The sequence below is a fragment of the Lampetra planeri genome, chromosome 6, assembly GCF_965212315.1.
Source record: "Lampetra planeri chromosome 6, kcLamPlan1.2.h2, whole genome shotgun sequence".
In the NCBI taxonomy this organism is placed as follows: Eukaryota; Metazoa; Chordata; class Hyperoartia; order Petromyzontiformes; family Petromyzontidae; genus Lampetra; species Lampetra planeri.
The window spans coordinates 13836884-13891304 of record NC_136112.1 but is presented as its reverse complement, the minus strand read 5'-3'; the positions used below and the strand labels follow the sequence as shown (position 1 = coordinate 13891304).

The 54421-nt window shown below is 46.3% G+C and overlaps 2 protein-coding genes across 5 annotated transcripts; one reads left to right on the top strand and one right to left on the bottom strand.

Moving 5' to 3' along the window:
* The first annotated feature begins 5640 nt into the window (after positions 1-5640).
* On the top strand, positions 5641-11045 carry LOC144719569 (uncharacterized). The gene has a single exon (XM_078595621.1). It carries the CDS (start codon positions 6286-6288, stop codon positions 7264-7266), a length of 981 nt encoding a protein of 326 aa, XP_078451747.1. The 5' UTR covers positions 5641-6285; the 3' UTR covers positions 7267-11045.
* Positions 11046-17294: 6249 nt separating this feature from the next.
* Positions 17295-45421, bottom strand: PTPA (protein phosphatase 2 phosphatase activator). 4 transcript variants are annotated; one of them, XM_078595616.1, is made up of 10 exons: positions 45340-45421; positions 38214-38329; positions 36999-37085; positions 36010-36135; positions 33719-33836; positions 32132-32231; positions 28962-29086; positions 27534-27634; positions 26030-26137; positions 17295-22404 (listed from the first exon to the last, which is right to left on the bottom strand). In XM_078595616.1, the coding sequence occupies exons 1-10, from the start codon at positions 45353-45355 to the stop codon at positions 22330-22332; spliced, it is 972 nt and encodes a 323-aa protein (XP_078451742.1). In that variant the 5' UTR covers positions 45356-45421; the 3' UTR covers positions 17295-22329. The 4 variants fall into 4 exon arrangements, with proteins under 4 accessions (XP_078451742.1, XP_078451744.1, XP_078451743.1 ...); XM_078595618.1 differs by having other exon boundaries at positions 38214-38322; positions 45340-45378; XM_078595617.1 differs by lacking the exon at positions 45340-45421 and adding an exon at positions 45249-45266.
* Between the last annotated feature and the right edge of the window lie 9000 nt (positions 45422-54421).

Here is a 54421-nt window from a genome sequence, read left to right as displayed (position 1 = left end):
CTGAAACACATAGCCCAGCAATTTCCCCTTTTTTGGTGGAGATATGAGCACAGTTTTAGTGATAAATATGATGGAACATTTTATAGCACACGAACTAGGCACGAAGTGCCTCCCTTCTGTTCGGGATGTATCCTTGGAGTCTGAGCCAGTTTTTCAACAGACCTACATGGGAGTTATTGCAAAGAGCTTTCTACGTGTGATGAGTGAACGCGCATTCGTGATGAACGGGAATAATAAGAAGAGTGCGCGATAAAATGGGTCAGAGTTTATCATAATTCCCCATTATTATGGTGGGGATCAAGTCTTCCTTTAGGACAACCACTGTCAATTGTTTAGTTGGGCGGTTTTAATGCTCGTGCTGTTGGTGTTTTTATTTGCACAGAAAGGCTGCGTGTTTTTTTTTATTATAAATGTTTATCTTTATAGCTCATTTTGAACGTATATTGCGACTTTTTAAAATGTTTTATAAGCTGTTAGCTTGTTTGTTTACCACATTGCTTCCGTTTTTATTGTATTCGCTGTCCCTTTGTGATCCTGCATTTGTTTCAATCCAGGCTTCCTTAGACTTTCAGTCCCCGTGGGCTCTCCCCTGGTCGTTCAGGGCATCACAAATTTAGAAGAACGGACCCCACAAGGCTCCTAAGATATGAGGTGTGCTCTTTCCTGTCTCTTAATCTGTGTGATGCTCTGTTCACCAAAACCCCCTTTAAATTTCGCAGAAACATTAAAGTGCAGTCTCCTACTCTTGTTATCCACTCTATCTCTCTCTCGGCCCTATTGATGTGCTATGAAGAATGGACATTGCCCGAAAACGTCACCTATTACTGTATATATTTGTTCTTTCAGGAAGTGTTGTCGACGAATGTTTGATTTGTTTAAATTATACATTCTGCTTGTTTACTCAGGAAAGCTTCATGAAATCAGTTTCAGGATGGTCCTGCCAAGCTTTCACAGTAGGGGGCCCATTATTGTTATGTACTTTCCAATTTGCGGGTCAGTAATTTGCGGCTCATTTTCTTTACAAATTTTGTAAATTTGGACAATGTCGCCAGCAAAAAATGGCCCGACTCTTGGGAGTGACGTCACGGGATTTTTAACCATCCACTGTGGAGCAAACGGCTCGCAGTATTATCCCGGTTAACACAATCGCAGTATTAACCAGGGCGGTTGCTGGATTCGAAACGTGATTCCTCTGCAAATGCCCTGCCATTGGCCGCGTCACTGCCAACGATATAATTGCACTAAATCCACCCCGCACTCATTACAGACAACAAAGCGGTTACCACAAATGTACCACAGTACCTTGATGATCTCGTCAAGGAGCATAAACCATCACGCGAACTCCGGTCATCCTCGAATCAGCTTATTTTGGCTGGCCATCGAACAAAGACGGTTGCCGCATCATATGCTTTCAGATGCGCTTCTGCAGCCGTCTGGAACGCTCTTCCTTCTGATGTTAGGCAGCCACTGGAGCTACGCACTTTTAAATCTAGATGGAAAACTAATTCCATGATGCTTTCTGTGTTTAGTTTGTCCTTCCCTGTACCTCCCATTTGCACGGTTGGCTACGTGCAGTGCAAAAGAAGTCCAACACAAACATACACACAACCCCCAACGAGCATTGTCAAAATCTCACCATTAACACTGAAATATAAGCAATACACATAATTTAGTCCAAGCAGCACTTTGTTAAGCAAGCAAACTCTGCACCAGTTTCGACCTCCCGGGTCTCATTATTCTGGGTCATTAAGTGACATTAAGAATTACATAACTACACCATGAATCACACATTGTCGCTATATTTGTTTTATTATGTACAGTACTCGGTTTCCAATACTTTTTTGTTGTTAAATTACCTCACTGTTTAAACAACTATATTCACTGGTGGAAATTCCACATTCCTATGGAAGGGGCCATACCGATCAATTGCGTGTAAAATGTTCGCGTGTCCTACGTTGGTATAATAAGCTATTTGGCAAAGCTATCTACACCCAAAGCATCAATGTGGAAGCGGTTCTGTGGTTGGTCCTAGGCCAGTTATAGCGTGCCCTCTTGCAATTCGATGACCTATTATGAATTGAGCTCACGATTCAATTCAACAATCAATGATTATCTGTGGGGAACATAGCGTCTCTAGTGCCCGCCAGGAATCATTTGATATAATTGTACCGTGTATAAAAATCTAAGGTAATTAGTTTTCACATCCTGACGATGCGATCCATGAGCATGATAATATATTTTAAAACGTTGAATCAATACATTATTGCATGCTTAGTCATTCATTCATTCGTCACAACTTCTCGCTGTCGAAGTCATTAGGCTAGATGTTTATAACTTTCTATTGATATCTAAAAGTTTAGAGGCCACTACTGGCCATCAACAACTACAGGAAGAAAATGGAAGAGGCTTTTTCCCATCAGCGGGAAGTGCTCGTTTGACTTCAATCTTTGGACACGTATATTAAGCTGTAAGTACAGACACAAGTTAATGAATTGCCTTACTAAGAGATAAGTCCAAAGGACTTGTGACTGTAAGAGAGCTTTCCTTTATCACTAAAAAGATACTGGATATAAAATGTATGTTTCTCAGTTTGTCTGAAATGTATTTACAGCATAAATAAAATTAGTGACGTGTGTTTTGTCTGTAAATAAAATTCATTACAAGGTGTAATTTTCCACATTTATACATTTTCTAAATTTTTATTCAAATATCTCAATCTGAGAAGGAAAAAATACGTATAAACCCCATGTGTGCTACAGGACAGAAAGGAATGAAACGCAATTCGGACCATTCATTTTATGTGAAGTGGTACCATTAGTAAGCGCCACAGTAAACCTGGCGATCAGAGTTCAATTCCGGGCCATGGCTAACATCAGTGATGAGTGATATCTGAACAGGTCCTGCCCTTCCCTTCACAAACCAGCACTGACTAGCAGGGTGAAGTATGGTCGAGAAAAACACCCATAACCAACATGGCGTAGACAGGCATTCATCCATAAGGGTGATTGAGAATCACTTAGATTTATCTTATTTTGTTATGGGTGAAGAGGTGGCGAAGTCGTTCGCACACCATGGAAACGACTTCATCAATCCAACCGTGGAATTTCCGGGTTAGGCTGCATGTTGAGCATTTTTTTATCTCAACCATTTGCCACGCACTACTCTAACATTTTGAGTTGAAGAGAATAACCTCACCGCTCTACCCTTATGTCGAATTTGTTTCGCTTCGTATGTCCTAGGAATGTCTAGACATTTCCAGCTTTCACCACAAGACACATTTCCATAGGGAAGACGGATACAAGCCGCGTTGAACTTTAACAGTTCTTCTTCAGTCCAAAACGTTGTCAGACATGCAACTGGGTGTGCCTGGAAAGTCCTAGACTACCCGAAAGGGTAGACTTTGTCCATTCTTGTGAATCACACGCCTACATTGAGTCCACTCACGTGTTTCCTTATTGATCTCCCCAACACCTGCCCTCATCACATGTGCAAAATGCTGCCTTATCACTTCAACGTTTATTAGCCGATGGCTCTGCTTTCTTTTTGCAAGCCATCACTCTTTCCACACGTGCTGATTTCCAGAAATCTCTTTAGAATCCACATTTCACCCATCACATGTTGTTCCATCCGTTTACTAAGAGTCCATGTTCAGTATAGCAATACTGACGAAACATGCAGGAGTATAGAGCAATATTGACCAAACGTAACATTCAGTACTCCGTGCATGTATAAAGTATTGGTTTTGGCTCGGGATACCATGTGGGGTGGTTCTTTAGCACGTGGCCCGTGGGAGAGCCACGCGTATCACGTGACCGGAAGCACGTGGCCGAACACGCCCCGAAGGCATTCAGTACAAAATACTAAATGTAAAGTAAATATAAATGTAATATAAATTATATGTAAATAAAGATATCATGAAATATATCAATATGGTGTAGTGATGAGCAAGTAGCGCTGCGAACCCTGCCCACGAGTTCGATTCCCGCTCACGGCCACTAATATATTTGAACCGGTCTTGGGCCTCCCCTAGATAGTCTCAGCCTCAAACGAGTTCCTAGTTCGATGATGTATCATCGTTACTGGGGATATAAAGGCGGCCGGGCGTGGTGATGGATCACCCACCCGCTCGTTCACCGTACCGGCATTCATAAGTGTTCGTCTTTTAAGGCTACACGGGGGAATCTTTGCCCGATAGGCCACGTGCTCTTGGTGAATGTGGTACGAGTGGCTCCGTCGGGACACCGCGAGGTGCTGTTGTTACTTCTTACAACGTACACTGTACACAAACATGAACTGCAAGTACCATACCTGTCAACCCCTTATCAATGCCCTACCTTATTCCGGACCAATTCAGACCTTATTGGTCACCCCGTGCCCCTTATCAATCTCAACGTTCATCCTACAAAGTCCCATCACGAGGGAGAAACGCAAGACCAAAACATGTTTTTTGACCGTATGGATCTCAAAACTAAATTTCAAGAATACGGGGGGGGGGGGGGGGGGGTTAAACGGTATGGCTTTGACAGGTTATGAAGTACAGACACCGCAGATATGCAGATGGGGGCCGTCTGTAAATGACGTCACACACCTATGGGGGGGGGGGGGGGTCAGACATTTGTGACGATGTGTGACGAGGGGGGGGGGGTGAGAAATGTGACGTCACATCAAAATGCTCAACTTTAAATAGACAACACGTTCTACTTCATCAAATAGACTTTTAATAAATGTTTTCTCCTACATCAGAGTGCAGCGCCACATTAAATACGCACTACAATGACAATAGTTTAAAGCGATTTGAAGCATTTTTTATTTTGGGGGGGGGCAGAGCTTTGTGACGTCATATTTGAGGGGGGGGGTCTGACTTTTTGTGACGCCGTGTGACGAAGGGGGGTGGGGGGAGTACAAAAATCGTCCAAAACCGCGTGACGTCATTTATGGACGGCCCCATGGAGGAACAGGCGTCGAGTCGTCCACGTTTCCTCCTCGCCGCTCAATGAGAAGGGGAACTTCATTCGTTCAACCACTCAGTGGCGGTGACATCACCACGGCCCCTTGTGCCAAGCTAGGTACACACACACACACAAACATGGTCGATAAACACGTGAGTACCTATATCCATACTCAACAGTGATGTACACATCGTATAAACGCAGACAGTAATGTAATCGTCTCGAATTGCAACACACATTGCCTATAAAGTCACTGTACAGTGCGGTACAGTGCACACGTGGTCAGGGCCACTGTACACCACACAGCACTGAGCACGTCCCGTGTATGAACCCCACACACGAGCGGGACGTATTTAACTGAATTAAAACAAACACGCTAGGTACCCCTCCCCCCCCCAACACACACGCACAGATAGCGATAGTCGAGTGGGAATTAAAACGCAAATACTAAAAAATTCGCTTCTAATCAATAACCCATCCCCCACAACGCCCCAGGGGGGAGGGAGCGAGAGGGGGGGAGGCTTCGTTGTTCTCGGCGCTCACGTGACCGACCCCGGGGTGACGTCACCCGCGCGAGGCGGGAATGACGTCACGTGGAAAATTCCGGAGGGGGCGGGTGGATTATACGAAGTCGCCGAAAGGGTGGGGGGGGGAGGTGATGGGAGGGTGAGTTAATACTTAAGCCACTTCTGTACATCGTGAAATGTTGAGGCTTTTAGATGCTAAGGAGTTGAACAGGCGGTGAATTGGCAGCGAGGTAAACTACGAAACGCCCGGGGTAATTGGTGCCGGTCTCAATGGACTCTCCCTCCCCCCCTCTCGGTGGCACTTCCCAGTTGGTTCAGTCGGCTCCCCTGTCACTCCTTCCCCTCCCCCACGTTGGACGTTGCGCAAGACCCGGGGCCTGTGGCAGCATTCCATTCAAACCGGCGGGGTCGCGCTCCGATTGGCTGCCTTCCAACGATGGGCGGAGCCAAATCTCGCGCGCCTCGATGCGATTGGTCGGCGCCGGAGAAGTAGGTGGCAACGGGTGACGTCACGTACTACCGGGGTACATAAGCACCGGTGCGGCGGTTGGCTCAGTCATTGGTTCGAGGTTCGTGATGCAGGATCCCGGGTTTCGCGCCCCGACTTTGTGACAATATCCCCACCACAACCGCTTTAAACGCACCAGCGAAACGAAAGACCTCTCTACTATTAACACGATCCGTTACATTACATTATTAGGAACGCGGCCGGTGTGTGTTGGATACTCTGCGTAGCCTCCTTGAACGCACGACCCCCAACGCGGCGGTGTAGAGAGAGAGAAGGGAAGGGGACGGACGCTTGCTTGGCCATGGAGGCGGAGCGCCTGATCGCGCTCTCCCTGGGCAAGATGCACTGCAGCCCGCGGGGCGGACTCAGCCTCCACCGCAGCCTCCTCGTCTCGTACGTGCTGCGCAGCGCCCAGCGCGCCTACTTTGACGAGGAGCCGCGTCTCGTCGCCGCGCAGCGAGCACACGCCGCGATCTTCTCCCAGCAGCAACAACAACAGCAGCAGCCACCGCTACCTCCGCCGCAGCTCTCGCCGCCGCTGCCTCCGACGCCGCCCGAGAGCGGCGACGGCTCCGACGCCGAGACGCTGAGCGCCGTGGCCGCCATCGCCGCCACTCTGTGCGGGAGCTACCATCACCACCCCCACCACTCGTTGGACGAGTCCGGCCGTGACGTCATCGCCACGCCCCCTACGGGGGGTGGAGCCAAGGGGGGCTACGTCACAGTGGGCGGGCATGACGAGCAGGAGGCGGGCACGTGGGCGGGAGCTGTCGACGATGATGGAGGAGGAGGAGGAAGACGCGGCGGCTGTGGAGATTGCGACGGCGACGTGGAGGAGGCGGAAAGCGCGAGCGAGTGCAGCGTCGTTTGGGACTTGGACGCGAACGTGGTGGCCGCCACGCAGCAGCAGCAACGCGGAGCCGCTCGCCGCAAGCGCCGCAACTGCTGCCCGCGGCGAACGCGGCCCGCGCTGAGCGCGCACGACGACGACGAGGTGGTGGAGGAGGAGGAGGACGCGGCGGGGGTGGGAGATGGTGACGCGGGGCTGCGGGAGGAGAAGCAGCAGCAGCGGCGGCGAGGAGGAGGAGATGCCGAGGAGGATGAAGATGAGAATGAGGAGGGTGGTGCCAAGCGGCCCCGGCGGAGCGCGGGAGATTCGGCGGCGGCGGCGCTCACGGGGCTCGAGTCGGGGCTCGCGGGGCTCTGCGCGGCGCCGGCGCGGACCTCGGGCGGAGGGGGAGCCCTGGACGCCGCGTGGCAGACCCCCATCGCGGCCTTCTGACTGTGACGCGAGGCCTGCCGGGGGCTGCTGCTGCTGCTACTACTCCCATCCTCTCCCCGTGCAGCCTCGCGAATCCGACAGGAAGGGGTTTGAATAACCCCCCCCCTCCTTTCTCTCTCCCACCCCCCACCGGGGTGGCCGTGCCGGGCTGTTACGCGCTTGCCCGGCCGTCTTTGTCTCCCTCCCTCTCGACGCTGGCGTTCACACCGCGAGAGGTCGGTCCCAAGATTGGGAAGGGTTTTGGTTCCCAGCGATGGGAACCATTGGACGGGGAGGAATCGAACTCTGTTCGCGGTGGGGGTCTAATCCCCTCCCCCTCCTCCCCACGCCTGCGCTGTCCGCATAGACTGTCGTGCTGTACACACCGCCAGGGTAAGCCGCGGTGGCAGGCGAAGAGGGGGGGGGGGCCCTGAAGCCCACCAGCAGTGCTAGGGGGGGGGGGGTGGCCGGGCGAGAGAGACGGAGCCGCGTGGCTCGGAACTGTGAATAGAGGCGCGGAGTTTTTAAATTCACACGCAGGCCACCACGGCCTCGTCCATCGGCCTGGAGGAGATTGCCTCGCGAGGTTCATAATTGACGTGTCAGGGGCTCGGGAGCGACTGAGAGGAGCCGGGCAGAGAGAGAGAGAGGGAGGGAACCATTCCCGTTACGAATGACTGCAAACAAAACGTCTACGACGGTGCGCGTTGTGGAATTTTTTTTTATTATTGTTGTATGACAATGCAGCCTCGCCCTGCTATGCCGGAGTGAAATGTATGTTTTTGGTGGCACTCAGCTGCCCGATATGTATCGGTGGGGGGGGGGGACGACCCCCCCCCCTAGTGGTGGCGGGGGAGGGAGTCGCCTTTACTGCCCCCCACGAACGCGTGATGAAGAATTCCGCCTGACTTTGGGAGTGCTCTCGACTCGTCCGTCGTTCACTCTCAATCCCTCGATTCTAACCTCAACACTAAAGCCTTAACCCCCACCACCACCATCGCCCAAAACGAAAAGCGAGTGAAGACGGGGGAGTGGGGGGTGGGAGAGGGGTTGGTTGTTTTCCTCCTTTTTCGTCAAGTTAAATAAGCGGGAGTTAATTATTTCAACTTGTAACGAGAGATCGAGAGAGGTGGGGGGGGTGGCTGGAGGAGGAACCACAGACACGAACCTGGAAGACGGCGGCAGCAGCCACGCGGGTGAGAAAGCCTTCGCTACCAATAATTTCCCAAGCTCTGCGGTCCTCTTCTATTAAAAAAAATGAAGGCGCGTTATCGGCCAAATTGATCATTGTGAGAGTGGGGGGGGGTGGTGAGGACACTCATAACACGCGGAGACGGACAGCCAGACACGGGGCCTTGGCGACAAACCTCCCGGTCATCCCGCGATTCGAGTAGCACAATCATCGGCGGCTGTCTGTGTCTTCTGGGTTATAAAATGCGACAGGGATATGATATGATAACCGTTACACACGGGATACGCCATACAGATCTTTTTATCCGTGTTTGTTACGTGCTCAGCCTGAAGTGATAAAGGAAATTGTCCAGGTGCCGATACGGCCCCGTACCGTAGTTGTAAAACAACTTGGAAGATGATTTGTCTTTTTGTTTTTTTTTGTAAGCAAAACCGTTTAAAAAAATGCCACACTTGACAGTGGAGAGCGTTTAATATTAAAGTAAGCGCCTGTATCTCCCCCTCCATCAATAGTTTATGATAATGGTCAGCAGGTGAGATGGTGTTGTCTAGGGGAAACGAAACTCTTCTCAAGCTATTTGCTATTCAATTGGTTGCTGAAACTTGCTAATAATGAGGCCCGCTTAGAGGGGGGGGGGGATTATTACTGTCAGAAAGATTTATCCTAAAAGTGGTGTTATGCCGCCCGCACGGTTGATGCGGTGAGCCGCCAAGGGTCTTCTCGTGTCTCCCAAAGCCTTGGCCAGTTCCGACTTTTTGCCCGGATGATGATTCACTTAGCTGTTTTTTTTGCCAGTGGTCAGGGCATAGACACATGCCAGCATGGCCTGGCAGTGCGACACGGGAGTTGTCATTTTTCCCAACACCCCACCACCTTTCAGCGCTGTTCAGAGATGGTTGCAATGATTACTCTTCGTAGAGGGTTTTTTTAAAGAATTGAGAGCCATTAAAGTTACATTCTCGTTTAAAGTGGCTTTATTGGCCGAGCACCAGTAACTTTAGCGTGTGTAGCCATTATTTAGTGAGAACATTGCCTTATATCGCCTAACTAATTAACCCAAGTGTTAAAAAAGTTACCTTGACTGTTCGATCTGCTGACAGAGGTCGCATTTCAGGCACATCATCCCTATCCTTCGGTCGATTAAAACGAGCACCTCTTTAACAGATACAGCAACTATGCTCATCCTGTAACCGCCAGGGGAATGTGGAATGTCCACCGAATGGCTCTGGATTTAAAAGTCGGGGTTACCCCCCCCCCCCCACTTTTGTGGAAAACGATGCACGGGCGAAGGAGCCCAACGCGGCGCTGAAGATTCCTCGCGCGAATATATTCGATACGTGGAAGGGTGGCGGTGTAGTGAAATGTCACGCTTGTTGGTGGAAGGAAATCGGGAGGTCTGAGATTAAAAAAGGTTTCGCGGCATTTATGCAATTGTGTGGTTAAATCTGGTCAAATAATCCCTCTTCCTCCCCCCATGAGCTGCACAGTGCAGGGAGGTCCTCATCCAGCAGTGGATTGACACAAGGCCTCATCCTCTAAGTATATGGAAGTGTGGAGTCGAGGCGGTTGTAACCTTGGTTCCTGCTAGGCGGCGGAGGGCCTGGACAACACTATCAGTGGTTACATCTGCAGTGTACCCAACGGCACACGGATAACGTTAATTATAATGAACAGAATAATAAGTTGTTAAAGCAGTGGTGGCAATTGGCCTCGTCCCGAAATACTGCAGGGCAGTTGATGGTGACGATAACAAATGGTATGAGAACTATACTCCCAACCTGGTGTGAATGTGCATCATTTTCAGTTCGCCCTCTGTATAAGACCGAGTTGAATCGCTGTCTTTCTCCAGCAGTGGATTGACCATGGCTCATTGTTGACGGCTCTATCCCCTCTCCCATGTAGATCATGGTGATGGTGTAGACTGCCTCGATTGCCAGGCCTTGGGCAGTTTGGACTGTGGCGATGTGTTGGAACGCAGTCTGGCCTGCCTGATGGTCATGCCTTGACTCTGGTTGTCTTATGTTTAAGGCAGTTTCAAATACCTGGATGTCTTAATATTAATGTGGCCATGTACAGTACTTAAAACTGAACGTAACCCTCTTATAATATGTGCTGCTTTGTCAAAAGTTGTAGCCTTGAAACGGTCTCATCCACGTAAAAACAACGTTACTTCGATCCAGCCTGAATGTCGAGTGGGACAGCAGCTCATTGTTATTACGTTGTGATTCTGGAGAAAACGGAGTGGGGGGGATATTTCGAATTCGAGTGGCATACTGTGTTGACTTTTAACATTTTTGGTGTATTTAAAGTAGACAAAATACTTGATTGACCGGTTAAAATGAAATTTTATTGAGTTCTTGATTTGAATTGAACCTACAAAAAACTATAAAGTTAGTGATACATTTTCTATAATTGATAAGACTGTCCGATGTACGGGGAGGGCGGGGGGGGGGATTGGTTTGAATGACGTTATTGATTACTGTCAATTGTGGAGAAAGCTCCGCTGCCTGCTGTTGGTAACTTATTCCTTTGTTCATCGCGTTTGTGTTCAATTTTCTTGTCTGGCCACGGTTGGAGGAGGGGTCTGAATAAAGGTTATTCTATTTTTTTTTATCTCTTTCGCTTCCTCTTTTTTAAATTGATGATTAACAAGAAGCCGCAGTCGTGCGACTGGGCATGTAACCCAAACTATGGGCCATTTCGTGAACGCAACTGTAGTCTTGCACTCATTCAAGGGAAGAGGCATAGTCAAACACTTCACGGACACTTAAGCCCTCTCGTGCCGATCATACGTCCACATTGCCATTTATCTCCAGAAGATATTGCCATCATGGGTACGAAGAGAATGATGAGTGTTAATGGCACTGGTTAAGGCGGGAGCTCTTAAACGGAACATGACATTTCTCAAGAAACAACGTAAAATACGAATGTCGTTGAGAATAAAAATAAGCAGGCAATACATATCCTTCACATATCTGTGTACCTGCATACAAGTGTATTACACAAGCCATCAGCCGCATGGCCTGGGAGGGCCAACATTTCAGCAGTATTGCTTCAAGACAAGCCAACTAAACGTTTTGACTCGTGTGCCTGAATCGATGCTGGTAAACGCTGATCTTGTAAGCATGGACTCTCGTATTATTGGTGTAAAACCTTGCCAACACAATTTAAAACAGGTTTTTTTCATAGCCAATAAAATGTTTATGCTTGAGGGTCAATAAAATATGGATCCATGATCAGAATGAACAGCCTCTTGTAAGAGATGGATTCTTAAAAGCTGCATGATTCGTTAGTGAGAATCGCCAATAGTTGTACTGCACCCACAAGGAACAACCCTTGTAGCTGCATGTGTGGCTCAATTTACAACCGAGGCTGCATACTGGGCAGTGCCTTAACCAGCTCGGCATGGCTCAAGACGCATTGCCGTTTTTCCACTGCACAAACCGAGCCATGTCACAGACGGCACAAGCAATGCAAGTCAAGACGCATGTAGATGACCCGGTCGTGTCGTGTCCTCAGTCGTGTGAGGCCAGAGTTTCACGGTTTGGTTATGGTTCAGAGCAAAGTGCGATTGAAAAAAATACCCTATAGCGAGGGCTACGTGATGGCTCTGCTGTAATGTGCTAAGTGGAAAACATTTAATCCAGTTTTTCTCTTCCTCTTGGTGGCTCCCAGAAAGTTCTATGAGTTTGAACCCAGGCTATGGCTACTTTGGGTTGATACATTTGGAAGTGCAGTCAACACCAGATATACAGGAAGTCTTAATATAAAAGTCCCCATAGCACAGCATTCTGAGATGCAGTCACATTTAAGAGCCTTAACATGCAAAATGGCACGGTAGGTACCTGGCAAAGCACACAAAAGTATGCTGTCTACCCAGTGATGTGGTCAAAATTCCCGGCGTCACTTCTTGTGAAGGACAGGCTGGCGTTTTGTGATCGTGACCGAATTCCAAACATCGAAAAATTACTGGCAGTTACAGGAAAATGAGTCAGCTTCCTGTACAGCACTGTATTTGTGTTATTTCTCACATGGTGGAAATCACATTTCTATGTAGAGTTTTCAAATGGTTTCATATTTATATACTCAACTAGGCCTGGAATTGATTGTCTGGCCCCTCTCTCCCCACGATTGGATCAAACGTGAGCATTAGGAGGTGCGATTTAAGCCAATCTGGGTTTTTTCTCTTCACTTGCAGTGGCCCCTAATGCCTCCAGGGGACAAGAGACCTCATGTCAGCATATGTACAGTGTACGAATTGAAAGTAATACGATTCTTAGACAAGAGATGCACGCGTCGTGAGCATAAGTATCACTTTTAGCCGACGAATCTCTGCGTCACTAGGCCACAACACCAATAACATGCACCCGGCAAAGCTTCCTAGCCAGCAAACAAAGGGGCCTTCAACCCCGCGAACAATGAGCAGCTCGGGGCGAACATATGGGCAGCCTTTAAACCCTGCCGATCACAGGGGGCCACAGGGCAAGGCACTCGAGGTGGAGTCACGCCGGATCAACTTTATGTACATAGTTATAGCTGGAATGATACTAGTAGGAACCTCCTGGTTACACCAGCCCACAGGGGATTATTGTGTCCGTCGTGCAGGGAGGGGCTGGTTGGGGAGGGAGGGGCTGGGTGGGGAGGGGAGGGTGGGGAGGGGCTGGGTGGGGCTGGGGTGGGGCTGGTCACCCCGTGGTGCCCTTATAAAACTCAACGTTTAACCTACTCACGCCGGCTTGTGCCCGCCCTCACAGTCGGCCATATTTGCGGAATACACCACGCCGCCGTTGACCCTGGCCATTGACCGAGCAACCCAACGTTCCTACCAGCTCCCTCCGCAGGAATGTGTTAAGTAGATGAATCGACTGACAGTAAATCTACTTGAAATGCCAGCTCCCCCCCCCCGCCACACATCCTGTCTCGCGGAGGCAGGAAACTCCCGACCAGCGACGGACGCCCTGACACGGGCTCTAATATTCATGGCATAAGCCAAGCCCCGCCTATCACCTCCCGTCCAGCGGCACACTTGAGAACCGAGGTGAGACTTTAATTGTGGTGCCATCCGACGAGTCCAATAATTGTACTGCTAGAAGAGCCATCGATTGCCTACATAATCAAGATAGCCCAGCTCTGCATGTAAGCCCCGCTTCGTCGATGTCACAGACGTCACGTGAATGTGCCGCTACTTTTGTTGTCGTCCTGCGGTTCAGTTTAAAAGTGCGAGTTCGCGTTTTAAGTCGACGTAATTTAAACAAAAAATGGCCTGGAAGCTGGTTCGTAAGTGCGAGTGTTCGTAAGTAGATGACTGCATGTACTGTATTGGAAGTTTAGGGAGCCAATCAGAATAAAAGTGAAGGGGCAGAGCCAAAGGGCTCCACTCAAATTTTTCACATTCCACGTGACACGAATGTTGAATTCCACATTGGTGACTCTAAACTTGCATTTGGCAGAAATATGTTCAGGAGTTAAATGCCAATGTCGAGGTCTGCTAACCATCGAACAAAGACGGTCACTACTACATCGTGTGCTTTTAGATACGCTTCTGCGGCCGTCTGGAATGCGCTTCATATTAGGAAGCCACTGGAGCTATGCACTTTTAAATCATATAGATTGAAAACTAATTTCTTTAGAACTACTTTTTGTGTTTCGTTTGTTGTCCTTTCCCCACACCTCCGATTATAACGGTTGGCTACGTATGGTGCGAAATAATTTCAACACACAAAGACCCCCTGTATAGCCTTAACAGACTATTGGGGTAATTGCTGTTAGCGAGCACCTATGAAGGCCGAAACGGTACGCATGGGGGTGGGTGACCAGCACCACGCCCGGCTGCCTTTCTCTCCCCAGTGGCGATGTTTACACACCACACCAGGTACTCGTTTGAGGCCGAGTCGACCTAGGGGAAGTCCAGTCGTAGCACAAAGCACAAACCGCTCCACTACCGCTCCCCCACAAACAACATACGTGCATGCATGCTCGCAACCACAAGAGCTTCAGGAGAGGGTCAGTGTGGTTTTGCTGTTCCTCCTCCGTTGAAGGAGTGGATAATGGTTTCGGTTGCACTCTGGTGGTGGTGTGAACACATCTCACAATGTCAGGCACGTGGCTTTCACTTAACGTAAGCCAAAGAGGCAGTGTGAACACAACTTGAAGCTGTGGGGAGGGGAGATTTATAAATATCAGAGGGTATCACGATCTTTGTGCACAACAGAGAGCCCGACTCCACGGAGCCGTGTTTAATTTACAGGCTGCACGGAACAACTCAAAAGTGTTTGTTAAAACGAGTATGGGGGGGGGGGGGGTCAACTGCTTTTGTGACCCTGGGCCAGCGGTGGAAATTCCACATTCCTATGGCAGGGTATGTGAGAATGGAATTGCCTTGTAAGAGGAGGTGGTGAATTAAAAAAACTGTTCTAAATCATATTTTAACTCAATGAACTTGAAATAAATTGATAAATGGCACAGTGTGTGTACTGCAGAATTGGGATCGTGCAGCAACGGGATGATTTCTCCACAACTATGGCTGTCGCCTGATGAGGCTGGTTGTAATTACTGGCGAAAGGTCACGGTAACCGAGTTGTAAATGTTGTGGATTTACCCTCCAACACACCAATGTGCCGAACTAGTTACGAATTGGCATTTGTTGTACGTGACAAACCTTACTAATTGGCAGTGTCAGGTGGTGGCGGGTTTAACGACACATTTATGTTTTAATGCGATCTAACAAAAAAACACCTCTATGATAAACGATTGGGGTGTAAAATTTTGATTTAAAGCTTTCGTGACTGCAGGGATTCATATTCTTGGTTCTTTCGGTCGAAACGTCGTGAGAATTTGTATTGTTTTATATTAATATTATTTTATTATTTCCCTTCTACGTGACTTTACCGAAAGAACCAAGAATATGATTGGGGTGTTTATAACTATATTATAATTATGCCATTGTTTATCTATCGATGCCACGCTGACAATATATATGACTAAGCGGATAGTATTGGTAGTGGTGGTGTACATCTCCACCACTAACTAAATGATTCACTTATCTGGCGATCGGATGAAATGTTCCGATTCAGGATCGCAATTCAGATAAAGAACCAAATAGTTATGCAACACAAGCGAATGTAGCGCAATCCTTGAATTCACTGTGAAGCTTTACGTGTACAACTTGAAAAACACGATCTATGTGATTCGATGCATGTATGGTGAGTTTAAGGACTAAAATAAATGCATTATTCCAGGCTACCCTTGATGTCTCCAAACGAGTTCTTAGCTGGTGAACTAAGGACTCATGCTACGATTAACCTCGACTATTAACGCTGCCTTGTATTAGGAAGTTTCAGGCAATGGACTTTTCTTCACAGAAGCCAAACTACGTTAGACTTAATGAGTGCCACTGCAGGATGTCAACGGTAGTTGTGCCTGGCCCTGTCACAAAAACGTGGAATGTCCAAACATGCTTTAGGGCTGCCAACAGATGAGCAGAGGCAAACGCTGGTTGGCAGCATACACATTGACTGGACTGCATATTCTAAATTCCCTGGAAGATGGTCATCGCCCTAAATACCATCCCACATGTTATTCTTGCCTCTCAAGAGGCTGGACAACCCTGTTATGACTTGCTTTCTAGGGCTGTTCTCAGCAGTGTTTAGTTCAGCTGCTGTTGGGGGACTTAAGATGGACAAATGCATTGCTCTGTGTTCAGACAACTTAGAATAATAATACATTTGGCAGAAAATGTAAAACATGAAAGAATTTTTTTTCACGTCTGGTAAACTATTTCAATTGCCAGTTAAAGCCCACTGAGCTATTAGCCATTTTCCAGAAGAGATCTGGCCACACATGATAGTTCGTCAAAGTGACTTATATCATAATCACACGTAGGAGTTTATGGTAGCAGACATATCATCTAAATGCATGTTTCCGAATATGGAGGGAAAAACCGGAGGACCCGGAGAAAAGATCCGTGCCACCAAACTCCAAATATACAACAGGCATCGTCAGGGTCGGGATCGAACCCACGACCCTCCTTAGTATAGTTAGACTTGTAAACCACTTATTTAAGATTCCTAAATGTTGAATGTATGCACCTTCTGGCCAAAGTAAATTCCTTGTATGTGCGAACTTTCATGGCGAATAAAACCCTTTCTGATTCTGATACCAGGCGAGGAAGATCACATCTCGCAACCGCGTTTTCAGGTTGCGCCGTGTGTTGCTCGGCACGATGTCCGTCATTTCAACCCCACGTTGCTGGAAGCTTCCTTCGGAAAGTCGACGGAGCAGTTCACCTTCTCGCTCGATGATATAAAGTTGTCAGCCGCTGCTGCTGGTATTTGACGTAGGCCACCTCATGGTATTTCTTAACTTCCATACTTTCAGCAAATATGCGCTCATCACTTGTGCACGTTTGGTGAAACTGAAGCGAGATCACAACCACGCTTACCAGTGTGACAGCACTGTTAAAAAAAAAACACTAATCGGAGACGTTCATGAACACATTACCTGGTAGGATCACAAAATTAATGTATTCTAGATTTGAAGTTTTCGTGACTGCAAGGATCCACTCTTTGGTTCTTTCAGTAAAGTCACGTAGGTGAAAAAAAAAATCACGCTTCGATTGCAACACAAGCAATCATCATCAAGTGTGACAACCACAGCAATAAAAATGTTTTAATTAATGTAAAAAAAACTCACGTCTGCAATCTGAACTCGGGGACCAAAATCACTAAACCAAGACCGTATCCATGAGGCTCTGACCTCAGCTCACAGCGTCGGTCTTCATGGTCTAGTCGAGAAGTCACTTCACGCTGATGCATTCATTTATCCCGAGAGCTGAACGCATTTTCAGACAGGCAGTGCATTTCAAGGCTTTAAATTCAGTCGTTTACTGGCAATGTATAACAGTCACAAAGAGGGCAGGCGAAAATGCAAACTGTCAACACAGCAGATGCACAATAAACAAGGCAGACATGACGGAGCAGGTCACCAATTCTGGACGGATACTCGCAGGCGTTGAAGCCAGGTGACAGCAGGCCAAGATGAACGATCTTACTTTAGATGGGATACTGTGACTTTAGTCATTCATGGTAAGTTATTAACTTGGTTAAATAAGTGGTATATTGGTTCCCTCAGCAGTCATTGTATCCCTGCTAGAATGATCAACGAAGCATTGCTCATATCTGTTGGCAATCCTGAGCCAGTGGTGTAATATCTACATTCTCATGGCAAGGAACAGTATTTCCAAAGGATGACAACTGCAGCCTTTCTGCAAAGTGGAACTCATTTTTAATCAACTTTGGCAGGATGAAAGTGGTGCTCGACTAGAATTTTAATGCTCAACTTTCCCGAGAAGTTGAGAACTCCAACCAGTGTCAAACCAGAGTTTTTCTTATGACTTTTTCAGATCTGTTATTTGGGCTCAGAAGTATACGGACTACTCTTACAAAAGTTGTATGTATGGTGGACTTCTTTCCCACCGTATGTAACCAACCGTGCTAATCGGAGGTGCGGGGGAAAGGACAAACTAAACACATAAAGCAGTTTTAAAGAAATTCGTTTTTTAATTTAGATTTAAAAGGGCAGAACTCCAGTGGCTTCCTAATATCGGAAGAGCATTCCAGACGGCCGCAGAAGCGCATCTGAAAGCGCACGACGCAGTTACGATCTTTTTTTCAAAGGTTAACCAAAAGCCGCTGCGAGGATCACCGGCGTTTGCGTGATGGTTTATGCTCGAGGAAATCAGCAAGGTATTTGCGGTTCATTTGTGGCAAGCACTTTACTGCGCGTGCATGAGCCGTAGTTCTAATAATACCCGCCGTCTGTTTCACAGTGCATGCCAAAGATCTCCTGAGGTCATTCGCAAGAGTAGGCCATTGTGTGCTGATGTCGGGGTCCAAATGTGAAAATTACCTTGAAATCTTTCAAATGGGATTATAAACATCATCGATCACCGCCCCCTACTGACAGACTAATAATGCCCGAGGTCACGCTTGCAAATAAAGAGTATCTCGGTCTCACGAGTTCTCACCTGGTTAAACAAAAATCATGCGAAACGGTATGTTTAATAGCCACTTGACTAAATCCGGCAACGCTCTGGTCAATAACGCACCGTAGATGTTTACGACCAAGTATTACGAGTTAGGGAATTGAACTGTTGATGCTGTCCAAACTTTCCCATCGTCAACAGCACTAAATCACAATTGCACACGTAAAAAAAAAATATCCCGCCCCATTTAGCCTCACAAACTGCCGGGGAAAGTGCTTTTAGCGAGCACCTATTAAAGCCAGCATGGCACACAAAGGGGTGGGGGTCAGACTTCGCTTCAGTGACTTGGTCAAGGTCCATAGTACGTACTGTAAACACATACTCACACGTGTTCAGACCGCAACCACATGCCTGGTCGTGTTCGTCTCCCCCAGCGATGATGCGTACACACTGCAACACGTCGTCATTATCGGCCGAGGTGACCATGGAGAGGTCCAGGTCAAGTTCAGATTGAAAATTGGCAGTCGTGTTGCAAGGCCAACAATCGAACACGCAGTTCGCCAGGATCATAACGCAGTGCCACAGATCACAAAACCGCCACTCCCGAAATTAAAATAAACTTATTTTACCAGGTAAGGCCCACTCGGCTGTATAGAAATCTCTTCAGATGCGACGTGGCCACACTTGATAACTCCACGCAGTGGATTTAAATTTCGATTTAAAGCTTTCGTGACTGCAGGGATTCATATTCTTGGTTCTTTCCCTTCTACGCGACTTTACCGAAAGAACCAAGAATATGAACGCACGCAGTGGCTTATTATCACGTGGACACGTATTGCAGCCGAATACTCTTAAACGCGTGCGGATTATAAATATGAAAACACCGGAGGAACCGGAGAAAATCCACGCAACCACAAACATACACGCCAACTCCAAATTCACAACAGGCGTCAGGGTCGGGATCAAACCCACGACCTCTTGCACACCAAGCGAGGTATGTAACATCTCGCCGCTCCCAAATCTCCCCACCGTCAATTGCCACATCGTGGCGGTAACGGCAACTTCGCACCTGTGCAATGCAATATGCAGTCCGAGGCCGTGCGGAATAACACAATCGATGAGAAATTCACCCGGGATGCACCCATGCCGAGAGACCTCAAAGACCTCAGAAGCTAAACAGGGTTGAGCCTGGATCGTGCTTGGTATGGGTGACCACAACGCATAATTAAATTAGGCATTGTGGGCAATAGAGGGCAGTGGAACAACATCCTACGTTCTTGACTCCCCCCCCCCCCCCCCACATTCACCAATGCAGTGTGAAGTATGGTCAAATACACGTATGGCTCACACGGCGTGGAGAGGCTTCCATCCGGCAGTGAAATGACAAATTTACTGTAGGTGTATAGCCATAAAAGCTCAGTATCAGGTCATGGGCCAGACCCAGGTGTTAAGGTTTAACAGACCTGGGTTACTTTATATTTTACCAGGTAAGGCCCCACTGAACTGTGTAGCTTTTTTCCTGTAGCGACCTGGCTATTACAAATTATAACTCAACGAAGTGTCTTATCATGTGAAAATGTATAGCAGCCAAATACTCTTATCGCATGTTTCGAAATGTGGAGGGGAGGGGAAAATAGGAGGACCTGGAGAAAAATCCACGCGACCACTGGGAGAGACATGCAAACTCCAAATATACAGCAGGCGTTAGGGTCGGGAATGAACCCACGACGTCCTGTATACCAGGCAAGGTACTTAGCATCTCAACACCATGGCGACTTGCCTATGCACTACACGTGCTCTGCACTGTTTTTGTGAGGCGAGTCTTGTGAAGCCCATGTGGGGTCAGGTCGTGTTACAGACACTACGGGTTATGTTTGCTGCACTGAAGGTGTGGGGAATTTAATCAGAACCAACACCTTGACTTTAGATACCTGGTGAAGGTCCAAAGTACTGTAAACACATCCTCACAAATGCAGAGATTTCTTGTTTAGCCATACAGACTGTCAGGGCAATTGCTGTTCGTAAAAAAAAAGCAATATCTTCATGGTACATACAGGAGCGGCATATCCGATGGTTCAAAGGGGAGTACTGTACACGGAACCAGAGGTGACTCCCAACTAAGGCTGAGTCAACCTAAGGTAGGCCCAGGACATGCCACGTGCCACCGATTTGTGCAGGGCCAGGAATGAAATCGAAGCCACTGGGATTGAGGCAGTGTGCTAACCATTAACCAACCACCAAAATACTAAACGCTACCGATACCCACTCAAAGAACTCCCCGCTCCCGCCGCATGTAGCCTACTCAGGGTGTTGGGGAAAGTTCCGTTAGCGAGCACCTATGAAAGCTAGCACAGTGCATGAGGTGGTGTGGCCGGTGCCATACCTAGCCACCTTTTCTTCCGAGTCTTGATGTTTACACACCACATTAGGTACTAAGGCTGAGTCGGCCGAGAGGAAACCCAGGACCGGTTCTGATAATCACTACCGATATAAGCTGCGGCCAGATATCAAACTCAGGTTTCCTGGTTCGTGGTGCGGTGTGCTCACCACAATACTACCGCTCCTCACACCCAATAGCGTCGTCGCAATAGTAATCCTGATCATGTTCAATAGCCCCACACACGTGTACACAGCAGCAGCACCAGCAGCACCAAATACAAGACAATCACAACATCAATTTCCAATTGGCTCACATTTCAATCCACCGCCCGACTTCAGGTCCATTGATTTTAATGATCACTGCAATGGCATTTACACGTGCGTGCATTTTCAGCATATCTTCCGCCGTGAACTTGATACACTGCCCTCATACAATTCCCTCGGAGTGTTCCTTGACAGCCAGTGTGCTTCATGGAGGAAAGCAGAAACTTACCACAGGGTATGCGGGATGTTTGTTTTTTTTTGCAAAAAAAAATAAACGTTTACACACCCGCTTGGCTGCTGGGACTAATGAGGTTAAATGTTTCAAAATGGACCTTTGACATTTTGAAAGCCACACATAAAATAAGTTGCACACGTCCATTTAACCAATTCCATTCGTGGATCCCCCCCCCGCCGCCTCTGCGGGTTAGGTGGCCCAAGTATATTTTGCAGAATATGGCGAAAGGAATCGATATCACCAATGTACGATGAAATGATGGCTTCATAACTTGAAGTAGATTAATTACATTATGAGACGAGGCCCTTGCCAACATGTGTCATCCAGTAGCCTGCTTGCTACATTGTGTACTTCAATATCTGCTATGGGGTTGGGCTGCCGAGTGCATTTGTATGTTTGCTTGGACATTATCCCCCTTTCCAATAAAACTACAGCCTTAATGAGCTCACCTCGTTAAAACGCTCAATGATTGAGAGTTATCTAAGTATTCACTATCATAGCTGCCAAAGTTAGGTTTTGCCAGATAGTCTGCTCACATAAGTGCTTTCTGGGTAAAAGTGGATTCTTTTTGAGCTACACTGAGGGGTCCATGTAAGAACAAAACTGCCCTCACACTCCTACTTGGCATATTTTTGATGATAAAAAAATGACAGTGGTGGTTAATGATCCTATTACCATGCGTGACGTAATACGCGGCATATGCATTTGAATCACTCACGACCCTGCAGTTCCTCACACTGAGGCACTGTGCTAAAAATAATCTTCATAAACCTGACATGCAGGCTGAGAAGCCAATCCCTTGGGCATTCCACACAGCGCACAACTCCAATCTGAAATGCAATCCTTAAAGTATACAATTAAATTTCAAATGTGAAGGCTCATTTTCATGGACTGCTGTTTCCTCTCTCTCTTACATAATAGTTTACTTTAGTCCCTTTGATGTGACTTTCCAAAAATAGTCAGGCATGTGTTCCATGGGGGCGAGGTGGTGCGTGCGTGCGGGTGGGCGAGCGAGCGAGCGAATGCCGGTTGTTACTTGGCGACCGGCTGTATTGAGAGTAAACTTCCAAACTTGAAATGCTGGATGACCGGGAACTTTTCCAGACACTGTGGACAGGAGGGGAGGGGGAATAGGCAAGAGGAATGTGGCCACAGAAAAACACAACGGATTAGAAGCGTCAAAATAAAGGCCGTCTCCCCGCTGTGCTCTTCTTACAGTGCCACCAAGCCCAATATTAATATTAAATACGGGTACAAAACAGTAAACAACTAGGCGTGTAACCCTAGCAGTTAAATGCGAGTTTAAATAATCTATTAGGAGGTAAGCGTACTTTCTGGCATGAAACCTGCCACCTTACCCTCTAGTGACATCATGACTAAAGTACGACTAATTTACCCGATGCATGCAGACATGGTCTTCACACCTGAGAGGCTCACCGTGATGACATCACCTTTGACTCTTCTGTTTAAGACCGAAACAGGAGAACTTCTTCACAATTATGGCTGTCGCCTGATGAAGCTGGTTGTAATCGCCAGAGAAACGTCGTACTCGAATTGTAAATGTTGTGGGTTTACTTTCCAACACACCGGTGTGTTGAAGTAGTAACTAATTGGCATGTTTTGTTCACGTGACAAACCTTACGAATTTGGCGTGATTTAACGGCATTTGTATTCATGCAATGTAACCAAATTTACATTTTTATCTTGGTGAAATCAGCAGTAATGATGGCACAAACAAAATGAGAGCGAAGATGTACTTTTGACGGTGCCTGTTTCTCTTGGAAAACGCTGGTCGGCACCATCAGTGGTGGCATTTCCCACTGCCGATTCGGAGCTGCCTACCGTGATGAATGAGTGATGTCACATTGCTTCGCTCAGCAAGAGACACCGAGTTGAATTTTAAATGTTCAAATGTGTACTCAGTGTGGAGCACATTTTGTGAATAACACCATTGGACGAGGTCCTCCCCCATACCCTTCCGGGTCGTCGGGGTTATTTGACCATACTTCATCATGCTGGCTGTTGTAGGTTAGTGAACGTGGGGAGCACAGCCGGGAGGAGTACAGAGAACAGTACAGCCATATATTGTGTAGCATTGGCATCTTATGGCCGACCACTGCAATTTAATGTTATTTATCAAAGAAAACCTGAACCTTAACCCTTTCCCGTTCCGTGACGTCTGCAAATTGCAGGGTGGATCCCGTTCACTGCTGAATCTCGTAACGCGCAAGCGGCTCAGCATTAATGTAATCTAGAGGCGCAGCGCCGTTGTTTTATAGACATTGTACTCACCGCAGAGAACTACAGCGACACGACTGCACTCTATGATCGCTGGGGCCAAACTGTGCCACGCGCCCCCCCCCACCCCCCCGCATGGCCTTGTGGATTTATCGGTACCGATAAAGTTATACTGGTAGGAACGAAGTGGACCAGCCACCAATAGATTATTTCGTCCGTCCGTCCGACCGTCCGTCCGACCGTGTAGCAACATCGCCCCCTACTGCAAACACTTGTCGCCCCCTACTGCAAACACTTGGCATGACCCTACAAAAACCTTTAGACTCAGTGACGCTTTCCTGGCTAAACAAGTGTAACATTCCCTTATAATTCCCTGAGATAGCTTTTAATTAAAACTTTGAAATTCAAATTTGACTCACAGCGCCCTAAAGCCTACAGCCAGGCCTAAAGCCTAGAACTAGGCCTAAAACTCTCCCTTCGTATCCTACCCCCGCGTGTGTGAAAGGGAGTTAATGTTTAACAATGTTACATTCCCTCATGTTTTTCAATAGACACAATTTACATTTAAAGCTTTTACATTAATAATTAAAACATTTCAATTAAAAATTAACTCACGGCGCCCTAAAGCCTACAGCTAGGCCTAAAGCCTAGAACTAGGCCTGAAACTCTCCCTTCGTATCGTACCCCCGCGTGTGTGAAAGGGAGTTAATGTTAAACAATGTAACATTCCCTCATGTTTTAAATAGAAACATTTAAATGTAAAGCTTTTACATAAATAATTAAAACATTTAAATTAAAAATTAACTCACAGCGCCCTAAAGCCTACAGCTAGGCCTAAAGCCTAGAACTAGGCCTCAATCTCTCCCTTCGTATGGTCCGATTAGGTGTAGCAACATCGCCCCCTACTGCAAACACTTGGCAGGACCCTACAAAAACCTTTTCACTCAGTGGGGCTTTCCTGGCTAAACAAGTGTAATAATACATTATGTTTATATTCTTTGGTTATTCGTTCCTACCAGCCCACCCCGCAGGGTCCTGTTTTTATTTTAGTTTTTGAGCTACACAGACGTCATCGGAACGGGAAAGGGTTAACACAGAACTATGTTTATGGTAGATCCCGCATTGGAACGACTAGGTCAATTCATTTTAGGAAGGTTTTGCGCATGTGAGAAGAAACCCGAGCGTGCGGGGAACACATACACATTCATAGAAAACAACAAAGCTCCACACAGATGGGTTAATGCACCAACTTGGTGCTCCGTCACCTCTTGATCATCTGCAAAGTCTCTCAAATCTCTATGATCCACAAAACGCTTGCCTCCAAAACGGTGTATTACAGCCGTGTGTCACCATATGCTATCGGCTTCCAAACCTAATTACATTCAAAAACTCCACCGAGTGTTTCAATCAGCACAATTATGTTGGGCAGAGATGGCAGAGATAACAGCTGCAGTGCAGCTACCAAGCATTATTCTTTGCTCACAAGTCCCCGTGTGTCTGTGCAACATGAATACAGGGTTTTGGCAGTGTGGACAATATCCGAAGGACGAACAGCTCTTTTATCTCATCTCCTAGATCTGTACTCGGGCTGTGTATCCCAGGCTTTTCAACACGAGTTCTCATTGACCTCATTCATGAACCTTCAAACTCGTTTACACGAGCATCTTAGGAGGTGCGAGTGCCAGACGGCCATGGTACTCTCAAGCCATCAATTTGATTACAAATTTGGATATCGAAGAACAGTTTGCTACTCAAACTACATCCCTAAAAAGTAGGAGTGAAAAACATCCTTTAAATTCACGGTCATGGGCTGTGTTGTAGCAACCTAATGACATCCTTAATTCATTCAGAAATGTATAACGCGCACAAATTAAACTTTAAAAAGGACATTTATGTGCACATCGCTGCATTGTATGCATGTTTAACTTTTTTCGCACCGTACGTAGCCAACCATGCAAATCGGAGGTGCGCCGACGGTGTACTGAACTTGTATATGGAGTTACATCTGGCACTTAATTTCAGAACGCTGTTCCAGAAATTATTTTAGCATGCCACATCCATGTTGCCTTACTTTGTGCTCTTTGTACCCAATATTCTTACAAACCTGCTTGTAGGATTATAAGCCGATAGGGTATCATAGCCTAGAATAATGATGGATAGGTATATCTTGGTCTCTCGTGGTAGTGCCTTACCCCAAGCCAGCCTAGCAGCGTTACGGAAAATATCGCGTGAGATATGATACCCTGGTTACTCATCACCACGGTGTCAACAGAGCGGAAGAACAATGCGTTGGACTTCATCGACTTTTCAGACGTTGTCGTTCATTAACGGAGCTTCAAACTCGCGTGGGAGACTATGTGATATGCTATGCGTAGCCCTGCTACACGTGCGCGCGTGAGAGATTGGAGCGCTCTCAAGGGATCGAAGCCGACTGCTTTCAGGGTTGTCTCTTTTTTTTGTGTTGCAGCAGCAACAACGGGATGCAGTCGCTCACCTCAGCACGGTACATGCGCACGAGACCCGTGTTGACTTTATTCCAGGAGACCACGGCGCTCACGTTCCACAGCTGATTTGAGTGCTCGGCGAACGGGCCTGTTTTCATCTAAATGGCACGCACATTTGCGCACAGGCACACGCGGTGGCGAAATGTTAGGCGAAATGTTAAGTGAGATGTTACCTGGCTCGCCTGGCATGCAAGAGGTTGTGGGTTCGATCCTGACCCTGACGCCTGTATATTGAAGGTTTGTCTGTTCTCCCTGTGGTCGCGTAGATTTTTATCCGGGCCCTCCGGTTTTTCCCTCCACGTTTAGAAACATGCGTTTAGAGTATTTGGCTACTATCCATTTCCACATGATATGCCACTTCGTTGAGCTATCATTTGTGGCCAGTCGCTTGTGAAAAAGAGCTATGTAGCTCAGTGGGCCTTACCTGGTAAAATAAAAATAGTTAATAGTTTAGTTTATATCCCTCCTTGCACCGTCTTCTTTAGTGTGATGGGGAGAGTCGATAATCATCAACACTTAATACATGCATGTTGGTGGGTCGAGCCAGCAGATCCAGCTTCAGGAGATGCCCGGTCCATATATTAATTAATGTGGCGAAAGATTCAAGTAGTTAGTGGTATTACTACGTGGTCCATGGTATAAGATTGGTGACCGCAATGGCGCTGTGGGGTATACTTACTTTAGTCTTACACATGGTCGGATGGCACTGTGGCGAAATTGCCTGATTTACTATCAGGTCACCAGTCTGGGGTTAACTTTGCCCATCATCATCATCCCTCTGTAGTTGATGCAATCAGTGACACTGAGAAAACACATTCCTGCGGAGGGAGCTGGTAGGAATGTTGGGTTGCTCGGTCAATGGCCAGGGTCAACGGCGGCGTGGTATATTCCACAAATATGCCCGACTGTGAGGGCGGGCACAAGCCGGCATGAGTAGGTTAAACCTTGAGTTTTATAAGGGCACCACGGGGTGACCAGCCCCTCCCCACCCAGCCCCATCCCTCCCACCCAGCCCCACCCTCCCCATCCAGCCCCTGCCCACCCTCCCTTCCCCACCCAGCCCCACCCTCACCACCCAGCCCCTCCCCACCCAAGCCCCTCCCTGCACGATGGACACAATAATCCCCTGTGGGCTGGTGTAACCAGGAGGTTCCTACCAGTATTAAAGGTGGTCATACTATGGAGAGATTGGCCCCTGCCATGGTAACAGGGATTAACACCACCAACTGCATGGCTACCAAAATAGATGAGCCCCACAAAAAGCAAATTTAAGCAGGGAAACCACTTGACCATGTTTCTCTACGGGAATTGACATTTTTTGTTCAATCCTCAGATCTGGATTGCTGGATTGTGATCCACCACATCTTGCCTCCACAGCACTGGATAACAGATGTGCACCACCATCGCCACCACAACCACCACCACGCCCGGCTTGATAACACAATCCTTGAGGACACTGCGCGGTAGAGTCGATGCCATGTGCAAGCCAGTTACCTGGTTAATGAAGTGAATGCACTGGAAGAAGAGGTAGTCCTTGTGATGCTCGTTCACCACCGCTGGGTCCACAAAGTGCTTGGGCTCGAGGCGGGGGTGGTCTGCGGATGGCAGGGCCATGGGCTTCAACTCAGCAGCACAGCGCATTGCAGGCAACACGGAAGACTTAATCGCAATACACTTCCACGCCTACTGGTATTATAGTTACACCCCACCAACACAGGGTACTATTAAAGGAAGAATACATTGGCAACTATGCACGCGCCTGCATCTGTATTTTTGCATAAAATGCTTTAATACATTTATCATGTGCACAGTGTTGATGATTAAGGCCGATAACCAAATGAAGCCCACATATATCGCTTATAGGTAAGAAGAAAAATAGCGCTGTTGGTACGCATCTACTTTGGAACCATGTGACAATGACCTCCTATAGCGCTGTTTCGTATATTTCGCGCTCCATTTACCAGGAACGCATCCCGAGCACTATACGAGGTATGCCTGGACCTGGATGTGATGTGTAAACATGAGCGATGGGGAGACGAAGGTGGACTGATATACTCCTGGCCACATCATCCCCTGGTGCGCCATGCCGGCTTTAATAGGTGATCTCTAACAACACTTTCCCTAAAAGTTGGTGTGCGTGTGAGCTTGCAAGTATTGCTGCGCGTGCTTACATGAGTGTTCATGCGCATGTGCCACCTCCAGCGAGCGAGCGAGCGAGCCTTCGCCACTTCAAGAGGCCTCTAAGTGCACCACAAGCACCTTGGTGCAATCATCGCTACTTAATGGCAACTGCTGTTGTTGCTCTCGCATGCGTACGCATGTCCATATGTGCATGTGTGGTCCTACATGTGTGTGTTCTTGTGGGGAGCGGTAGTGTAGTGCTTGGCACTCTGCGCAACTAATCCGGGCGACCTGAGGTCGATTCCCGCTCATGGCCAATAAACACTGGCAAACAAATGAACTGATTGTGGGCATTCTTTAGGTGAACTCAGCCTCAAATGAGTACCTGGCACGTGTCAAAATATCAGCACCGGGGAGACAAAAGGTGGCCGTGCGTGGTATTAGACACCCACCACCTCGTGTGCCGTGCCGGCCTTCATACGTACGCTCGCCAACAGCACTTGCCCCAAAAGATGATTTTATTTTACCAGGTAAGGCCCACTTATTTATAGAACTCTTTTTTTAGAAGCGACATGGCCACAAAAGATAGCTCAACGAAGTGGCTTATCAGATTTATACTCTAAACAAATATTTCTAAAAGTGGATGGACCCAGACAAAAATCCATGCGACCACGGGGAGAGAGACAACGCAAACTCCAAATATACAGGCGTATATGACCTCCTGTATACCTGGCAAGGTAGATAACATCTCTCCACCATGGGGTTCCTGAGTGCGAGTTGCGGCGTGCGTGCGGTCAGCACCTATAAGCTGAGCGCTGCCCCACAGGAAGGGCAGGAACTGGAAGTCGTCGAGGCCCCACACTCCCTGGCTGCCGGCCGGCTCCATGCGGTACGTTTGTTGTAGCCGCCTCATCACGCAAAGGTACCTACACAGCAGGGGTTTGCATCAATGTACGCATCATCAATGCTTTGCCATTATCACCACCATCACCAATAACCACGAATAGCCCGATCAAAGTGGCTCGATTCTCAAACACGCATGAGGTGGTATGAGGTCGTACCATAGAAATGGCATTACAATGATCACGATCTTCATTGATATCCCGCCATTAGGGGTTGAAATTGGCGATTCGAATTCAGTTCCTGGCTAATGTTAGTAGCGAATGATATCTGAAGCGGTCCTGTTTTCCCCACCCCCCCACTTCACCAACCCATACAGACTGGCGTGGTGAAGCGGAGTTTAACTACCCCCGAAGACCAACATGGCTTGGGGTGGGCCTTCATTCAGCAGTGGATTGACAGAGGGCTGTAAATTTATAAAGAATCAACTCATCATATTACCGCCATTGTTATTATCATAAAATAATTAGCATAACCACCATCATAGTGAACACGACCATGATGAATATCATAAACACTATGTTCTACATCATTACCACCTCCACTATTGCAATTATCACCATAATCATGAAAAGGATCACTGCCAATATAACTCGTTGTCATTATAATATCATGATCATCAGTACCACCATGACTCTAATATAATCATCATCACCAAAACCATAATCATAATTACCACCATTATAACATAATTTGCTTCACAGCATACCCATATCATTATAAGAAAAGCTGTCACTATGAACACATTTTTTTTTTATAATTATGTAATGACGTAGAACCATTTCATATCTAGCGAGACATGAATTCCACCATTCACAAAAGAGCCTTGGGAAAGCAGGAGGGGGGGGGGCTCAAGCGCAGCACGACAATGGAAAGGTGACAATTAAAATATGAGGCAGCAACAACAACATGCGGCGATGTTACGGACTCCTCGTGCACATACAGTAACATGGCAAATGTTCGTTTAAGTGATGCTTCGAGCCTGCAAGTCACGCAAGTCATAGGCACTCTTCTTTTGTTCCCTGTATATCAGAGACCTCATTAAACTAAAGAGGGAGGTTTTTTTTCCATTAAAACGATGCCGCTCATGGTAAATATTTAATGCAGAGCTGTGTTAGGTAGCCGTATTTGCCCAGGTGCAGAGCTCCCCGGCAATATTAAAACGTAATCCGAGCTGCGGCGCGCGAGAGTGAGTGCAGGGGGTCAGTCATCTATTTAGTCCCTTTAAAACTTGCAAGTCGGCAGAGGTGAGGCTTAGGCAGTCAAGTACATGAAAGGCAAAGAGCTTTGCATATGTTTATAGATTAATGGGTCAAGTGCCATTATCAAGTGCCTATTAGGGCTGCCGTTGTAGGAAAGTGGGTAGTTTGGTCAGCATTGTGCCCCACCACCTTTGTCTCCCCAATGCTGATGTTTACTGACTGCATCATATACGTCATTTAAAGCGAAGTTGACCTTGTAAAGGCCAATATAAGCCTTGAGAGTACCACTTGACAATGTTGGTACCCATTGTCAAGAACTATACCCAGGTCGCCAGAATAACTCTGGAAACTTTCCTTACACACACATTTATATGCATCTGTTAAAAAGAGCTTCACAGCTCATCGGATTCCTCCAGTCTACAAAAAGATTCTGATTCTGACAGACCCACAACAACAAAAACCGCTAATCGCCACCAAGTGGCGGTGACATCACCACGGCGCTTGTACCAGACTATGTGCACTTTGAGGCCACGTGAAGTGTCGAAGGCTTGCTGGCAGGTCACAGGACAGACCCAAGTGACATGGGTTGACTGAGCTGACTGGCAGATGCACCACCTGTGCCCCCCCTCCCCTTTGCCAACTTGCTGCATTTTAGCTGCCATCTGCTCTCTGCTGTTGCTGGAAGGCGACTGCCGCCAACTGCCCAGTAGCATCCTCCACAAGCATTTTCCACAGAGCCCGATCTTGACACCACTGGTACCAGTCATCGGAAAGGCCACTTAGCTCCATATCCTCCTGTACCACACCAGTCCATCTCTTCTCTAGCTCATGCCACACACGTTTAGCCAGCCAAAAAAAAGCTATTTGGGGATGCGGTTACTGGGCATGCAGGCTACATGCCCCAGCCAATGCAGCCTTGCCTTCCGGAGGAGCTAACCAATGAGACTATGTCCAGATCTTTCAAGGACATGTGAGCTCCTCAGACAATCTAGCTTGATTAAACAGACGCACACACATCCGCACACAAACATGTTTACACATACACTTCAAACTCACTCATGTATTCATCTGTGTATACTTTTAACAATATATTGTAAAAGAGTTAAATCATTTCCATGGCCAAAGGAGCATTGGGTAATGCCAGGAGCAAAAATTCCACATTCCTATAGTGGGTAGTAGGCTCTCCAAGTGACAACCACTGCCGACTTTCCACAAAGTGTGAAGATGCATTTCACTGTGTAGATCTTCTATCAAGAATTGAACATATTGCCTACTGACAACGAGTCGATGGCTCTCATTACAGTGCTTCCTAGTTGACATAAATATGAAACACATTAACCCTCTCCCATTCCAATAAAGTACACGTTTGTACGTCATCAGAACGGAATCAGAAGAAAAACTAATATAAAAAATGTTAATCGGTACCGAGGCTCCCACAAGGCCATGCGGGAGGGCATGTAGCACAGTTTGGCGCCAGCTATCGTAGAGTGCGGTCGTGTCGCTATGGTTCTCTGCAGTGAGTAACAATGTCTTGAAAAACAATGGTGCTATGATTCTATAAATAAAATTAATGCTGAGCCACTTGCAAGTTCCGAGATTCAGCGGTGAAAGGGACCCACCCTGCAACTTACAGACGTCTCGGAATGGGAAAGGGTCAAGCATAACCTAAACTGATAACATCTACCATCAAGTTTTACAATTATACTTCAGTCGGTTCCTGCATTGGGATGTTTTAACCAGTTGCTTAAGTGGAAGTAAATTGGAGTACCCAATGAAAACCTGCACATACGATAATTTGTTTACATTATCAATGGCGGCCCGAGTATAATTGGTGGATGTTGTGCTTGATTTTCAACGTGCCCTCTTCACCTCTCAAACACCTTGAAAACGATGGCTGCCTGGTCATGAGCGTTGAGGAAGCCAATCTTGCACAGGCAGCACAGGAAGGAGGCGAACGCCACCTCGTGGCCTGCAAACGCACGTGCACACGTTTTACCGTTAGCCACACAGACTGATTTCACCAAGGCTCGGCCATCAAAATGACAAGAGCCACTTTTACTGGTAGGAACCTCCTGGTTACACCAACCCACAGGGGATTATTGTGTCCGTCCGTCGTGCATCCAAAAATGGGAGGGGTGGGGCTGGGTGGGGAGGGGCTGGGTGGGGAGGGTGGGGCTGGGTGGGGGGTGGCAGGGGTGGGGCTGGGTGGGGAGGGGCTGGTCACCCTGTGGTGCCCTTATAAAACTCAACGTTTAACCTACTCACGCCGGCTTGTGCCCGCCCTCAGTCGGCCATATTTGCGGAATACACCACGCCGCCGTTGACCCTGGCCATTGACCGAGCAACCCAACGTTCCTACCAGCTCCCTCCGCAGGAATGTGTTGTCGAATTCGCTAACCCAAATAATTCAAGAGCCGCAATGCATGTGAATACGAGACGGTGGGTGCTTAATAAATAACGTTACGAAGCGGTCCTTAAAGAGCTGCGTGCGTCTCTGAAGCCGCAGGTTGCCGACCCATAATTTCAACAATTTCCTTCCGCCACTCAGAGATATCATGACTCGTCATGGTTCGTGATGACGATTTCAAGAATCGATCCTTGTTTGTTTTGTTTGAACGATCCCGTTGTATTGCCTGAATCACGTTGTCTTGCGTCGTCTCTTTCTATTCCACAAGTCTAAAAGTAAATAAATTCGAATAACATGCAGCCCTTTTGTCAATCCACTGTTGAATGAAGGCCTTGCCATTGTGTGTCGGTGATAAAGGGTTATTTAACCAAGCATCCTCACGTTGGTCTGTGTGGGGGCCCAGGACCGGTTCAGATATCGCCCGCCACTGATGTCAGCCGTGGGCAGCAATCAAATTCAGGGTTCACAGTGGCATGCTCTAACTACTGCACCATAGCTCAACCCCAAAGGGGAAATTAGCATACGCTTCATGAATTGTACATACAATTTTGGCAAATTACTTTGTTTCCTGTTCACAAGATTGAAACACACCCTAAGAGGAAAGAGAATTCACAGAATGTGCCCAACCATCATCCAAATGCAACTCGGAACCTGAAAGCCATCCCCAAAGAGATGCCTCGACAAACGTCAGGACCGCTGGAATCACCGTGTTCGATCAGGAGACTACTTTTAAGGAGACACATTCAATTAGATATATCGTCATACTCTTTGGTTCTTTCGGTAAAGTCATGTGGGTATAAAATAAAATAAATTACACGTACGTGACTTTACCGAAAGAACCAAAGAGTATGGATCCCTGCAGTCACGAAAACTTCAAATCTAGATTGTTAGATATATCGTCCTTTAGTTTTGTCCGAACAAAAGTAGTCCCGGTACTTTTTGCTCAACCCTTGTACTTTTCGTAAACAATTGGCTTGTAGACGTACCACTGATTCAAGCACTAGGAGCGAGTGCGAGGAAGAAATGTGCGAGTGAATGCGGGCGGGCACCGGTGCCGTAGTCAATGCGCGTGGCATTGCCCACGCTCTCCAGCAGGTACGTGGTGGCCTCGGGCACTGCCTCGTGCAGGCGCTCTGGTAGCATTCGTGACACGAGCGCCGGGGCCTCCTGCACCGAAGCACACGGGGGCACTCGCACACACACGCTCGCTCGGCAACGCACACAACTCTATCACAGCCTTTACGCGAGAACGGGAAGTAGATTTCCTACCCACCTGTGCGGACTTTTGAGCATTATACCTTCGCGTGTGTGGGATTCTCCGGGCACTTAAATTATTTAACAGATGCAAAAAATGACAACTTGATTTACTTTCCTTTCCTATGTATGTTGAACTTTTCACACAGTACGTAGCCAACTGTGCTAATTAGAGGTATGGGGGAATGACAACAAACTAAACACTGGCCAATCGCAGTGAGCATCATAGTCATATCAATCGTCCTTAACTTTAACAGACAGTCCCCGAGTTACGATGGTCCGACTTACGATATTTCGATCTTACGATGGCGATACGACAAAATTGCCATCAACAACGTAACATCGTTCAAGTATGCAGACGACGGACAGAATTTTGGCGAGTACAGTACAATGATACGTTACAATACGTTCAATGCATGTATGATACGTAGCTTTAGCGATTTCATTTTAAGGTTACCACGATACGATACGTTCAATGCATGTTAAAAGTTTTTATAGCAGATAGGATTGTTTCCTGAAAAAACTTTCTATTAAATTGCAGTTCATATAGGTAGGCTAAGAATTTACCTTGTTTTTTTTACTTTACATGTTACTGTGCAATACAGTATTGTAATTAATAAGTACATACAGTATATAGTTTATACTGTACGGTACTGTAAATTGCTCTGTTTTGCTAAATTATCACCATTCTTTAAGACTCCTGGGTAGGCTAGGCCATCTTCGACTTACGATATTTTCGACTTACGATGGGGTCGTCGTAACGCATCTCCATCGTAAGTAGAGGACTACCTGGATTATATTGTTTGATGTTGTAACATTCTGATCTGCCCCTACTGGACATTTGCGATATACAGTGTCATAACTCATTGGATTTCTTCAGGATGAAAAATAACCTGATTCTGAACCCAAGCACGAATCTCCTGGATGAGGTTTCCGGCTGAGTAAAAGACGCTCAATATTACGATGTTCACTGCAATCGGCCATGGTCTGTAATTGAATATGCGTTTCACTCATGTCATTAAGCACGTGGTATGTTTGTTATATGCACGTTTAATGTGTGTGGTATGTGTGCCTGTGGGATGTTTACGTGCAGTGTGTAAATCTGCTACATAGTGTATGTACATGTGTGGTATGTGTGTGTGTAGTTTGTACATCTATTATCTCGTGTGTAGTGTTGTGCGTGTATGTAGTGTGTTATTTGTATGCATGCATGCACGCATTGTATGTGCAGAGTGTAAGTGTGTTATTTTAGCCTGTAGAGTATTATATAGTGTACTGTGTAGTGTGTGTGCATGTTATTTATGGTTGTGGTGTTATGTGTAGCGTAGTGTAATAGCGCCGACTGGCGGCCAGCAGCAGCAACTGTGGTGGACAAACAGTATACACGCCGGTGAGCATGTGAGCGGGTGTGTCAGCAGGGTGGAAGAACTGGGGCGAGGGTCATGGAGGACCCTATCTGGAAGCCCCTGGAACCCGCTAGTGGGTTCGAGAAGGGAAGCGCGGCCAGGAAAGAGCTAGGCCGCGCTGGTAGCATAAAAGGGGCCGAGAGCGGGAGCTTGAGGTTGCCGGTTCTGGGATTGGATCGTCTCGTCGTTGCTGTTGTCTCGTCGCCATCTTCGCTGCCATCGTCGCTCGATATTGCGCTGCTAGAGAGTTGTTGGCTGTCTCCGTCAGTGCTATCGGTGTTAGACGGCTATTGCTGTGTACAGGCTAGCGACTGTAGAGTGTGCAGGCGAGATCGTGTGTGCTCAATAAAGAAGGTGCCTCTACAAACCTCGTCTCCGACTCACTGAAACTACATATGTATGAAGTGCACGTTGTTAGTAGAGTAGTGTAATGTACGTGTACATGTGTGCAGTCTACCCATGCTATAACTTCAAATATGTATTATATATCATGTGTACATGTGCCATGTGGTCTGTGGTGTATTCTCGTGTGTGTACATGTGTGACGTACACTGTAGCGTATTGTGTAATCTATAGTGTGACGTGCGTGTGTGTATATGTGTGGTGTAAGAGACGTCACCGTTACTTAGTGGCGAATGGCGGGTATTAGTATTGGTGTGATGTGAGCGAGGTGTGCGTGCCTTCTCCAGCCGGGCGCACCAGGTGCGGAAGGCCTTGTTGCCGAAGCGTTGGGGCTGATCCACAGGCGGAACCTCTTCGATCCAGCGATCCATCATGTCCAGCAGGCACACGAGCTGCTGCACAGCCTGCAGGGCAGCACACTCAAGCTGAGCACATGTGCACGCTCACTCGTGCACACCTACAGAGATCTCCCATATAGCCTTTGTGACAGGCTGCTGGGGCAAGTGCTGTTAGCGAGCACCTACGGCTCACAAGAGGGTGGGTGGCCAGCACAATGCGCGGCCGGGAGGGCAGGCAGCCCAATGCTGGTGTTTACAAACCATAACAAGTACTTATTTGAGGCTGAATCGACCTAGGGGAGGGCCCAAAACTGGTACAAATAGTTGTCACCGATGTGAGCGGGAATACAACTCGGATTGCTGAGTTCGTAGGGCAGTGTGCTGACCGCTGCACTACTGCTTCCTCAATACACACCAAAGACAAAGATACCCCATATAGCCTGAACAGACTGTTGGGGGCAAGGGGTGTTAGCAAACTTCTATGAAGGCCGGCAAGGGACACGAGGGGGATGGCCGTCAATACCGCCTTTGTCTCCTGAGTGGCGATGTTTACACACCACACCAGGTACGACTTCGGGGAGGCCCAGGACCGGTTCAGAAAATCGTCACTGGTGTTGGCCATGAGCAGAAATAAAACTTGGGTCGCCTTGTTCATAGTGCAGCGTGCTTACCACTACACTACCACTCCCTACAACAAAGATCCCCTGTATAGCCATAACAGTCTGTTGGGGCAAGTGCTGTTAGTGAGCACCTACGAAGGCATCCACCTCCTAACAGACACACCCAAACCAAATAGACTCACGTACTCAATCACACACATACCACTGACCTAATCTAAGCACACAACATCCACACACGCCGAGATGGACATCCCCATCCATGCAAACCCACCTGCACACTCCCCACACGATTACACACATGAGGCTCACCTCAGAAACCTTGAACTCAGAACTGAGCTTTTTTCCCTTCACAGCCTCGTTAAGGGTGAGAATGAAACCCATGTAATCGGCATAGGCCTGAGAATACAAGAGAGAAAAGAGACAGTCATGATTAAGCACCAATATACGTTTTAGGTTTCATTAAAAATGGAAACATTATGATAGTGGCCACCTGGCTCAGTAGAGCTCAAAATGGCAGTATCACAGCAATGGGCTTATGAAATTATAGGTTTGAATCTGAGTTCCAGCCACTCAAAGCAGATTTAAGTAAACCTGAGTCTCAGATCAGCCACTATTTTCACAAAAAAACATGTATTTGGTGCATCATTTCACTTGGCTAATCCTAGATCTTAATGGTAACATGTGATTATTTTATATCACTGTAAGATACACAGCGAATCACTCTTTACAGAACATGAAGGAGCACCATCTACTGCTGGGTAAGGTATTCGTAGATTTATCGAAGGGGCTGTTTCTCGACAAGACACAAGCCTCTGCTCGTCTGATGGGGTTCAGGATGTTTATTTGGATGACGTGACTCCAACATCTTGAGTGAGATGCAACAGGCAGGGTTGTTAAGCGGTGGGACTGATAATACATTATATTTACTGGTTTGTTCCCGTAAGAGTTGCAATCGGTAAATTGTATTACTGTTAGACTGAAATCTGTGGGGGAGAAGTGGGAGGTGCTGGTGTGAACATGTGGGCCAATCCGCGTGTGGCGTGTGCATTTTCGTTGCGCATTTTTTGCCTAGGGAAGGGGAAAGTGAAGGATGTCACTCGCCCAAAATGCGTGTGACGTCCGCGTGTTGGTGTGAGCATGCGACGTTGATCAGTCACGTGCCACACATAAAATGTGTGTGACAGCACCGAATTGGTGATCTACACATTTGTGTAATTCCAAAAGTGTTTCCCCATTCAATAACGAATGGGGAGACATTCATCTCCATTGGCCACGCTGAGAAATACAAATCCACATTCATATTCATATGCCAGGGACCAGACTGTCCACAGGACAACCACTGCAGACTTTCCACAAAGCAGTATTTATATCGAACCTGGAAAAATAAAGCGTCGATCTCCAACTGCCATTTGAACTCACAACCTTCTAATTGTAAGACGAAAACTCTATAGAGGTCACTCGGCAAGATGATCTATTTATTGAAAGCACAAAATAACAGCAACTGGGCTGATTCTGCGATGTTACCTGTGAGCGTTTCCACTTTCCCATGTCTGGAACTGCGAGGATCTCCCTCTTTGGCACCATGAATTTGTGTCCTTCGAGAAGGTGGGTGCCTTGGCCATCCTGCTCCCCACTGCGCTCTGAAACAAGAGCCAGGGTCACAAGCGTGCACAGACACACAGTCGTGTCACACAGAGCAGTGTATCCCACACAACAGTGCCATGCACTGTCATGCAAACGCAGCACTGTCCCCTATACACTGCGTCACACACAGCAGTGTCTCCAGGGGCAATTCACCGACCTACAAGACTACATGAATATTGATAAAAATATAAGAGGTTAAGAGAGGGGTTTAGAATAAATGTATACTTTTATTGCTGCATTTACAAATGATTGACAAATACTTCCCAGTATAAATTACTGTAAGACTATACTTTGGTTCTTTCGGTAAAGTCACGTAGGTAGAAAAATAATAGATCACGACGTTTCGATCGCAACACAAGCGACCGTCTTCAGGTGAGAACTTGTAATGCAAGCCAATTGCATGATGCTTCTTTTCATCGTATCACATTGCAAGATGCCGTGTCTATTTGTAATCTCAATGGCCTGCCTTCCCTTCTTGCTCTAAGCTGTGTATGCTATGTTGTGTGCTGTCCTGTACCTTTAGTTCCATGCTCTATGTGCTACACTATGCTGTACAGAATTATCGTGCTATACTCTGCTGAATGTGGTAGGGTAAGTTATGCTGTGCTGTACGTGCCATTCTGTATGGCCAATGCCTTGTATATTAATCTCCACCATGCAGTGATATGCCATGCTGTGTGGTATGCTGTGTACAGAGATTTTATATCTTACTGCTACACGCTAGGCTGTGCTATACAATTATCTAAATAAATCAAGCTGTACTATGGCATGAGGAATTATAGCGTGTAAACTACGACGTACGATGCTGTATCAGCTAAACCGTGTACGCGAAGCTGCCCTATCATCTATACTGTGTACACTAAGCTGTACCAGCTATACTGTGTACTATAAGCTGTCTAATGTACCAGCTATAACGTGCACACTAATCTGTTTCATGCTGTATCAGCTATAGTGTGCACACTAATCTGTTTCATGCTGTATCAGCTATAACGTGCACACTAATCTGTTTCATGCTGTATCAGCTATAGTGTGCACACTAATCTGTTTCATGCTGTATCAGCTATAACGTGCACACTAATCTGTTTCATACTGCATCAGCTATACCGTGCACACTAATCTGTTTCATGCTGTATCAGCTATAACGTGCACACTAATCTGTTTCATGCTGTATCAGCTATAGTGTGCACACTAATCTGTTTCATGCTGTATCAGCTATAACGTGCACACTAATCTGTTTCATGCTGTATCAGCTATAGTGTGCACACTAATCTGTTTCATGCTGCATCAGCTATAGTGTGCACACTAATCTGTTTCATGCTGTATCAGCTATAGTGTGCACACTAATCTGTTTCATAATGCATCAGCTATAGTGTGCACACTAATCTGTTTCATGCTGCATCAGCTATAGTGTGCACACTAATCTGTTTCATGCTGTATCAGCTATAACGTGCACACTAATCTGTTTCATGCTGTATCAGCTATAGTGTGCACACTAATCTGTTTCATGCTGTATCAGCTATAACGTGCACACTAATCTGTTTCATGCTGTATCAGCTATAGTGTGCACACTAATCTGTTTCATGCTGTATCAGCTATAACGTGCACACTAATCTGTTTCATGCTGTATCAGCTATAGTGTGCACACTAATCTGTTTCATGATGCATCAGCTATAGTGTGCACACTAATCTGTTTCATGCTGCATCAGCTATAGTGTGCACACTAATCTGTTTCATGCTGTATCAGCTATAGTGTGCACACTAATCTGTTTCATGCTGTATCAGCTATAGTGTGTACACTAATCTGTTTCATGCTGTATCAGCTATAGTGTGCACACTAATCTGTTTCATGCTGTATCAGCTATAGTGTGCACACTAATCTGTTTCATGCTGTATCAGCTATAGTGTGCACACTAATCTGTTTCATGCTGTATCAGCTATAGTGTGCACACTAATCTGTTTCATGCTGTATCAGCTATAGTGTGTACACTAATCTGTTTCATGCTGTATCAGCTATAGTGTGCACACTAATCTGTTTCATGATGCATCAGCTATAGTGTGCACACTAATCTGTTTCATGATGCATCAGCTATACCGTGCACACTAATCTGTTTCATGATGCATCAGCTATAGTGTGCACACTAATCTGTTTCATGCTGCATCAGCTATAGTGTGCACACTAATCTGTTTCATGATGCATCAGCTATAGTGTGTACACTAATCTGTTTCATAATGCATCAGCTATAGTGTGTACACTAATCTGTTTCATAATGCATCAGCTATAGTGTGTACACTAATCTGTTTCATGCTGTATCAGCTATAGTGTGCACACTAATCTGTTTCATAATGCATCAGCTATAGTGTGTACACTAATCTGTTTCATGATGCATCAGCTATAGTGTGTACACTAATCTGTTTCATAATGCATCAGCTATAGTGTGTACACTAATCTGTTTCATAATGCATCAGCTATAGTGTGTACACTAATCTGTTTCATGATGCATCAGCTATAGTGTGTACACTAATCTGTTTCATAATGCATCAGCTATAGTGTGTACACTAATCTGTTTCATAATGCATCAGCTATAGTGTGCACACTAATCTGTTTCATGATGCATCAGCTATACCGTGCACACTAATCTGTTTCATAATGCATCAGCTATAGTGTGCACACTAATCTGTTTCATGATGCATCAGCTATACCGTGCACACTAATCTGTTTCATAATGCATCAGCTATAGTGTGCACACTAATCTGTTTCATGCTGCATCAGCTATAGTGTGCACACTAATCTGTTTCATGCTGTATCAGCTATAGTGTGCACACTAATCTGTTTCATAATGCATCAGTTATACCGTGCACACTAATCTGTTTCATGCTGTATCAGCTATAGTGTGCACACTAATCTGTTTCATGCTGTATCAGCTATAGTGTGCACACTAATCTGTTTCATGCTGTATCAGCTATAGTGTGCACACTAATCTGTTTCATGCTGTATCAGCTATAGTGTGCACACTAATCTGTTTCATGCTGTATCAGCTATAGTGTGTACACTAATCTGTTTCATGCTGTATCAGCTATAGTGTGCACACTAATCTGTTTCATGATGCATCAGCTATAGTGTGCACACTAATCTGTTTCATGATGCATCAGCTATACCGTGCACACTAATCTGTTTCATGATGCATCAGCTATAGTGTGCACACTAATCTGTTTCATGCTGCATCAGCTATAGTGTGCACACTAATCTGTTTCATGATGCATCAGCTATAGTGTGCACACTAATCTGTTTCATGCTGCATCAGCTATAGTGTGTACACTAATCTGTTTCATGCTGCATCAGCTATACCGTGCACACTAATCTGTTTCATGATGCATCAGCTATAGTGTGCACACTAATCTGTTTCATGATGCATCAGCTATAGTGTGCACACTAATCTGTTTCGTGCTGCATCAGCTATAGTGTGCACACTAATCTGTTTCATGCTGCATCAGCTATAGTGTGTACACTAATCTGTTTCATGCTGTATCAGCTATAGTGTGTACACTAATCTGTTTCATGCTGTATCAGCTATAGTGTGTACACTAATCTGTTTCATGCTGCATCAGCTATAGTGTGCACACTAATCTGTTTCATAATGCATCAGCTATAGTGTGTACACTAATCTGTTTCATGATGCATCAGCTATAGTGTGTACACTAATCTGTTTCATAATGCATCAGCTATAGTGTGTACACTAATCTGTTTCATAATGCATCAGCTATAGTGTGCACACTAATCTGTTTCATGATGCATCAGCTATACCGTGCACACTAATCTGTTTCATAATGCATCAGCTATAGTGTGCACACTAATCTGTTTCATGATGCATCAGCTATACCGTGCACACTAATCTGTTTCATAATGCATCAGCTATAGTGTGCACACTAATCTGTTTCATGCTGCATCAGCTATACCGTGCACACTAATCTGTTTCATGCTGTATCAGCTATAGTGTGCACACTAATCTGTTTCATGATGCATCAGCTATAGTGTGCACACTAATCTGTTTCGTGCTGCATCAGCTATAGTGTGCACACTAATCTGTTTCATGCTGTATCAGCTATAGTGTGTACACTAATCTGTTTCATGCTGTATCAGCTATAGTGTGCACACTAATCTGTTTCATGATGCATCAGCTATAGTGTGCACACTAATCTGTTTCATGATGCATCAGCTATACCGTGCACACTAATCTGTTTCATGATGCATCAGCTATAGTGTGCACACTAATCTGTTTCATGCTGCATCAGCTATAGTGTGCACACTAATCTGTTTCATGATGCATCAGCTATAGTGTGCACACTAATCTGTTTCATGCTGCATCAGCTATAGTGTGTACACTAATCTGTTTCATGCTGCATCAGCTATACCGTGCACACTAATCTGTTTCATGATGCATCAGCTATAGTGTGCACACTAATCTGTTTCATGATGCATCAGCTATAGTGTGCACACTAATCTGTTTCGTGCTGCATCAGCTATAGTGTGCACACTAATCTGTTTCATGCTGCATCAGCTATAGTGTGTACACTAATCTGTTTCATGCTGTATCAGCTATAGTGTGTACACTAATCTGTTTCATGCTGTATCAGCTATAGTGTGTACACTAATCTGTTTCATGCTGCATCAGCTATAGTGTGCACACTAATCTGTTTCATAATGCATCAGCTATAGTGTGTACACTAATCTGTTTCATGATGCATCAGCTATAGTGTGTACACTAATCTGTTTCATAATGCATCAGCTATAGTGTGTACACTAATCTGTTTCATAATGCATCAGCTATAGTGTGCACACTAATCTGTTTCATGATGCATCAGCTATACCGTGCACACTAATCTGTTTCATAATGCATCAGCTATAGTGTGCACACTAATCTGTTTCATGATGCATCAGCTATACCGTGCACACTAATCTGTTTCATAATGCATCAGCTATAGTGTGCACACTAATCTGTTTCATGCTGCATCAGCTATACCGTGCACACTAATCTGTTTCATGCTGTATCAGCTATAGTGTGCACACTAATCTGTTTCATGATGCATCAGCTATAGTGTGCACACTAATCTGTTTCGTGCTGCATCAGCTATAGTGTGCACACTAATCTGTTTCGTGCTGCATCAGCTATAACGTGCACACTAATCTGTTTCATGCTGTATCAGCTATAGTGTGCACACTAATCTGTTTCATGCTGTATCAGCTATAACGTGCACACTAATCTGTTTCATACTGCATCAGCTATAGTGTGCACACTAATCTGTTTCATGCTGTATCAGCTATAGTGTGCACACTAATCTGTTTCATGCTGCATCAGCTATAGTGTGCACACTAATCTGTTTCATGCTGTATCAGCTATAGTGTGTACACTAATCTGTTTCATAATGCATCAGCTATAGTGTGCACACTAATCTGTTTCATAATGCATCAGCTATAGTGTGCACACTAATCTGTTTCATAATGCATCAGCTATAGTGTGTACACTAATCTGTTTCATAATGCATCAGCTATAGTGTGCACACTAATCTGTTTCATAATGCATCAGCTATAGTGTGTACACTAATCTGTTTCATAATGCATCAGCTATAGTGTGCACACTAATCTGTTTCATGATGCATCAGCTATAGTGTGCACACTAATCTGTTTCATGCTGTATCAGCTATAGTGTGCACACTAATCTGTTTCATGATGCATCAGCTATAGTGTGCACACTAATCTGTTTCATGATGCATCAGCTATAGTGTGTACACTAATCTGTTTCATGCTGCATCAGCTATAGTGTGCACACTAATCTGTTTCATGCTGTATCAGCTATAGTGTGTACACTAATCTGTTTCATGCTGCATCAGCTATAGTGTGCACACTAATCTGTTTCATGATGCATCAGCTATAACGTGCACACTAATCTGTTTCATAATGCATCAGCTATAGTGTGCACACTAATCTGTTTCATAATGCATCAGCTATAGTGTGCACACTAATCTGTTTCATGCTGCATCAGCTATAGTGTGCACACTAATCTGTTTCATGATGCATCAGCTATAACGTGCACACTAATCTGTTTCATGATGCATCAGCTATACCGTGCACACTAATCTGTTTCATGATGCATCAGCTATAGTGTGCACACTAATCTGTTTCATGATGCATCAGCTATAGTGTGCACACTAATCTGTTTCATGCTGCATCAGCTATAGTGTGCACACTAATCTGTTTCATGCTGCATCAGCTATAGTGTGCACACTAAGCTATATCAGCTCGACGGTTCGCTAAGCTGTCCACATGGTGTACCACCGCTGCTGTACCATGGTGCTCTATGATCCGTGCTTTGTAAGCTGTCAATTGCCGCACCAGCTCGGCAGTAAGTGTGTGATTATAGAGCCTCTTGTTAAGAGCAGCCCCCCTTTTGCCCACTTCAGCAATTGTTTCTTGCTGTGGTTGTTCCACCCGATGACGGGTACTTGTGTTGCGCCCGAAACGTCGTGGTTTAATTTAATTTATACCTACGTGACTTTACCGAAATAACCAAAGAGTATGGATTCCCTTGCAGTCACGAAAACTTCAAATCGAGATTCAAGCTCGGCAGTGTTTACACAAATCCACTCCATTTACAGTACAGTACACTACCACACACTCCTCATTGACGCATTTGCTGTAGACAGGCTGCTGTTAGGCCAGCTGACCCGGCCACTGCAGTTCCAACCACGAGTTTGTAAAACCGTAGAACTTTAAAACACGAGTTAGTCTCCCTTGAGTTCGTTCTGCCCCAATTGGGGCCTATACAGCTCGTCGACTAGCTAGCGGCCTGCCCCAAAGCTGAGCCTGTTCGTTCGAGGCTATTCGTCCCACAGCCGCTGTGAATCAAAGTCGAGGCTTACGCGCGGTGACGGTGTCGCCCCGAAACCTTTGGACGAGAAGCGAAAATTCGTAGCGACACTCAAACTCAGGAGCTCTGCGCGCAAACCTCACCCGCTGTTGCAGCCATATCGACGATCAGCTGTGGTGATGGAATCGAAACTCCGATTATGTCGGTAATGCCAACGAATCGATTCGCGATGGATTCTCAACGGCGGGAAAGGGAATGGAGGAATCGATGCGGAGCTTGTCGTAGTTTCTGTTTAGTTTCGATTCTGGAATCGATTGTCTCAGTCGAAGTGTGTCGTCGTTTGATGTTGCTGTGCCGAAGGGCCGTTGCCCGAAACGTCGCGTGTGATTTGTTATATTGTGAGGCCAGACACACAGTGTTAGTGACGAATGAGTTGAGCGTTATTCTTGGTTCTTTCGGTAAAGTCACGTAGAAGGGAAATAATAAAATAATACAAATATATTTGTACAAACATTTGTATTATTTTATTATAATACTAATATATTTGTATTATTTTATTATAATAACATAATACAAATATATTATTATAATAAAATAATATAATATATTTGTATTATTTCATTATAATAAAATAATACAAATATATTTGTACAAATATATTATAATAAAATAATACAAATGTTTGTACAAATATATTTGTATTATTTTATTATTATAAAAGAATACAAATATATTTTATTATAATAAAATAATACAAATATGTTTGTAATAAAAATATTACAAATATATTTGTACAAACATATTTGTATTATTTTATTATTATAAAATAATACAAATATATTGTATTATTTTATTATAATAATATATTTGTATTATTTTATAATAAAATAATACAAATATATTAGTATTATAATAAAATAATACAAATGTTTGTACAAATATATTTGTATTATTTTATTATTATAAAATAATACAAATATATTTTATTATAATAAAATAATACAAATATGTTTGCATTAAAAATATTACAAATATATTTGTACAAACATATTTGTATTATTTTATTATACAAACATATTTGTATTATTTTATTATAATACAAATATATTTGTACAAACATATTTGTATTATTTTACTATACAAACATATTTGTATTATTTTATTATAATACAAATATATCGAAAGCTTTAAATTGGTGTTAATTGCGCATGCGCACCACGAGCCAACGCAGCAGCATTACTACTGAGCCAAGAATGTCTGTGTAATGCGCGTGACGTCACTCCGCATGCCGCGCCCTCCTCATTAATATTCATGAGCGGGTGGAAATAAAAAATTTGTTTCGCAAATTCGCTTGAAGTTTGACTTTCTTTATTGAAAGTGAATCTAATAAATAATTCTAAGCAGCAACAAAGTGGATTTGGTGTCTTTATTTATTTTTTCAGCACTTGAGATAAAAGGTCTAATTTATTAGAGAAAATGTCTAATTTATGTTTCTACATTATGGGGCCGTCCATAAATGACGTCACGTACCTGGGGGGTGGGGGGTCAAACATTTGTGACGATGTGTGACGAGGGGGGGGGGGGTTTGAGAAATGTGACGTCACATCAAAATGCGCAACTTTAAATAAATATCGACAACACGTTCTACTTAATTAAATAGACTTTTTAATACATGTTTTCTCCTACAACATCAGAGTGCAGCGGCACATTAAATACGCACTTAAATTACAATAGTTTAAAGCGATTTGAAGCATGTTTCATTTGGGGGAAGGGGGCAGAGCTTTGTGACGTCATATTTGAGGGCGGGGTCTGACTTTTTGTGTGACGAGGGGGGGGGGTCAAAAATCGCGTGACGTCATTTATGGACGGCCCCTATGGTGAAATAGACATTTCTCTGTGATTTTCAACACATTGTATCGATTTCCCATTTATTTCAACCCCATCGAGTTAACTCCACTCACACCACACTCTGAGTCGACTCCACTCACACCACTCACTGAGTTGACTCCACTCACACCACTCACTGAGTCAGCTCCACTCACACCACTCACTGAGTCAGCTCCACTCACACCACTCACTGAGTCGACTCCACTCACACCACTCACTGAGTCGACTCCACTCACACCACTCACTGAGTCGACTCCACTCACACCACTCACTGAGTCAGCTCCACTCACACCACTCACTGAGTCAGCTCCACTCACACCACTCACTGAGTCAGCTCCACTCACACCATTCACTGAGTCGACTCCACTCACACCACTCACTGAGTCAGCTCCACTCACACCACTCACTGAGTCGACTCCACTCACACCACTCACTGAGTCAGCTCCACTCACACCACTCACTGAGTCAGCTCCACTCACACCACTCACTGAGTCAGCTCCACTCACACCATTCACTGAGTCGACTCCACTCACACCACTCACTGAGTCAGCTCCACTCACACCACTCACTGAGTCAGCTCCACTCACACCACTCACTGAGTCAGCTCCACTCACACCATTCACTGAGTCGACTCCACTCACACCACTCACTGAGTCAGCTCCACTCACACCACTCACTGAGTCAGCTCCACTCACACCACTCACTGAGTCAGCTCCACTCACACCACTCACTGAGTCAGCTCCACTTACACCACACTCTGAGTCGACTTCACTCACACCACACTCTGAGTCGACTCCACTCACACCACTCACTGAGTCAGCTCCACTCACACCACTCACTGAGTCAGCACCACTCACACCACTCACTGAGTCAGCTCCACTCACACCACTCACTGAGTCAACTCCACTCACTCCACTCACTGAGTCAGTTCCACTCACACCAATCACTCTGAGTCAGCTCCACTCACACCACACTCTGAGTCGAATCCACTCACTCCACTCACTGAGTCAGCTCCACTCACACCACTCACTGAGTCAACTCCACTCACTCCACTCACTGAGTCAGCTCCACTCACACCACTCACTGAGTCAGCTCCACTCACACCACACTCTGAGTCAGCTCCACTCACTCCACACTCTGAGTCAGCTCCACTCACAACACACTCTGAGTCAGCTCCACTCACTCCACTCACTGAGTCAGCTCCACTCACACCACACTCTGAGTCAGCTCTACTCACACCACACTTTGAGTCAGCTCCACTCACACCACACTCTGAGTCGACTCCACTCACACCACACTCTGAGTCAGCTCCACTCACACCACACTCAGAGTCAGCTCCACTCACACCACACTCTGAGTCAGCTCCACTCACACCACACTCTGAGTCAGCTCCACTCACTCCACACTCTGAGTCGACTCCACTCACACCACTCACTGAGTCAGCTCCACTCACACCACACTCTGAGTCAGCTCCACTCACACCACACTCTGAGTCAGCTCCACTCACTCCACACTCTGAGTCAGCTCTACTCACACCACACTCTGAGTCAGCTCCACTCACACCACACTCTGAGTCAGCTCCACTCACAACACTCTGAGTCAGCTCCACTCACACCACACTCTGAGTCAGCTCCACTCACTCCACACTCTGTGTCAGCTCCACTCACACCACACACTGAGTCAGCTCCACTCACACCACACTCTGAGTCAGCTCCACTCACACCACACTCTGAGTCGACTCCACTCACACCACTCACTGAGTCAGCTCCACTCACACCACACTCTGAGTCAGCTCCACTCACACCACACTCTGAGTCAGCTCCACTCACACCACACTCTGAGTCAGCTCCACTCACTCCACACTCTGAGTCAGCTCCACTCACACCACACACTGAGTCAGCTCCACTCACACCACACTCTGAGTCAGCTCCACTCACACCACACTCTGAGTCGACTCCACTCACACCACTCACTGAGTCAGCTCCACTCACACCACTCACTCTGAGTCAGCTCCACTCACACCACTCACTGAGTCAGCTCCACTCACACCACTCACTGAGTCAGCTCCACTCACACCATTCACTGAGTCGACTCCACTCACACCACTCACTGAGTCAGCTCCACTCACACCACTCACTGAGTCAGCTCCACTCACACCACTCACTGAGTCAGCTCCACTCACACCACTCACTGAGTCAGCTCCACTTACACCACACTCTGAGTCGACTTCACTCACACCACACTCTGAGTCGACTCCACTCACACCACTCACTGAGTCAGCTCCACTCACACCACTCACTGAGTCAGCACCACTCACACCACTCACTGAGTCAGCTCCACTCACACCACTCACTGAGTCAACTCCACTCACTCCACTCACTGAGTCAGTTCCACTCACACCACTCACTCTGAGTCAGCTCCACTCACACCACACTCTGAGTCGAATCCACTCACTCCACTCACTGAGTCAGCTCCACTCACACCACTCACTGAGTCAACTCCACTCACTCCACTCACTGAGTCAGCTCCACTCACACCACTCACTGAGTCAGCTCCACTCACACCACACTCTGAGTCAGCTCCACTCACACCACACTCAGAGTCAGCTCCACTCACACCACACTCTGAGTCAGCTCCACTCACACCACACTCTGAGTCAGCTCCACTCACTCCACACTCTGAGTCGACTCCACTCACACCACTCACTGAGTCAGCTCCACTCACACCACACTCTGAGTCAGCTCCACTCACACCACACTCTGAGTCAGCTCCACTCACTCCACACTCTGAGTCAGCTCTACTCACACCACACTCTGAGTCAGCTCCACTCACCCCACACTCTGAGTCAGCTCCACTCACTCCACACTCTGAGTCAGCTCCACTCACACCACACTCTGAGTCAGCTCCACTCACTCCACACTCTGAGTCAGCTCCACTCACACCACACTCTGAGTCAGCTCCACTCACACCACACTCTGAGTCAGCTCCACTCACTCCACACTCTGTGTCAGCTCCACTCACACCACACACTGAGTCAGCTCCACTCACACCACACTCTGAGTCAGCTCCACTCACACCACACTCTGAGTCGACTCCACTCACACCACTCACTGAGTCAGCTCCACTCACACCACACTCTGAGTCAGCTCCACTCACACCACACTCTGAGTCAGCTCCACTCACACCACACTCTGAGTCAGTTCCACTCACACCACTCACTCTGAGTCAGCTCCACTCACACCACACTCTGAGTCGAATCCACTCACTCCACTCACTGAGTCAGCTCCACTCACACCACACTCTGAGTCAGCTCCACTCACACCACACTCAGAGTCAGCTCCACTCACACCACACTCTGAGTCAGCTCCACTCACTCCACACTCTGAGTCGACTCCACTCACACCACTCACTGAGTCAGCTCCACTCACACCACACTCTGAGTCAGCTCCACTCACACCACACTCTGAGTCAGCTCCACTCACTCCACACTCTGAGTCAGCTCTACTCACACCACACTCTGAGTCAGCTCCACTCACCCCACACTCTGAGTCAGCTCCACTCACTCCACACTCTGAGTCAGCTCCACTCACACCACACTCTGAGTCAGCTCCACTCACTCCACACTCTGAGTCAGCTCCACTCACACCACACTCTGAGTCAGCTCCACTCACACCACACTCTGAGTCAGCTCCACTCACTCCACACTCTGTGTCAGCTCCACTCACACCACACACTGAGTCAGCTCCACTCACACCACACTCTGAGTCAGCTCCACTCACACCACACTCTGAGTCGACTCCACTCACACCACTCACTGAGTCAGCTCCACTCACACCACACTCTGAGTCAGCTCCACTCACACCACACACTGAGTCAGCTCCACTCACACCACACTCTGAGTCAGCTCCACTCATTCCACACTCTGAGTCAGCTCCACTCACACCACACTCTGAGTCAGCTCCACTCACACCACACTCTGAGTCAGCTCCACTCACACCACACTCTGAGTCAGCTCCACTCACACCACACACTGAGTCAGCTCCACTCACACCACACTCTGAGTCAGCTCCACTCATTCCACACTCTGAGTCAGCTCCACTCACACCACACTCTGAGTCAGCTCCACTCACACCACACTCTGAGTCAGCTACACTCACACCACACTCTGAGTCAGCTCCACTCACTCCACACTCTGAGTCAGCTCCACTCACACCACACTCTGAGTCAGCTCCACTCACACCACACACTGAGTCAGCTCCACTCACACCACACTCTGAGTCAGCTCCACTCATTCCACACTCTGAGTCAGCTCCACTCACACCACACTCTGAGTCAGCTACACTCACACCACACTCTGAGTCAGCTCCACTCATTCCACACTCTGAGTCAGCTCCACTCACACCACACTCTGAGTCGACTCCACTCACTCCACACTCTGAGTCGACTCCACTCACTCCACACTCTGAGTCAGCCCCACTCACACCACACGTTGAGTAGAGTTTACGCACGGTGCAGAACAGGTTCAAAATAGATTCTCCATTCCCTTGGGCAATGAGGCGTTATACCGTGGCTTGTTTCGACTGTATGGGACAGTGTTCCCATCATCCCAAGCGTGGTTTGCCTCCCAAGGGTGGCACAGTCGGGTTTTTTACAATCGGGTTTAATTGTTTTTTTTATATTAAACCCGATCATCTGAGATTGGGAGAAATCCGGTTTAATTGGTTCTAATTGCAGAACCGCACTTCGCCAACTTCTCAACGATGGGCTTCATCCATTCCAAGCTAAGGAACTCACTGGCGCCCACGATTGTGGAGGAGAAGCTCGTGTTCATCAAGACCAACCTGCCCGCCGCATTCTACGACTACCCCGTGCCCGACGGCCTCGAGTACGATAGCAGCACCGATGAGGAAGCAGCCTAAGCATTTGATCAGAGTTTCGTATTCATTAAACCAGGTTTTAATTCCCCGAAATCGGGTTTAATTGTATTAAAGAAAAAACCCGATGCCTGCCGCTGGAAAAATCGGGTTTTTTCCACCAATGTTGCCTCCAGATGCTCCGGTTTCTTGCCACACGTGAATACCCATTCATTGTCTTAGGTTTTTTTTTGGTAAAGTCACGTAGGTAAAAATGTATAATAAAATAAAATAATAAATGAAAATAACTCAATTAAATCACGACGTTTCGGAGGCAACACAAGTCTCCGTCTTCAGGTGGGACCGTCACAGCCAAATTTACCGTTTCAAGTGAAGGGAAATTCAAGAGACAAGATCTTAATTTAGTTATTTTCATTTATTTTATTTTTTTACCGACGTGACTTTACCGACAAAACCTAAGAGTATGAATCCTTGCAGTCACGAGAGCTTCAAATCAAGAACCCATTCATTGGCCGATAATACCTCATTAATAATACTCGTGGAGCGTGGGGTGTGATGTATTGGCCGCTCACCACGTGCTTTTCCCGCTTGTCTGCAGTTGTTTCTCGCGCCTCCAAGTAATCATTTCTCTTTGCGAGTGAGCGGATGCCGTGCGGCAGTGCGTTCCAAGTTGAACTTTCGACTTTTTGTACTTTAATTATGTATAAGAGGAGAGTCTTTGACGCAGGTCGCTTTATTGCTACCGGCGTTTAATAGTGAAACTATCTTGTTTTTACACGCTTTTTAATTTAACTCACTCTGTCTGTTGTCGTATCCTCAAAAAAGTCTGGTAACTACATTTTTACCCAATTCAAAATGTGTTATCGACTGCAAACGTGGTATACTTACGTCATACTGATGACAATACTATATTCTATCATAAAAAAAATCTAAAACATATATTTAAAAACAGTACTTTACACGCTTTTGATAAACTCACTCTGTCAAAAATTGTAAATGTTGCAGTTTCACTCTTCAACACACCGGTGGGCTAAAATAGTGAACTATTTGTCTTTTGTCAACGTGACACTTTTTTGCTGATTGGCCGTGTCGGGTCGTGGAGGGTTACGACACATTTGTAAATAACGCGATCTAACCCAAAAACGTTATTATGAATGATATCGGTCGCGAAAGCCTACATGTTAAACTCACTCTGTCTGTTGTCGTATCCTCAAATCTTGTAACTAAATTTTAACCCATTTCACAATGTCGTATCGACTGCAAACTTGGTATACGTATGTCATACTGGTGACAATACTATATTCTATCATTAAAACATGAAAAAGTATTTTTAAACATTCATTTCTATATGTTATGTTTCGGCTTGGGTCTAATTGTCCACGCTCAACTGACGTTGGCTGTAATTGGCCACGGCCCCTTACGTTATGGCAAGCTTCGGGGCCACTTCCTGGAGTCGTCGAGTTCTTCCATTGCTATTACGGTTCATTTAATTAAAGCGTGTTTTAAAAAAAGTATTTTTTTATATTACTTATTTTTACTTGACTATAATATTGTTAAAGGGCAGGGTGAGTGTTCGGCAGGGAGGCTTAGCCCCTCTCCAGCATCCTGCAAACACCGCAGCGAGGGCTGGAGATAGGGTCATCCTGATGAAGTATGGTCAAACAACCCCTGCGACCGACACGCCCTTGACACAGGCGGTGCATTGACAAAGGGAGGTGGCAACGCTTTTCACAGTAATGGGTAATTTATCTCATGACTATTTGGTAACCACACAGAGCCAACTTCCCCTTTTTCGCTCTGCGTCATCGCAATTGTCTGGAGCCCAAGGCAAACCGATGGAATTACAAGGCATTGCCACATCCGCTGCAGCGTGCGAATAAATAATTACATAACGCCTTTCATCGAGCATCTCAAGAACACTGCAAGGGACACAGCGAAAAACACAGAGCATAAAATATCTCGTGAGATCAAACAGACCGAAGCCTCGATCAGGGTCGATAACTGCGGGCGACCAAGCCATATCCGGCGCCACGGTGCTGAGATGTTAACTACGTCGCCTGGTATACAGGAGGTCGTCGAGTTCGATCCCCGATCCTTGACCGCCTGTTGTATATTTGGAGTTTGCGTGTCTCTCTCCCTGTGATCGCGTGGATTTTTCTCTGGGTCATCCGGTTTTCTTCCTCTTCATATTAGAATAAGCACGCGTTTAGAGTATTTTGCTGCTCTCTAAATGTCCATTTGATAAGCCACTCCGTTGAGCTATCATTTGTGACCAGGTCGCTTCTGAAAAAGAGCGATATAGCTGTGGGTTTTACCTGGTAAAATAAATATTTAAAAATGTAGAGTTTATAACAGTTTTATATCGCTCTTCCACGGGATATCAAGACCTCAAAGTCTATGCACATTTATTAAACAGCAAATGGCTTTTAGCATGTTTAATTCAGAAAATGACTTATGCATGATT

Coding starts and splice junctions, on each gene's coding strand:
- LOC144719569 (XM_078595621.1), top strand. CDS start 6,286: ATGGAGGCGGAGCGCCTGATCGCGCTCTCCCTGGGCAAGATGCACTGC.
- PTPA (XM_078595616.1), bottom strand. Junction 36,136..36,998: donor CTGAGTTCAAGGTTTCTGAG/GTGAGCCTCATG, acceptor GCTGCCCTGCAG/GCTGTGCAGCAGCTCGTGTG. Junction 29,087..32,131: donor GTTTTCAAGGTGTTTGAGAG/GTGAAGAGGGCA, acceptor CCTGCTGTGTAG/GTACCTTTGCGTGATGAGGC.